The sequence below is a fragment of the Pezoporus wallicus genome, unplaced genomic scaffold (assembly GCF_028554395.1).
Source record: "Pezoporus wallicus isolate ANWC-B61680 ecotype Strahan unplaced genomic scaffold, APGP_CSIRO_Pwel_v1 contig_5863, whole genome shotgun sequence".
In the NCBI taxonomy this organism is placed as follows: Eukaryota; Metazoa; Chordata; class Aves; order Psittaciformes; family Psittacidae; genus Pezoporus; species Pezoporus wallicus.
Genome location: NW_026635152.1, coordinates 718,109 through 780,584, shown reverse-complemented (window position 1 = coordinate 780,584; position 62,476 = coordinate 718,109). Strand labels below are relative to the sequence as shown.

The 62,476-nt window shown below is 54.2% G+C and overlaps 2 protein-coding genes and 1 long non-coding RNA gene across 7 annotated transcripts; 1 reads left to right on the top strand and 2 right to left on the bottom strand.

The window, feature by feature from the left end:
• Window positions 1–5,306: 5,306 nt before the first annotated feature.
• LOC130597016 (uncharacterized) lies at window positions 5,307–12,761 on the bottom strand. The gene is made up of 3 exons (XR_008971667.1): window positions 12,262–12,761; window positions 11,414–11,655; window positions 5,307–6,244 (listed from the first exon to the last, which is right to left on the bottom strand). It is a non-coding gene; the product is annotated as an uncharacterized LOC130597016 (long non-coding RNA).
• Window positions 12,762–30,672: 17,911 nt separating this feature from the next.
• Window positions 30,673–40,284, bottom strand: MTCH1 (mitochondrial carrier 1). 3 transcript variants are annotated; one of them, XM_057404851.1, is made up of 12 exons: window positions 40,111–40,284; window positions 39,473–39,557; window positions 38,192–38,298; window positions 37,719–37,796; window positions 37,348–37,405; window positions 36,867–36,918; window positions 36,020–36,079; window positions 32,874–32,967; window positions 32,466–32,513; window positions 32,209–32,276; window positions 31,445–31,520; window positions 30,673–31,051 (listed from the first exon to the last, which is right to left on the bottom strand). In XM_057404851.1, the coding sequence occupies exons 1-12, from the start codon at window positions 40,264–40,266 to the stop codon at window positions 30,977–30,979; spliced, it is 957 nt and encodes a 318-aa protein (XP_057260834.1). In that variant the 5' UTR covers window positions 40,267–40,284; the 3' UTR covers window positions 30,673–30,976. The 3 variants fall into 3 exon arrangements, with proteins under 3 accessions (XP_057260834.1, XP_057260843.1, XP_057260825.1); XM_057404860.1 differs by lacking the exon at window positions 32,209–32,276; XM_057404842.1 differs by lacking the exons at window positions 30,673–31,051; window positions 31,445–31,520 and adding an exon at window positions 31,527–32,061.
• Window positions 40,285–47,473: 7,189 nt separating this feature from the next.
• On the top strand, window positions 47,474–56,271 carry FGD2 (FYVE, RhoGEF and PH domain containing 2). Of its 3 annotated transcripts, XM_057404477.1 has the most exons (17): window positions 47,474–47,747; window positions 49,768–50,017; window positions 50,798–50,878; window positions 51,337–51,485; window positions 51,861–52,017; window positions 52,144–52,282; window positions 52,914–52,972; window positions 53,320–53,466; window positions 53,845–53,937; window positions 54,247–54,326; window positions 54,405–54,435; window positions 54,540–54,632; window positions 54,842–54,967; window positions 55,155–55,301; window positions 55,504–55,647; window positions 55,731–55,977; window positions 56,058–56,271. In XM_057404477.1, exons 1-16 carry the CDS (start codon window positions 47,683–47,685, stop codon window positions 55,962–55,964), a joined length of 1,995 nt encoding a protein of 664 aa, XP_057260460.1. In that variant the 5' UTR covers window positions 47,474–47,682; the 3' UTR covers window positions 55,965–55,977; window positions 56,058–56,271. The 3 variants fall into 3 exon arrangements, with proteins under 3 accessions (XP_057260460.1, XP_057260451.1, XP_057260441.1); XM_057404458.1 differs by lacking the exon at window positions 47,474–47,747 and having other exon boundaries at window positions 49,581–50,017; XM_057404468.1 differs by lacking the exons at window positions 47,474–47,747; window positions 56,058–56,271 and having other exon boundaries at window positions 49,579–50,017; window positions 55,545–55,647; window positions 55,731–55,865.
• Window positions 56,272–62,476: the final 6,205 nt, after the last annotated feature.

Sequence of the window (62,476 nt, the reverse complement as noted above, 5' to 3'; positions counted from 1 at the left end):
CGGCCCCGCCGCACTGTGTCCCCAGGGAAAGCACAATGACTTGGAAACCGAGTGGCACTGAGACATGGGCATTGGTGTTTGTCTGTAGGTGAGACGTGGTGGTTGGGTTTGTCAGGATAAGTTTCCAGCAGAAGCACTCCTTGCTCCTCCTGATGTGTCTGTCTCAGTTCTGGAGAAGTTTCAGCTCTTCCCTTCTTCTCCAAAAAGAGTGGCTTCTTCTTTTTTCCACAGGAGAGGATTTCTGTTTCCTTCCTGGTTCTGGTACAGATATGGCCAGTGCTACCCAAATGTTCTCCTTTCTCCTCCTCACACCTCTGCAGCCTTCGCCTCCTTCCTCTCTTCTGCTCTCTGCTGCATGTACCCATTCCACAGTCATGGAATCATGGAACCCCAGGCTGGTTTGTGTTGAAGGGACCTTAAAGCTCCTCCAGCTCCAACCCCTGCCACAGGGAGGGACACCTTCCACTAGAGCAGCTTGCTCCAAGCCCCTGTGTCCAACCTGGCCTTGAACACTGCCAGGGATGGGGCAGCCACAGCTTCTCTGGGCACCCTGTGCCAGCGCCTCAGCACCCTCACAGGGAAGAGCTTCTGCCTAAGAGCTCATCTCAGTCTCCCCTCGGGCAGGTTAAAGCCATTCCCCTTGGCCTGTCCCTACAGGCCCTTGTCCCAAAGCCTCTCTCCAGCTTTCCTGCAGCCCCTTTAGGCACTGGAGCTGCTCCTTCTCTTCTAGTCCAGTGCCTTGACCATTATACGCATGTGCCTGCACCTCTGTGCACGCACACAAGACAAACCTTCAGCACCAAAGAGTTGTTGCTGGCTCCTCATAGAGCTTTCTTCTGCATGGCTTCCTTCTGTGTGTAACTTAAGTGTATTTGAATTCAGATACAGATCCTGGTTGACGTATAACTTGTGTGTGATGGAACTGGGTCCAGGAGAAATAAAAGTCAGCATGTGTGCTGGTGAAAATTGGAGCTCGAGAGAGCCAAGGGGATGATGCTAGAGGCTACCAGTGGTTCCAAGACTTGCTGCAGGACCACTTTCACTGTCTGGGACACTGTGTTTAGGCCCCCCCTCATGTCTCTGTTCCCTTCACCTGAGGATTCCCAGGGAGTGTTAAATATGTGACAAGCTTTGCAGAGTGGTGGGAAGGGAATAGGAGACCCAGTCCCTTCTCTGGTCGCTGCATCCTTTGATTTCTTAAACAGATGAGGTGTTGAATGAACCGAAGGCCAATATTTGTGTCCTCCACTCCACTGTTGTGTCCTGTGCATCCCCAGAGCATGCACTGAATAAACCCTGTTGGTGAAAGGCTGTGAAGTGTCTCGCTGGGGGATCTGGAGGCTGGGGACCTGCTTATTCTATCACTGAAACACTCTCAATGGTGAGCTTGGCAGAATCACTCCTGGGGTGCTGCAGGGGTTTGGGTTTGGCGTTGTGAAAGCACCCAGGAGCCAGTTTTCGCAAGGGTGAAACTTAAAGTTTTGAAGCCTGTGTAAAAGCAGCAGGAGGAGGAGGCTGGGGATGCTGTAGGGAATGTTCCCCGAGCACCCAGCTGAGGGCAAAGCAAAAACTGCCCCGCAGGAACCTGGGGGCAAGGAAAGCAAAAGGAAGAGAGCTCAGAGTTAAAAAATGGAAATCCAAGCTGGGGTTCTGTTTTCCCAGCCTCTCCCAGCCCCGAGCACAGTTTTTCATCTTTGCAGCAAGGACAGAAGTTAAATGCAAGCGTGGCCCCAGTTTCCCTGTTCCTGCAGCGCTTTCACTGCAGAACATCTCCCAGCTGCGAGCAGCGCCCGGGGAAAGGGCCTGTAAGACTTCAGCTCGCCGCCCAGGAGCGATGCTGGCACCAGGCCTTTGCTTTTGGCTTTTCCCCATCCTTTCCCCCCGGCTTTCCCTGGCCAGGCTGCCCTGCAGCTCCTCATTTCCCTTCTCCATGCAGCCGTGCAGCAGGAGCCCAGCAGCACCAGCTTCCTTGCAGGAAACCAGCTGCCTCCGGGGTTTCTTCGGGTCACGCTCGGTGCCAGCCCTGCGGAATGGGGACCGGCAGATGGCAGTGGGAGGGACACCGCTGAGAACTGGGCAGCTCGAACTCGCCACGCAGAACCCTTCGGTGCTTCACTGAATCCCAAGCATCAGATGAAGTTAAGAAGCAGATGAGAAAGAGCCTCCCGCCCAGGTAGTGGGGCTGCTCTCGGCGCAGGCTGAGCTCCTGCTGTTGAGCTGCTTTCTGGGATAAAGAACCAGCCTTGGGTTAAGGATGGATGAGAGAAATAGAGCCCAAGCAGCTGGTGTTTGCCTGATGTGACGGGTGAGGGTTCAGGCAGGGATGGAGCGCTGCAGGACCACAGCTGGTGAAGGAGAGCATAGCACCAACTCCCTGTGAGCAACAGAAAGAGCAGAAAAGCATTTCTCCTCCCAGCAAAGCCTGGGCATTTGGTCAACACCTGATCTTTTGCCAGTGCTGGATCCCCCTCCCTGCTGAGAGCCATCGTGGGGCTGGGAGCAGCAGCGCTGCTGCGTCAGCACAACTCCGTCGACAGGATGCCAGGATTTCAACGTTGCACCACGATTCCGGGGCTATGAGCTTTGTGAAAGCTGTTACCGTTTGGTTTCCATGAGGTTCCGATTTCTGGAGGCATGCGCTCGTGCAAGGACCTATTTATAGAGTTCCTTGTAACAGAAAATTCAGCCCCAGAAAGGAAATTCCCCTTTCCTCTTCCCCCTGCACACCCCAGCGGGGCTGAGCCCTGCCAGCACAGGCATTTGGGGTGCTTTGGTTTAACCCTAAATTAAGGGGGGTTAGGGAAGGACGGAAGATGACTGCGTGGCTAGGGCAGGGTATGGTGTGATGCACAGAGGGGGACACAAAACATGCAAGGGAGACTCCTGTAGCATTCCCATTCCATTTTCTGGGGTTGGCATGAAGGATGTTCTGGTATTAGGATTACCAAATAGAAAACTCCTCGGAGAAGGAGCCAATACCATAGCAAAGATGCTGCCAGATTCTGGCAGCCCCATGGCCACGTATGATGGGAGGAAGAGAGGGTGTTAACCATCAGCTGTGGCCATTTGGGTTAACAGCAGGGGATTTATGGTGTTTATAAGGCCTGGCTGCTGCATCAACCCCACCTACTTGGTTCTCCCTACCCCAGGGCCCTGTTTCCCAGCAGGGAGAGGGATACGCCTGGTGCTGGTTGAACGAGAGGAGGTTGCTTGACTTTGGATGCTGATGTTTCCCCTGAATATGGTGACTTGGAAGGGCTGGGGAAGCACATGCCCCATCCTGAGGGGTTTCAGCTGGGGCTGTGATGCTGGCTGCCAAATTCCCTTGGAGTGTTTGGGTTGAAAACCCTCTTGTACCTTCTTTTTGCTAGAAGGCACATACCCCAGCTTGCCATTGTGGCTAGAGATGGCATTGCTGCCCCACTGAGCTGTGCTGTGGGACCCTGGCCAGTGAGTCTGGCTATCCCATATATCCACAGTTATAAGCCTGCTGAGCCTCCTCCTGGGCAGAGGCTGCCCTTTCCCATACAGTGGGAAGCTTTAGAGACACTAAATATTGCCTTGGCTGGTTTCTGAGCTCTAGCTGTGGCTTAGAGGGGACAAGATGATGGATTGGTGGAACCTGAAGTTCCCATGTTCTCCTGTTGCTGGTATCTCTCATGAGCATGCTTACAGCAAGGACTACCTAAGGCAGAGAGAAGCCCAGCCTGCAGCCCTTGAGCTGACTGGGGATGAGGAAGATTAGGCCTTCGCAACAGGATTTGGGTTGGCCCAGGAAAGCACCTACTGACAGCCAAAAATGAATGGTCTTAGCTGCTTGACCAACTCAATCTGCTCCACATCCTTATCGTGTCCCAGCTGTGGCTTCCCTTTCATGCTCAGGGTCTTGGTCAAACAGAGAATCTAGTCAGTGACACAGTCAGGAACCCTGGCCACCCCTCTAGAGGTCCCAGTTCACCAACCAAGCTCCCTTCAAGGCAGTCAAAAGATGCTGTTTTAAAGAAGTCAAACCAAGTTCATTTGCAGAAGAGAATCTCTCCAGTAATATTTTATTCATGGCTTCCAGATCGCGCAGCTTCATCACTCGAGATTCCCTGCATGAGCATCAATGCAATGGAGGGGACTGAACTGATTTCAGCTGGGACACACAGGATTGGTTCTTATAGAATCATAGCATGTTTTGGGTTGGAAGGGACCTTAAAGCTCCTCCAGCTCCAACCCCTGCCACGGGCAGGGACCCCTTCCATAGAGCAGCTTGCTCCAAGCCCCTGTGTCCAACCTGGCCTTGAACACTGCCAGGGATGGGGCAGCCACAGCTTCTCTGGGCACCCTGTGCCAGCGCCTCAGCACCCTCACAGGGAAGAGCTTCTTTATATCCAACCTGAAGTTCTCCGGTTTGAGTTTAAACGCATTCCCCCTTGTTAAACACGAAGTGGATATGCTCTGTTCCCATGCTTCTGGTGCTATTTTGGTCCCTTCCAAGCGATTTGTGGGTAGGAGCCCTGCCCCTTCGCAAGCAGCTAGAGGATAATAATGCATCTGAGAGGACCAGGCTGTAGTTTTGCACAGCACGTCGCCAGGACTGTTGAAGAGCCAGATTTATGGAGCGAGGGCTGCATTCCTTCACCACTAGACACTGCGGCATCCCCACCCACCAGCTGCTGCCCAGCCTGAGCAAGTCCCATCCCAGCCTCACCACAGCTACACCCTATCCCAGGAAGCAGAGGAGCCTTAACCAAGCTGCTTCATTTCTGGGGAGCCCCACGGCCCAAGCAGTCAGGTCTGGGTCTCCCTGTGCGTTTGCTCAGGGTGAAATTGGAGGGTTCCAGTTTCTTTTTGCAGGTCTCTTCCTCCCACATCATCTGAGAAGGTGGCCTCTGCTTGCCCTCGCTCCCCGATGTCTCGGATCTCTCCCGTCTCCATGGCAGTGAGATGGCAGTGATAATGGCCTGAGGTGGCCTTCAGTCTTGAGGAACTGATGCAGCCCTGATCGTGTTACAGCTCGATCCTACTTGCTCTTGCATCTAGCAGAGGGTTAGTCCCATCTGCTCCTAAGAAAGAGAAGAAATAACAATTCCCTGCCCCTGGTCAAGTGCCAGAGCTCTGGAGCAGGCTGTCTGCTCATGTCTGTTGGCATATGACAGTACTACCTGCCTGGGAGAACCCAAAAGGATTAGGACTTGCTCCCTTTGGCTTACATCTCTTCCTTACCTGTCTCCCCTCTAGGACAGGCTGTTAGTCTGAACCAGTGGCTTATCCTATGTAAGTACACATCTCCTCGCCAGGGTCTGTGTATTAGTGTTAGGTTGATATGGATTATCAAACCAGAAACAACCACCCTCTAACTCTATACCAGGGAAAAGATGGGAACTTGTCCAAACCAGAATGCGCTTCCTGAGTGGGACCAACCAGCCAAATTGGATCAGCTCTCAAGGCTTTGAGTCTACAGGATAAGCACCCTCTTGGATCTAGTTTTTAACCCAGGCTTCAGAATTGGGTGCTCAGATATATCCTCTTTGTACCAAAGCACCCACTCCCCTTCACACTTGAGGATAGACCAGAAAAGAACAGCACATTTAAACCATTTACAGCTTGAGCCCATCTCCTGCAAAAAAGAACAGTACTGAACACCAGAAGCTGATGCACCAGCTCAATTCATTGTTTCTCTTGCACCCATGAAACAGATTGATTTTATGCAGGAGGGTGGCTCCATACGCATAGCTGAGGCATGGAGCAGTCCCTGGAAGAACACAGTCCTGGGTGCTGTAAGAGAAGAGCCACCGAGCTGTTCGACAATGCTGTGCTGTGTTTTGGGACCCTCAACAGAGAGAAGTGATGCCTCAGGACCAACGTGGCTGAGCCAGTCCTCCAGAGGTTTTGCTGCTCTTTAAGGAAGGCAATAGACTGTATAGTTATCACCTGAAATGGGATAAAATCCCTCCCACCAAACTATACAACCTACTACCTCACCTCCACAGAGCAGTACAGAGGTCTTGGCTGACGCACGCCGTATCACTGGCTTTGCATTACTCGCACCACCTGCCTCCACGCCTGGTGTAGAAGATGAGAACTGAAGACCTGACTGTCTCCTTAGGAAAGACAGTAGATTGTATAGTTAGCTCAAAGGGAGGACCGGACTCCACAACTATTCAATCTACTACCTCAGCCTCAAGGACAGCTTGGGACCATGGCACTCTAAGGCAGTGAGATGATCCTGATTCAGGTGTTGGCTACTCCGAAGCTCCTGTGAAGAGAAACGTGAAAATCCATCAGACTTCGTGATGTTAGGGAAAGGAGTCTCATACCCAGCTTGTCCTGGAGCTCCCTTTCCTTCTTTAAACCTCCTTCAGTCCACTTGGGCTATCCTTTATCCTTGGCAATAACAAACTTTATGCACCCAAGGGCTTACGGAAGTGGCAGCCCTCCCCTTGGAACCCAGGGCCATACCTGCAGATAGCAGAGCTCTCCTGGAACTGCAGTCATGCCAAGTAACATACAGCCAGGCTGACCTCACCTCTTGAACACACACCGTATCTAGAACAAACCTGCCAGCCCAGATAAGAGAATCCATCCATTTAGCTGCTATGCACTCCAGGGAATTGAGCAGATTAGAAATAACTGACTACAAGGAAGCTTTTAGGCTGCAGATGTAATGGTATCGAGCACATCAAGGCAGATCTCATTTCCTAAACAAATGAGTGCAACATGCAGGCTTGGTGTCCCTTTAATGCTATAGCACAGCCAGGCAGTATTAGCATGGATCTGAGACAGACTGGCTAACCCCCGAGCCCTTGGCTCACCTTCTGAGACTTTCTCATTCTCTGTACGCCCAAACACAGAAGCAAGGTACTAAGCTGGTAGTTTAAAAAGGTTCTTTTGCCATGAGAAATCATTCCCTTGGAGATGAAAGAAAGCCATAATGAAAAGGGAGCCACACGCAGCACATCAAGCGGGCTGTGTGTGCAGCACAATGGAGCCCCAAAGGAGGACTTTCCCCAGGTCTCAGCAGGAGGTGGCCCCAGGCTCTGCTGAGTGCTGTGGTGGGACAGGCAGGCGCTAAGGCAGGAGTCCCCAAGGAGACAGAGGCTGCCTGGTGCTTTGTGCTTCCCCAGCTAACAGCAACAGCCTGAGTAAGTGACATTCCCTGAGGTTTGGTGAGCTGTGGCAGCTGAGATCCTCGAGGTGACAGTTCTGGATGGCAGGGGTAGGAGGATATCTGTGCAGCGAGGTTTGGAAAGTGCCCCTGTTCCTTTGCAGGGCTCTCTGAAGTCCTTCTCACTGCTGTTCAACACGGTCCAGGTAATTCTCTTAATTTCCTTTGACAAACCCAGCCTTCACAAGGGGTAACCGACTGTGCCAGGCCATCTGGCCCAGGCCTCTCCTGGTGTGACAGGGTACAAACAGCTTCAGAAAATCAATGTTGCGGGACTGATTCCTACAGCATTTCAGTACCCAGCCCATCCACAGCGCCAAGTACCTTGCATCCCAAACAGCCTTCTGATGGGAAGTATTACTCTTCCTATTTTACTGGCATAAAAAATGATGCACAGAGGCTGTACGTCCCTCTGTAGCACGTACAACACCAAGGTTAGTCAGCCTAAAGGTCCATCCAGTGTGTCACAGACCACTCTGCCTCATCAGGGACAGAAGAATGAGTTTAGCCTGAAGCGTTTCAGCTTTCCAAGAATTAAGCCAGTGTCACAGGCATGAACCAGAAGGACCATGGTGGCAAGAAAGCCCGTGATTGCTGCCATGGCAGAGGCCTGGGGATGTGGATGGTCTGGGTGATCACACTGGGTGATGCAGAAAATCATCATCTCCAAAGACACTTGTAGCACCTGACCTGGGGGAACAATTCTTCCTGATTGCCAGTCCAGTGGCTTATATTGTTTTAAACATATAAGCAAGATGTATAGGCCAGGTATAGGCCAGGCCTTTAAAAGGTCACTCTTGCTACCATTGCAGAGAAGAGGTGCTTGGGCCAACCTCAAACCGTGGGTGGGAAATTGCATTAAATAACTCCTAGTTCCCATAGATCCAATTATACATGGAGAGGTGAAAAAAAAATCCCTTCTGACTTCTATCAGTAATCCTGAAAACAGGAGGTTTAATTAGAATAATTGTCTTAATGAGTATAGGTTTGGGGAATACCCAGCTGCTGACTTTGCTATCCTGATCCTGCCAGGATCTGTGAAGAAAGGAGTCAAACAGGAGGATTTAGGAATACTACACCTGGTAAGGATCCCTGTGACCATCCTAGCCTTACCTTTGCTGTCATAGAATAGTTATGGGTTGGAAAGGACCTCAAGATCATCCAGTTCCAACCCCCCTGCCATGGGCAGGGACACCTCACATGTCAGCATGCCACGCAAGGCTTCGTCCAACCTGGCCTTGAACACCACCAGGGATGGAGCATTCACAACTTCCCTGGGCAACCCATTCCAGTGCCTCACCACCCTAACAGGAAAGAATTTCCTCCTTAGATCCAATCTGTTTCAGTTTGAACCCGTTACCCCTTGTCCTGTCACTACAGTCCCTAATGAAGAGTCCCTCCCCAGCATCCCTATAGCATCCCTGTCACTCTTGTTCGTGCTAGGTGCTGTACCAATTGCAGTGACAGCAAGCCCCTCTCCTGATGGTTTGAGGTCTAAACCATCAAGACACAGGATGGGGAAAGAAAGAGAAGCGGAGAGGTGACCAAACCTATCTAAGATCATAAAGAAAGTCCATGGTAAAGCTGACGCTGGCTCCAGCCTTGGGAAGCCCTGCTCCAGTCTCTGGTCATAATGCCAGGGCAATGGTTTGCCCGGGCCAGCCTTGACCATGTTAGGACAGGCTGATGTCCATGTCCCCCAGCTGTCTTTGATGGAGAGGTTAAAGATGATGTTCTGTTTCAATATCTGCAGGACAACCACAGATCCTGGGAGAGACATCCTCACACACATTCTGGATAACAGCTCAATGATAAAACCCTGCTGGGGTTTCACAGAGACGCATTATGAATTAGTCATATACCCGTGCAATCATCAGATTTGTGCAAACTCCGTCTCTACAGAGATTCCCTGCACAAATCCCATGGCAATCACCAAGGAGAGCTGCATTCCAGCTCTGCCCTGCTTTCCAGACACAAAGCCTTCCCTTCTAGCCTATCTCTGCTGAAGCATTGGATTTACAAGCACCTGAATGTGATGCAGCTGAGGAAAATGCTGGGTAGAACAGCCAAGAGGGGCTGTAGGAGGCAGAAGCCTACACCCCAAAGCTTCTCACTGCCTTCCAAGTTATTTAAGCTCAGGTTTTGAAGATCTTTGGATACCTGACTGCTAAGAACTGGATGTGTTTGAAATCCACTGTTTTCTGGGTAGACCCTAAGGCCGTGGCACTGCCCTTTGCCCCTTCCAGATTCACACGAGTCCTTCAAACTTCACCAAATGGGATTTTTGTGAGAAAAACTGAAGTCTGCGAGGAACCTGAGGGTGGTCCCTGTGCTCAGTGTGCCACAGCACAGTCCTAGTGCACAGAGCCTCTTAGAGCGGTGAGGCACATTGGCAGGTAAAGGATGAGTATGTTTCTTCACAGCAAGATCCTCCAGGCTGGCAGAAAAGTCATTTCCAATGAGGTTTCAGACCCATTTTGGGGAGGAAAAGGTGATGTACAGCTGTCCTTCAGTGAGCAGGGGGGCTCGGGACGACAGCCCATGGACCCAAGTGATGTCCCCCAGAGTTCAAAGCATCTCCAGACCAGGGATGCCCGAGCACGGCCAAGTCTCTGCCTTTAGAACAGGGCTGCCTCGGAGAGGAGTTGGAAAGGCTCCGGAGCTTGGAGGAGCTGATCTGGTTTATTAAGGAGCACTGAATGAAGTGGAGGAGGAGGGGGAGGAGGCAACCATGAAACAGCAGTAGCTCCTTTAAAAAGCAGACACTGCTTTCAGCCTTTGTATAGCCACGGCCCCGCGTGTCGGTGCCAAAACGTGCTGGGGACAGGCAGGGCTTCCCAGCAGGAAACCAGGGCCCTGAGCCGCCGAGAGGTTTTCCAGCCTCATGGAGCATGGGAGGACTGGGGCAGAACCAGCCCGGCCAAGGCGAAGCCTGCGTGGGCACAAAATGGCTGCCTGTCGGCCATTTTGTTTCCTCAGCTTAGCCTGTAGGGAGGCCAGCGGTGACTTCCCGTCCTCCCCTCGCCGCGTCGCCGGAGTGGGTAAATTCAAAGCAAACAGCCAAAAAAAACCCACCCCAAACGGAACAAACCCCAAATAAGTGAAATCAAAAAGGAGCGGGGAAGGTTTCCAACAGCTTCCCCAGCGCCGCCGCGGTGTGCGGCTGCACAGAGCAGCGCTCAGAGCCGTGCGGCTGCCGGCCGGCAGCCAGAAACCCGCTCACAGAAAACACAGCAAACAGTCCCAAAACCCCATCCTGAGCACACCCTGTGCCGCGGGAAAGGCACCAAATGACATCTGCCAGCCTGGCCACGGGGACAAACCGCTTCGAACTCCTCACAGGCCGGCCAAGTGTCCTTCAAGACCCCGCATCCTGGGGTCGACATGGAAATATCACGATTCAAAAGAGTTATCCATAGGGAAAGGGAAAGAGAAGTCAAAATGGTTAAAGTTCATTCCTGCAATAGCCTCGGCAATGCTTTTCCTCCGTGCTCTTTTCATGACGTAGGTAGTATTCCGTATCAACGTTGTCATAGCATTTAAGCATTTACTATAAAACAATTAGCAAGTATCTTACTAAGTAGCCACTCATCTGTTCGGGGTTGTCTCGAGTCCTGTCAGATGTTTATAAACATCTGGATCGTCATTAGCGAATCTGGTATTATCATGCATAATACAGGCATTGGTAACCTGCTTGTTATGTGCCTTATCTTTTATTAACCCTTCCTAAATCCATTACAAAGGTGGCCCCAAAGGTAGCATTTGTTTTTCTAAATGTTCATGTATGTTCCTTGTAAATTAACACAGAATTTACACTCCTGAAGGAAAAAAATTCCAAGGATTTTTGCCGTAAAGCGGGTGTTACGGCTATTTCATAGTGCGATCTTTCTGAAATACTAAAAAATATCCAAAAATACCAAAAATCAAGAGATGTGAGAGAAAAAAATTATCTTCCTGATTTATTTGTACCTGCTCCATCCTCAATTCTGTACGTTACAAACCGAAAGAAAGAAGATCCTTGCCTGTAACCCTCTATAAAGCTCTTCCATGAATACTGTTTCCTGCGTGATGCTCAGCTCCGAAGTTGCCCACAAAAGGTGCAGTTAACGTCCACCCCTGCCGCAGCTTTGGACCCCAGCCCTTGGATTTGCCATGCAAACCGCCCGCCCAGCGCCCACACATGCAGCCCTGGCTCCGGGGCCACCGTCGCCCATGCAATCCTGCACATTGTCAAGCTAAAGCAGACACGGAGGCAAATACCTTTCTGTGCGAGGAAAGCGATTTCACCTCTTTCTGCTCCCAGCTCCTCTCTGCAAGCGTCCGCTCCTCTCCCGATGGCTGGGCAGCCCCTCAGGGGAAGGTAGGACGATGGCTCCAACAGCGATGCCTGAGCAGAGCCCGATCCCACCCATGCCACTTGACTGAGATCCGAACGGCTGCGAGCGAAGAGACGTGGCCACTACCTCCAAGACATCCAGGCTACGGCAGGAAACGCAGATTCACTTGAAAGAACCAAAAAACAAATCACTTTTATTTGGCACATTCTGTGGTATTTTTGCCACGCTTCTGCGCAAAATTGTATGGTAACAGCACCAAGTTCCCTTAAACTTTTCGAGGCATGTTACTGTTGATGGCGTCTCTGTCGTGTATCACACCTTAACGTGTGCAGGATACACAGGCTGGTGCAGTAAGCAGCTTGTGAACACAGTTCAGCTCCATCCCCGTGAGAAAAGCGAGGGCTTAAAAAAAAAAAAAAAAAAAAAGCCAGGAACAGCTCTTTCTTTTAACATTTAAATTAAGATTTTGTATTCCTGAGAGGAAAACTTTCGAGGCAAGAAGGCAGTAAACAAAAGAGAAATGCCTACAGAAAACCAAGCCGATCCTCCGGATCACATCAGTTAAATCCAGGTCGGGTATCAGAGTCACCAACAGCAAGAGGACACACAACAGGTTAAAACGTTACCGTCCAGCACTGACCAGCTCTAATCATACCAAGCCGATGTGTAAAGCCATCCGCCCGTCCAAAAGCAAATGAGACAACAGTGCTCTCTGGTACTTTATAAACACAGAAGAAAGGAGGGCTGTTTTATTGAGTATAGCGAACAAACCTTTCCGTCCGGCTATACCGTGCAGCCCTGCGACGCTGCAGGCACCGGGTAGCCGTTACGCTGCTAGTACAAAAGCTCAGTTTGGCAATTCCAGGCATTTTCAGTGCTCAACATACGCCAAAACTACCCACTCTCTGCCTCTGACTTTGGTCTCGTTCCAAAAGGTCCTTTTTTTTCTCTCTCTCGCTCTTTTTTTTCCCCTCTCTCACTACAGCCGGTGCCACGTAGAGACGGGAGAGTTGGGCTCCAAAAAAGAGCCAAGTCTCAGCGTCCTGGCTTCCCCCTTTCCAGACGGAAAACAAAATGGCCATGCAGCAGCCATTTTGTTTGCTGCGGGATGGGAGGGAGAAGGGAAGGGAGGGGAGGCGCAGGCCAGGCGGGAGCGCGTGGGAAGGACGAGGGGGGGAGAAGGGAGGGAGAGGGGAGGGCGTCGATTCGGCAGGAACCCAAAAGCCCGGCAGCGATGCCCGGGCGCGTCCTCCCTTCCTCCCGCCGCCCGGCCCCGCAAGCACCCATGCGGAGGGATGGACACGGGGCCGCGTTCGCCGGCTCTCCCAGGCCGGCCGAGCTCGAGTTGTGCGGGCTGATGGGGGTACAGCTCCTTGCCCAGGCCTGGCTGGCACCTCCCTGCTGCCCGCTGGTGCTGCTGGGCGCCTGCAGAGCAGGGCTGGGGCTCTGCGAGAGCTCCCAATGGGAGCCAGGCAGGAGAGCGGAAACCAACCGGGAACGTCAAACTCCTGAACTTCCCCGGGCAGGAAACGGTGTAAATAACACCCGCGGGGAGGGGGAGAGGAACCCGGAGCAGGCGAGGAGGCCTTGGGGACAGCGGCTTGGCAGCAGCATGGCCTCGGCAACCTGGATCGCTCCGGCACCTGCGGTGAGGAGGGAGGGAGCAGTGATGGAGGTTGCCTCGCTGGCTCCCATCCGGACAAGCCTGTGTCAGAAACGGAGCCGCATGGCCGAGGCCTGTGCAGGGTCTGGGCTGCCCTGCGGCGATGCCTCTGCACTCCCAAGCGCACCAGGCAGCGGCAGGCTGTGCACCATGGAGGACGGGGCTCCAGGCTGCGCTCCCCTCCTGAGCTCCATGGCTTTCATCTTTCTGCCCTTCCACAAACCAACACCGCAATGACCCCTGCAGCCCACGGCTTGGGGGACCAGGGAAGCATCACTCGTCCCTCTTCCCCCTAAAGCACAGGGCTGAGCTCCGGGCTATCAGCCTTCCTGAGGAAGCCAACAAGCTGCACAGATGAATCCTACCCTCCGCTTTCAGGTGAAGTCCCTTCAAGTCCTGACCAAAACCAGTCTTATAGAGCAAGGCAAGCACCTTGGGACCTTGCGTGAGAGTAGCCAGCCCAGGAAGACCCTTAGGAGCACACAAATCAAACACATCCTGGGCTTTCTGCTTCTGTAGAAGAGACAAGCAATGTGAATCAGGACTATTCCCAGGATTTAGGATGGGTGAGAGCTCTCAGCCTCAAGCCCTATCCCCTAAGGATGTAGGGAACTGGAAATGCCAAACCTCGCATAGTTCTGAAGTTGTTACAGGAAAATCCTATGAGGAAGGTTGTTAATTGGACAAGGCACTTTGTGGCATATTCATGTGGGATAAATTTAAGCACTGGAGGTTGGACCTGCTAAGCTTTATCTGGTTAGATGTGAGGGCAGTTTCTCTGCAGAGTAATTCAGAGCAGAAACGTGATGCCAACAGCTTGAATTACCCTGTGAGGAAACCTAAAATCTGAAGCTGGTTTTAATAACCATTATTCCTCACCAACTTTCGGCAAAGTAACCTAAAATCTCCAGGTGAGAAACGTTATGGATTTATTGCTTGGCAATGTGCTGTGATGGATTAGTCTTCAAATGGCCCTGAAATCAAGCATCACCTCTAGCAAACTCTATCAATGCCCGTCCTAACTTCTCATAGGGGCTTGGTGGGGAGCCGTATGATCTTGGAGGTAGGTCTGTGCATTTCGTACTAACCTTGTAGTGTGGGAATTTGGGAGTTATTTGAAAGCTCCAAATCTGGTTTATTTTAATAGGATTTGGGAAGGCAAGGCTCACTTGAAAACTTTGCACTGAAAGGGTATTGCATTCTCTTGTGAAATACTCTTCCAGGAAAAACAGCAAGGCAGCTTTGCAGAATAAAGACCAAAGAGCTCTAGAGATGCCTGTAGCAATAGATCAAGCAATGGCCACATGCGGCGTGTTAGCTTGAAACTAGGAATAAGAAACGATTCCTGCTCTGAATATTCTCTTGTAGAAAAGCCCTGACAAACTGAGGAACGTTATTTTTATCCTTATTCTAAGTGAAAACCTGTTACAAACAAGGCAGGACAAGAGGCATTTTTAAGACAGGGTGTTTTGCCTTTCCCAATAACAGGGTCCCTAGATCTGCTAGGCAGCTCCTTGCTGGTGGGTCCTGAGATGCAGCAGCAGGGGTTAGGGACATACATGGGGCTGAAGATAATAACAGCACACCCAAAAATGCAGAGGGCCCCTCAGCACAAGCTGCTTGTTCAATGTATCTTAGTCAAATGGGGGTGTGCACGGGGTGAAAGATGGGAATAAGAATAAACAAGAGGGTGTGTGTGCTTAGGAGGCTTATTAGCATGGAGGAGAAGGTACCTGACCACATAAAGAAGGGGAAGGAGATTGTGAATGCATAGGTTTTGTGCACCAAGGTTCCTGAGAGAGCTGAGATGGTTTGTGCTGGGAGAGGGAGGTGTGAATATGAGCAAAATGCTGGAGCTCTACAAAGGACAAGGGAGGAGCTGCTGAGCAGGGGGGATATTTCTGTAGCCTCCATTCTGGGCTTAGTAAACCAGGGGTAGCTTAAGCTGTGGTCATGAAAGGGGTCCTTTCTACAGGGCAGGCTGCTTGGAATTGCTGCTTTCTGCTTTCAGGGGCTGCTGCTGTGGCCTCACCAGAGGTCTCATTCAAGGCACACTCCCAACTTGCTGTTCAAGCCTCCAGTATTGTGAAGGGCAAAACCCATCTGAAAGCCCTAAGCGGAGGACTGGTAAGGTACATGGGTCCATGCGCAAGCCCCAGAGACACATTTGTCTTCCGCGGAGACAAATCATTGAATGCAGGAGTTGGTTCTCATTCTTCTACGCACATATATTTGCTGCCAAGGGTTGCTATTTGATAGTGGGTAGAGCAAAGAACGCTGTCGCTGACTTCAGATCAGAGCTGGGTGAGGAGAACAAGACTCCCATTCCTGTTCATGACCAGGACTCTCAGAAAAGGGTCTGTGATGCTGTCATGAGTGTTGCAAACCAAAGAGCTCTATCCTTGTGCTTTAGCTCTGGTTTTTCCTACCACATTGTAAAGCTGTGGAAATCAGCTGCTCATCATCATGTGTTTGAGGTGGTGGACATCAGAGCTTCCCCTCTGGCTGTTTGCTGGAGTCTCTTCAGGTCTTACTCTTCCTATTTGTTCACATCCCAGTCAGCCCATACAAACACAGCCCCACTGTCACCTCTCACATGACCTCCCTGCGCTGACCATTTTGCTTCTGGTTCATGAAATTTAGAGTGGATGAAAATGTAAGAAGCAAAGGAGGGTTATTCATTTGCTGGTGAGAAAAAAAACTTCCCTTGTGAAGGAGGATAAATGGTCTTAGCTTTTTTCCTTTAGTTGGTGCGAGCATGTGGGTGAACTGAATTGCCTTTTCTGGGTACTTGGATGGATTCTTCTCCAGGTTTGTTCAGTGGTACCATTCTCACTGTGCCTGAGCACTCTCCTGGGAGTCTTTGGACTCCTCTATTCCTGTCTCAGGGGAGCTATGTACATAAGGCAGCAGCAGCAACAACAAAATCACTTGGGAAGGGAAAAAAAACAGTTAAACAGCCGCATTGCTGAGCTCCTGCATCCAGTCTTAGTGAGTCACTTTGCCTCTGTTTCCTCCTTTGGGAGACAGTCCCTACACGGGATGCTGAGAAGGTTAATTAGTTAATACACTAATTAACCGAGTGTGCTTTGAACAAAGGAATCGCTTTAGGCACTAGCTCTCATGAAGGTCTAAGTCTAATACTGGTTTTAACAAGGTTTGGCTTCCACTTCTTATCAGCTGGGATAGCTTGCCCTCAGCCAGAGAGAAAAGACAAACTTACATGCATTATTCATACTGTTGCCACAACATATCTGAAGCAGAAATGGACAGAGTCCATCCAAGCTCTTTCCTGCCTTCTTCTTCCACCAAGGATGAAGATGAAACTGGTTTTCTTCTCACAAACACAGCTCTGGGGCTCCAGGCCAAGGAAACAGAGAAATCCAAGCTAAGGCTTTGACAGCATTGCTAGTCAATGCCCAGCAGTCTGGTTGTGACCCGTATCCCACCTTGCTCTGGAGGACTGCACACACATAAGGCAGCTTCTCCTCTCTCTTCCAGAAGATGGATGAAAGTAGAGTACTCTGCCTGCTGAAGTGAGAAGCACTTCACTTTTCGCATCACTGGGACCCATCCCAGACTGGATTTGAAGCTGCAGCTGCAACAAATCCTGCAAGCCAAACTGGTTTAGACTTTGGCCAGTCCTGAGCTCATCCAAGGACACATGTCTAGGGAAGCACCTGAACAGTGAAGCCAAACCCCATAGTGGAGGCTGTAACCCGGTTCTGAAATGTTCCAACAAAGATGTAACCGCTGGGGCTGATGAAGGTTGCTTGCCTTACTCAGGCGTGATCACAGCAATACACCTAGACCCTGCACTTCATCAGGGTGCCAGAAGATACCCTTTAAGAGTGAGACTGTCCCCACGGGCTGGGTGGAAGAGAAATTGTGACAGTTTTGATTGCTCAGGGAGCTGAGGTTGAGTTTGATTTCTAAATGTGAAACTAAATTCTCCTTCCACATGAGTTCTGCAAGCTCAGAAACTGAGGGTTTAGCTGGGCTCGTCCCCAGATGGAAAAGAAAACTCAAGGCATTGTCACTGCTATTTCTTCTGTGTCACAGTTATACAATACACAGGCCTAATCTACAGAGCTGAAAATCATAACCAGGGAGACAAGAACCTCCAGTCTCTGCATCCCTCTCTCTGGTCTAGTCTGAGGTGTGTGCTGTATTAGACTCCTCAAGGCTGCATTTTCAGAGCTGCATTTTCAGAACTGAACTGCTGCTGAAAGCAGGCCCCCTAAAATAAGCAAGCTTAGTGAATGTTCCCACCTGCAGCGGCTGTGACGATGACACCAACAGGCAGACTTCCTCCACCCTTTTGGCTGAGCCCGTCTGGAACTGTGGACATGTTTTCTGCAGGAAGAGCTCTTCACAAAACTCCTTTTCCAACACAGAACCTATACGGATTCCTGATTGCAGCCAAGTTTGACCACAGACACCATCATACAGATCCATCTCTCTTCCCTCTTTGTGGATGCAGAAATGCCTTGCAGAAACAGTACCGACATGTCATTGCTAATTAACGGTGTGTTGGCTTTGACCCATCCTCAACTGCCATTTCCTAAAACCTGGATTTTTCTGCTTGTTTATCTTCCCTGGCCTTGTTTGCACACAGCCACCACCCAAAAACCTCTCTCTGTCCAGGGAGTAGGAGTTATCACTTCTGTTTCAGCAGCAGCAGAACACAGAACAATGTAGGGCCTATGCAAACAAGTACTGCTGTTTTCTTTTGCTTTTCATTTATTCCTTAGTGGTAAATCAGTGCATTCCAAACCAAATAAAAATCACAAGATTTAGGATCCAAAGAGCAGTTCAGAGCAATATAATAGGGGCTGAAGACAGGCTGCATTTAGAAGTTAAGCAACAAGTAGCCCTTGAAAGCAAATGAAATATTTAATCTGTGCTGCATGCCTCAAATTGTTTCTGGCTGGTAATGATGTTTTGCATTCTGCAAATGGCAGGAGCTCAGGTGCCTGGATCACTTAACACCAGACACAGGAGAGAGCTGGGCGGAGCACGTAAGCTGCTCCGGGCAGGAACCACCTTTATCTTCCGTGTGTGAACAGCACTTAGTACAATGGATCCCTCAAGACATTCCAATGACCAAACGTGACACAAGTAAGAGCTAATAGAGGCGCAGGCTGACCCAGTTTACAGGAGTCTATAGGGCAGCAGGACTGCGAATCACAACCTTCTCACTTTGTCACCAAGCTTGACCTTTCAGAAGACCCATGCAAGCTTGAGCCACTGTATTATGAGAGAGCACCATCCACACATCAGCTCCTTCAACTTCACTTCAGTCCAAGCCCCCATGTTGGCCTGGCATTTGCAAGCAAATGCAGGGCTGCCACGTGCTTTTTGCATAGTTGGACGAGGCTGCCGAGGAAAAGAAGGTGGGATGAACCCTCAGGACCCTGCACCAGCACCTATTGGCTTTAACCAGTGTTCCTACAGACCAGGGCTGAAAGCCCAGTCCTTTCCATGACCACGCGGGGACTGGATAGCGACTTCACAACCCTGCTAGCCAAATACAATCCACCTTTACCTGCCTGAGGTAAAGCAGAGCCCAGAGGAACAGGCAGCGTCTGTAGAGCTGAGCTTATCGGCGCGTTACAAAGATCACTTTGAACTTGTGCTCAAAGCCCTTTGGAGCAGACGCCCGCCCTCCCTCCCTCCCTCCAAAGAGGCTTTTCCTGGGCTTGGTGCTGCTGTTTGCAGCAGTCGCAGCCGCTCTCTTGGTCCCCTGGGGCTCCCTCTCGCCTCAGCCCCACAGGGAGAGGGAGCAGACGCTGGCTCAGAGCAAGGCTCGCTCCGAGCCTGGCAGGAGAGACCCTGGCAGACAGGGATAAAGCAGTGCCCGGGAGGCATCTGCCTGCAACGGGGCGTGCGCTGTCGATGCGCAGGGATGAGCAGATGGGTTGGTTACACAGCGAGAAATGGACACTAATCGCACCCAGATTCACCAGCTGCAGGATTTCCTCCTGAGCCCTAAAGTACAGGAAGCCCTTACCTGCTTCGTTATCCTGTCTCTGTTCATTAGCCCCTTCCCCCGCCCTGGGAACCACATCTCTGCTAATCCCCTGGGCAGGGGAGGGCCCTGACTGCAAAGCTGAGATCCAGATGGGAGCTCCCACAATGCTGAGGCACGGCTGGATCCTGCCCCAAGTCAGGGGCCTATCCAGGCTGTCAGCTCCAGCACAGCCAGGCTCCACCGGCTCAAGTTTCCCTCCCTGCTCTGGGAGCTCATTGCTGGACTCTTCTCTTGCTGCTGCCTCTCTGAACAGCTGGGAAGATTTCAGGGCTAACAAGAGCAAGGTGTGCAACACAGTCTGCGATGGGGCTCGACACATCGTGTGTCTCCGCATCCCTGCTGAGATGCAGCCGCTTCTGTGTGTGTGCATCAGCACAGGGCTGATGGAGCTTTAGCAGATTTAAACCAGCAGCAGTGATCCCCCAGCAAGCCGCAGGACCACTGGCCACACTGAACTGGGAGGTGATGCTGGTGGAGACCTTGGCTGTGTTCTTATTCCTGGGAGACTGAAACATGCTGAGTGGTTGGGTTTCATCACCTGCTGTGCAGTGCCAGCTTGGAGAAAGGAGCAAAACCCTCTTAGACCTCTTTATCCGTGTCCTTGTGCATCCATCCCAGCTGCAGTGATGTGCAGAGGGATGATCCCAGGCAGCTTCCCTGTGGGGCTGCTCAGCTCCCAGGGTCTTAGCCTAATCTTTCTTCCACTAACAGGAGCCTTGGGAGGAGATTTCGGAACTTCAAGCTATTGATCACCTTGGTATTAGCACCCCCCCGAGTTCTGGTGGAGGCTCCACATGAGGACTACAGCCCGCTTGACAAATGCTATAACCCAAGCCATTGCTCCAAGTTGGGCTTTTTGGGACCCAGTCTCCTTGCATCTCCTTCACTGCTAACCTTTAGGGCAAGCAAATCAGCCTGCTCCCATCCCGCTGCCTGCTCCCAAGCCATCCCAAGCTGCCCCTCTGACCTCCATTCCCCTTGGCAGAGCCAGTGCCCAGCACTGGGCAAGCAAAGACTGAAGGAGAGGAGAACTGCTCCTTGAATTCTTGGTGTTACCTCCAGAATATCCCTACCCAGCTGCAGCTGATTCAGGTCCCCAGGCCTGGCACTAAGACATCAGCATGGGCCTTCCCAGTTCAAACCAGACCCTGAGCATCCTGACTGAGCAGTCAACCAAGTCATGGCTGCCCCACAGAGCCCTCAAGCTGGGAGGAGGAGGAGGAGGAGGAAGCACAATGCTTGTCATTGTCTTGCAGGTGAGGAGAAACCTGCACAGGCCAGGGCTGCCCTGGGGTGCGCAGCCTTGGGCTGTTCCTTAGTCCCAAGCCCAGCAGGGCTGTGACACTGATGTGCTGGCAGCAGCCACAGGACAGAAGAGCACTGGTGGGAATGAGCAGGAGCAGTGCTGGCAAAGCCACCACCCCGCAGCCTGGCTGTGGACCTCCCAAAGCCACAGGGTGCTCCATACGGGGTGATATTTGGCTGTCATCACCACAATAACACAACACCTATCTCTTGGACCGCACAGACCTCACTTTATGCAGCATGCTGTTGTGCCCTTTGCTGGGATACTTCTTCTCTTACATTCTCCATGGCTGGGACTACCCCAGCATGCCAACCCCAGTGTGCATTAGCCCTGTGCATCTCCTGGGCTTTACAACTGCAAAGCCAAACAGCACAGCTCAGTGCCCACGAGCAACCCTACAACAACAAACCGGCCACCTCACTCCTTCCTCCCAGACATCACCTTTCCCAGCAGCCAAGTAACATCAAAGATAAGCAATAGCCATGAGCAGCTCCACGCTAACAAACCAGTGCCGCAGAAGAAAGTGGAGAGAAATTAGGGATGGAAGAGAGAAAAGAAAAGCAGGGAGGAAACCAAACTATATTGATTCTTCTGGGGACAAGCTGGGGGGTGGTATGGAAGGAGAATCAGATCTGGGTACCTCTGAATACTGTCCTCCACAGTGCATGAAGCCACTAGCATCAGCTCTCCTTTGGATGTGTTTCTACATGGATGTTGTTAAAGCCGTGCCCCCAGATCCATTGGAACAATTAGTGGAAAGGCTGAGGATGGAGCCAACAAAGGCCAAATTCGGTCTCCCTGCCTTTTACGCCCTCTTTGCCCACCAGAAGTGGTCAGTGGAGTGACAAAGCTGATTACAGGGATGGTGCAGCGGGGGGGCAGCTGGTACCTGGCCTGTGGACACAGAGCACAGTGTTTACTGCACCCAAAATCAGGCAGCTTTCACCAGGGCACGTTTTGCTTGGAGCCTGGTTTCTGTTTGTCAGTTTGTTACCTAAAAAATGGGAAAAGGAAATAAATTCCAATCCAAACCCTGCCCAGAGCTGGCTCTTCTGAGGAAAGGAGATTTCCCAGAGCCACCCTCCACAAACCTGGAGGCCCGATCCTGCTCCCAGGAATGTCAGTGCAAAGCCAGAGTGGCCCTGCTGACTGCTGGGGGGGGGGGTGTTATAGCAGCCGAATGGGGCTCAAGACTTGGGGAAAGGCTCTTGGTCTCCTTCCTGGAGAAGGAGCAGAGCAGCCTGGGAGCACACTCGGGATTCAAAGGCAATAAACAGCGGAAGGATCCAGCTCCCAGTTTCAAGAACTCCTCCTTTTTGCTGAGCCATGCTCTGGAAGCACGAGCCCTGTTTTGCTGTGAGCTGTGTGCAATAAAGCAGCTGCATCCCTTGGCTGGGTGGCTCTTCCAGGGGTGCCAGATGTTCTGCTTCGGACACGTCACAAGTGTCTTGCTTGAGGTTCAGACTTTCTGTCCTCTGGAGCTGCCCACTGGAGCTTTAGGGGGATTTTTCTACCCACCCTCCACCAGCTTTTCGCAGGAAGCAATAGGGACTGGGAGCAAACTGGGAAAGGTCTGGGTTTATCCCAGCCCCTGCTTGTATAAATAATCTGCAAGGAGAAAGCTGGATCGATGAGCAAAACACTTGTGCTGCCTTCCCACTGGCATAAAGGGTCTGGATAGAAACTGGTGTGTAAATGTGCCATAGTGAAGAGGGCCCCTCAATGGACTTGGATTCAGAGCCCACAAATGACACAGCCTCAGCTCCCACATGGGAGTTTCAGCTTCCAAACCAGCCATGGTATTGGGAAAACCTTCCTATGGCTGTGCTGAACGACACACCAGTGAGCAGCAAGGTCCAGAGGCAGATCCCAGCCACCAAACCCGGCTGCACAAGGCCACACAGCTCACTGAGGGGCTGGAAAGATGCTCAACACCCAGGACAGCATCTCTGGGCCGCAAGGGGCAGGCAAGGTGATTTGGGAACGTCTCTGGAGCGCAGCTGAGATGTGAGGCAAAGCAGGGCCGGGGCATTCGGGTGCCTTGTGGCCAGGTCAAAGGCTTTACTGCAGGGCCATGTGTCACTCACTGAAAGAGGGGGTTTGGGGAGAAGGAAGGAGGAAGGGGAAAGCTGAGAGGGGGGAAAGAGGAGGAAGAATTTAGTGAAGGAAGAGGGGCGCCTCTCATGGCTCTGGAGTGCCTGCCAAGCGCACGGTGGTGGGACAGAAGGATCCTGCCCTGCAAACTGCCTGCTTTTGTTGTGTCCTGAATGGGCCTGAATTCAGTTGGACAGAAGGAGGGCAGGGTCACACACAGCGGGACCAAACCTGGGCTCGGCTCTGGCCTGGCAGACCCAGAGAGCTCCAATCTCACCCGGGAGAGGTGAGAACCTCCACGAGGCGGGAGGTGCTGCAGGCCAGGAGCAGCCCTGTTGATCCCGATGCCTTCCCAAAGCAGCTTCCTCCCAGGAGCACCCGGCTCAGTCCATTCCCAAAGCCTAAAGGCTGCCAGAGCGCTGCTTCACCCGCTGGGACCAGCAGAACCTCCCACCCCATTCCCGGGCATCTCCCCATGCGTGCTGCCCGCCCGGGCACGCTGTGCCAGCACGGAAAACAAGCCAGCTTCTAAAGAGTTAACGCTGCCAAACCCAGCCCGCTGGAGTTCCCACCTTCCCCAACCGCTCCTGGTTCAATTCACCCCCCCAGATGAAATGAAATTATCCGCCTCCTCTGCCCTCACCAGCGTCCTCCCTCCTTCCCATCCTTCCTCTCCCTCCTTCCACCCTTCCCGTGCCGCCACGCTGCGCTGGCACGGCCGGAGCACGCGTGTGCCGGGCTGCTCCGTGCTCCCACCACGTTAGCGGTGGCTGCCATGTTGAATTGCAAATCCGACATGATTCGACATCTTTTCTGCCCCCCTCGGCCAGTGGAGAACGAAAGCAGCACCCGCAAGGCACGCACCCAGCCCCGGGTGGCTCCTGGGGGCATCCCGGGTGGCGGCGTGAGGGCAGGGACTGAAACCACCCTGCGGTCCTGCTCCAAGCACTGCCCGTAGGGACCTGCCTGTCTGCTATAGATCCCTCTCTATAGGAGACCGATTGTAAAGTCGGCTGGTTTAGCACCACGGGCCTCGATGGGAAGGGGGCTTTTTGGGGGGCAGGAGGCAGGTTACAGCAACAACAAAGCCACTGAGGAGCAAAAAAACGTAATTTCAAATCAAAGGCAAAAAATGAAAAAAAAGAAAAACCCAACCGCACGGACAAAAAAAACCCTAAAAAGGCAAAATTAAGAGTGAGGTTCGAGTTCGTACCAAGGCAGCAAAGAGACGCACCGTGGAAGAGAGCGGGTTTGTTGTGGAGTGGTGGCTGGATTTAGCTCCGCTTTCTCCGGACAATCACCGGGGAAGGATCCTTTTCCGAGAAAGGCCAGTTTGAGTGAGACAGCTTTTTTTTTCCCTTCTCTCGCTCTGCTCTCTCCCCTTTTCCTTCTCCTCGCAGCTCAACGCCAAGAAATGGGCGGTGCCTGGATGCCAGGCTCCATCCGAACGAGACACCCAAGGCCAACGGAGGCTGGCACAAAGGCGAGCTGGCAGGAATTCCTGCACTGGGAGCCGCGCGCCCTCGGGATGAGCCCCGACACCTCCCAGAAAACCAACCTCCGACACTGCCTGTTCCGGAAAGTTGCCCCGTTCGGCTCGATAACGCCCTGCCAGGGTCCAACACAGAGGGGAAAGCAAGGATAAGGGGAGGGACCCCCCCCCCCAAGACCTTCCTTTGCATCGACGCAGGTTAAACAAAAGGCCTGGGGAGGTGAATTATTTTCTCCCACCCCCCGGCCTCCTTTTCCCGCCCGTCTGCCCCTCTCCTCCATCGCCGCTCCCAACATCCAGGCAGAAACGAGCCCTGGGCTCCCTCCTTCCTGGTTTTAGCACGACAGGAGGTGGCGGGTGCTTGAATAGGAGCACACACACCCAGCGCGAGAGGGAGCCGATGGCGGGGAGGAAATCAGAAAGGGACAAAAAACCCCGCACGCAAACAACAACCCACCCGCCATGGAGGGCGGTTGGAGCAGCCACCACCCAGGGTGGTGGTGTTGGGGGTGCTTTGGGTGCCAGGGGGGTGCCTTTGGCCTTATTCCTTCGCTGCCCTGGCACCCGGGTCATGGCGATTGTACGAGGGGAGCCGCAGCGGGCTGGGGCAGGCACGAGGAGGGGGGCAGCCGGGGTTGGCAGCGCTGCTGGGGAGATGCCAAAAGCCCCAAACAAAACACGTCTTCATCTCGCCTGCACCAGCCTGGGCGCGGGCGAGCGCGGGAGGAGAGGGAGGGAGAGGGAAGCGCACGCCGGGAGCGAGCCACCGCGCTCCGGCATGGGCCTGCGGCCACGTCCCTCTGCTTCCCGCTCCCTCGGCCCCCTTCTCCCTGCCCACCCGGCTGCTGCTGCCAAGTCCGAGTTGGCACCGCTCCCCCGGCTGCACCGAACAAAGCCGTCACCCAGCCCCGAGCCAGCGCTGACAGTAAGCAAAGTGACAGGCGCATCTTCCGCATGTTAATCCAACCGGCGAGGAGGCGATCGAGCAGCAGAGGCCCCCCCTTTTGATACCATGCACCCCCCCCCCCACGCTGCCACCGCCACCCCATGCATCCATCCCACCCTTGGCACCCGCCGGCCTCGTGCGGCCATGGCGAAGGCCCCCACCGGCGGCAGCACCGAAGCCTCTGTGTCGGCGAGGTTTAAACGGAGCCAAAGCCGCGCTCGGCGGGCAAACGAGGCCACTCGGCATCTGCTGTACCTGTTCCCGCTGCCTTCATCTCGCCTTGGACGCGTGACAAGAGCGCACTCGCCTCTGGTGGGCTCTCCGAGCCGCGGGTCTGTAACCCTTTGCAGGAAGTTGGCACCGATCCCAGGTAGGACTTTACTCCCCGGCTCCCGCTTTCTCCCCCCACCTCCGCCTCCTGCTCCCTCCCCTCCGCTCCCCCACCCATCCTGTCCCTTGGGCCCCCCAAAAACACCACCCAGGCCCCTGCTCCCCCTCCGCACCGCTCGCCCGCCTCGGCGGCCAAGGGGCAACACGGAGGGCGGCTGCTGATGGCTGCTGGGCGCCCACCGAGCCCCTTCGCCCACCACCGTGCCACACGTACCCTGTCAGGATGACCTGGGCAAGACACACAACAACAACTTCCTGCTCCGGCTCCCTAAAACGCCTGTTTCCACGCAGGGGTTAGGCGGCGCGGCGAGACGGGGGGAGCTGGGAGGAGGTTTGGGGGTTTGTCGTCATTGAACCATGCTTGCTTTTTTTTTCATATGCCTTTTTTTCCCCTTTTTTTTTAACATAGATATATTTCTTTTTCACCCAGCAGCCCCAGCCCAACACGAAGGAGAAAAGGGGGGGAAAAAAGAGAAATCAAATGGGAAGAGAACAGCTCCAAGTCGCCAGGACAATGCATGGGAAACGGGGAGATTAGCGTAGCTCTGGAAATGCATCGCGCCCGCCCCGTTCCTGCCCCGTTCACCCCCGCGCCTCGTCTCTTTTAATTCTCCCAGCTCCTGAATTATTCCAGTCCACGAGCGGGAGGGGAAACGCGCAGTCCGGAGTCCCTCGGAGCTGCCAAGAGCATTGCAACAGGAAAGAAAGGAAAGCGCGAGAGGGAGAGAGCCCGGCAGAGCCCTCACAATCAAGCAGCGAGAAGAGCAAGGAGAAATTAACATCCAATTAGTGCCGTGTTTAACGAGGGAGACAGAGGCGGCTGTTGTTTTATTGCCCTGTTCTTTTCAGGCGCAGCTGACAGGCAGCGTTAAGGCACCCCAGCTCCAAGTGACGTCATCAGATTTGATTTTTTTAATCATTTCTCTTCCCCCCCCCCTTTTTTTTATCCCCCCCCCCCCCCTTTTTTCCTCCTCCAAGTTTCACAGCGACAGTCCCAGCAACTCGGCCAAGGAAATTTGGTACTTTCTCGTTCCCCCCCCCCCCCTTCCATCTCCGGCCTCTTTCCTCCCCCCTTCCCCAGCCACCGACACCAACCCCGGAAAAACAACCGCGCCAAACCCACCCCAAAGGCTTTGTTCTTCCAAAAAAACACCACAAAAAAAAAAGGAAAAGAGAAGGAAAATCATCATCATCATCATCAGAAACGCTGCGATCCGAGCCGCAGGGAGCCCGGAGGAGGTCTCTCCGCGTGCGCGTCCGGGTGCGTGCGTGCGGCTGTCCCCTCTCCCGTCCCTCTCCCCTTGTAAAACTTGGCTGCATGTGACGCTGCTCCGGCCTCCGCTGGCAGCCTGACAAGAGCCGCCCGGCGCAGGCGGCTCTTAAGGGAGAAAACTCCATTGCTAAAGATCACGGAATTAACACGTTTGCTGCAGGGGAAGCCTCGGCCAACGGCGGCCGCAGCCGCGGTGCGGATCTCACCGTGTCAGCAGGGAGCAGGGGGAGAGGAGAGGGAGCAAAACTGGATCAGAACCGGGGAGGCTTTTCCCCCCTTTCGCAACTCCCTGGGCCTCCGGCTTCTCCCCCGGGATGGGGGCCCAGTGCTGTGCAAGTGCCAAGGGAGGCATCCGGGGACCGTGGTGGCTGCAGGCAAAGGCATCCCGGCTGACCCCGGCCGGCCTCTGCTGCCACATCTGTCCCCAAAGCCTGGGATGGCCTCAGGAGGGATCAAACCCTGCTTGCTTCCCCCCAAAAAGCACTGCAAAGGCAGGAAGTGATGGGACAGCTCGCCTGGGGAGGGTTGGAGGGAGTTACCCCCCATAGAAGGCCCACAACAGCCAAGGGTGAGTGTGGAAAGCAGCGTCCCCACGCTCTTTCCCTCCTTGTCCAAGCTGCCAGCATGGCAGGGCAGGCCACCACACCGAGCTCTCCTGCCAGGCCCTTTGTGCCCTTGTTTCCAGCCAGGATTTCCCTGTCCAGGGGGAGGAATCCAGGAGGACCCTGCTCCTCCAGAACCTCCCGCTCCGGGTGAACAGGACCATCCTGCTCCCACAGGGGACGGGGACAGGGCCACCTCGCTGCTGGCGCCTGGGTCCAGTACGAGTGCCCACCCTGAGCAGTACCCAGTCCCACCTTCCCGGCAGCAGGATCTCCTCCCCAAGGGTTACTATTGTACAGATACTCATGAGGAGTTCTCTGCTATGAGCTCGGCGCTGTGGGAGAGCAGCTCAAGCAAACAGCCTGCTCGAGGGCAGCCGCACAGGCACTTCCTTATGCACAGCCACAGGCAGGGGCCCCTCCATTGCTGCTGGGGCTGGTGAGGGCTTGGCAAGGGCAGCTGGCAGCCCCTGGCCTTTCTGCTGACCAGACACCAGGGTGATGGGCACCGTGCAGTCACTACAACAGTTTGGCTGGGCTGCTTTTGCACCTGGCTCCGCAGCAGGAAGGGCAGCGCGGCCAGGTGGGGGTTTGGGTTTAACTGAAGGCTCCTTAGCAGGACGATGCAATCGTTCCGAACTCAGCTGCGCTTTTCCTGGGTACCAAAGGCTTTGCCAGCACCGAAACCCCATCGGATCCAAGTGTCCAGCCCTGGCACAGGGACCCGGAAGCCTTGACCTGAGTTTCCCTCTCCTGGTTGCTTCCCTTCTCTGCCAGCGGCTGGGAGCAGGTGAGGCCAAAGCCCCGGCAATCTCTGCTTTGCACTGATAAATCCCCAGGGCCCCGGCCGGCAGTGACCTCCACCCAGGCTGCCTCTGGGCAAGAGAAAGTCAATATTTGAAGCCAGCTCTGTTTCCTGGGCTGATCAGGGAGCACTGGGGCCATTGGTGGGAGAAATCCCCAGCTCCAACCCAGGCACCGGGCCCAAACCTCCTCCCACAGCCCTTGGTTTGCTCTCCCGGCCACAACTTTCAGCCTAGATCTCATCTCCTACGGGAGCAGGGCCCCATCAGCTACATGAGAACCAGCACCCAGGGCCAGGCAGCAATTTAAGGGAGGAAGGTGCCCAGCCAGGGTTTGGGTTGTCCCAGACTTCCCTTGCTCCTGGTGTGGACACTGTCCCCATGGTGGAACACCATGGGATGAGAACCAGGGACAGAAATGGGAGGAGGTAAGGGAATATTTAATCTTCCTATAAATGGCAGCCCTTACTTCAAGGTAAGACAGTGCCCTGAAAGCTTTGAAACGTGGCTTTCATTTAAAGTGACCAAAACCTCTATTCGAGTGATGTGTTTCCAGCAAAGTTTGGGGGTCCCAGTGAACTGGGCAGAAATTGGTGGCAGGGTGCTTGCTCTGGTGCAGATTTACTTAAATCCCTGAAGTGAATTCCTCAAAGGAAATTGCCCTTTACATTGCAGTGGCTGGAGCCAGGCTGTGCATGGGGTGTCAGAGGTTTTACAGGCGTGTGACCAGCAAAAGGTGACCTTAACTTTGAGGATAAAGGCTCATGTATGCTCCACAGGAGGTGCTGGGTGATCTGGGAGATACAATGCCCAGTGTTGGGGTAGGCAAGAAATCAGCTCATGTGACAAAAGGTCCTGGGGTGAGGATGCAGGGAGGTGGGCAGGGGAGGATGGAGCAGCTGAGCCCGTCCAAGGGGGTCTCCATCAGCCCTCCCACAAGAGCTCAGGGTCAAAAACTCTTCCCTGTGAGGGTGCTGAGGCGCTGGCACAGGGTGCCCAGAGAAGCTGTGGCTGCCCCATCCCTGGCAGTGTTCAAGGCCAGGTTGGACACAGGGGCTTGGAGCAAGCTGCTCTATGGAAGGGGTCCCTGCCTGTGGCAGGGGTTGGAACTGGAGGAGCTTTAAGGTCCCTTCAAGACAAACCAGGCTGGGATTCTATGATTCTAAACTCCAAATACCCACTTTCATGTGTGGGTGCACCCAGTGCCATTTGCTCAGCCTACACCCACCAACTTCCATGGAGCTGTGGAAGCTCAGAGGGAATGTGAGTTTGCAAGAAGCTGGATCAGCCCCTGCTAGGGGAAGAAACTGAAGGAAGCACCCGTCTCAAACTGAACCCTTCCCTGAGGGAGGGCGCCTGCTGTGCAGAAAATAATGCCACCTTTAACAAAAAGAAACACCCAAGTTAGCTGTTTTAGAGCTGTATTTTGGAGCAGAGTTAAATCCTCTTGGAAATCATCTCTGGTGTTAGGGAACAGGACCATGCATTATTTAACTTCTGTTACTGTAACACAAACCGTTTGGGAGGAAGGGAGGAAAGTCAGGACCCACTTCACAACACCGAACGGAGCTGGGTTCAGGCTGCTGGTACCAGCATGTACCAGCACTGCCCCAGAAGCCCTGGCTGGGAGGTGTGGATCGAACCCATCTGATGCAGGAAAAGCCCTGTGCCACGGCAGGCTGGGGTCCCAGAGGACTAGGAGATGTGACCCCTCACAAGAACCTGCTCAAGGACCCCAAAGCCTCCTCACAGGGAGTGCAGCAACACCTCTGTGCAAAAGACTGCTCTGTGGGGGAACCAAAATGGGGAATCAGCCTGGCTGCTGTGGCAGCACAGACTGGTGCAAATAAACCTCCTGTCTGGAGAGCTGAGGGTAAATCCCTCCCTGCTGTCACCAGTGAGCTGCTTACGTAAGAGCCAAACGTGCACAGGGAGCCCTGGAACCCGGTGCCTTGCAAGCCTTTGGACAGCTCAAGGTTTGTTCCTTCATTCCAGCCCTGGACCGAGTGCTGGGGCCCTGCAATGCTGGGGCTCCTGGTGCTGCTGACAGGGAGATGCTCCTGTGGTGCCACTGTGCCAGTGCAAGCAGGCCCCATGCCCCCTGGGAAATGGACACCCAGGATACACCCAGCAGCTCTGTGGGATGTATCCTACCTACATCAGCCCATCCTGCTACAAAAGCCTTCCCAAAGCAGTTGCCATCACAGCACACAGCCCTCCCTGAGAGCTCTCTCCATGTCCAAGACCCAACACCACTCCTGAGCCGAGCTGTGCCTCTCCCTTTGCAACTGTGCTGTTCTTTATAGTGGGAAGCGTTTCCCTTTTCTGTTTCTGATACTCCAGTTTTCCTCTCACACCCTGGGAGATGCTGAGCTTCCTACTGCTCAGGTACCCTCAAAACCTCAAATACAGGTCGCAGGGTTGATCTCGCTCAGGATGAGCCATGCCAACCTTTGCCCTCTCCAGAGGAGAAGAGCCAGGAAGCTGGTCAGCTGCTGTAGCCTTCCCAGCAAGGAGATCCTGGATCTCCTGCTGCTCCCCAGCTCAGGCAGAATGAAGCAGTCTTTTGTCCCTCAATCAGTATCTGGGCATTTCCTGGTTTCCCAGACTCCCAGAGCCATAAACTGGACCAAAGAGACAAGTCAACGCTCTTCTGCTCTCTGCTGCACATCCTGGTTGAAACAGCCATGAGGATGGAGCTTTGGTCCAGCTGGAGCCTGAAGCAAGATGTCCAGAAGCCAACTTGGTGCTGGCCTTACTGGAGAGGAGGCATCTTATTCTGGCACCACGGGATTTGGATCAAAAACTAAAACTATACAAGTGTCAAATCAAGCTCAGGGTTTCTTGAGCAGTCCAAGCTCACCACCTCTCCCTGCCCAGGAGTCAGTCAATGGGGAAGCGGGCGGCTGGGACGGGAGCTCTGCGGAAGAGCAGGCTGGAGCCACGGAACAGCTGCCCCTGGGGAGGAGGAGGAAGAGAAAGTGCAGGGTCAGGGCAGCCACACTGGGACCTGGTTTAGCAGGGGCTGACTCCTGCGCACTGCAAGGCCTGAGCACCCTGCGGTGCTACAGAGAAAGTGGGGTTTCAGCCCCATGGGTGCTGCAGTTGGGCCTTTCCCCCATGGATAAGGAACAGAGGAGGGCAGAGCCACCTTCCTTTGCTGCATGCAATGCATTGGCTAAAAGGCTGCAGGCTGCCAGCCCAGGGCACGTAACAGGCAGAGCAGTACTGCCATGCTGGGCACCAGTGCCACAGCTGGAGGGTGAAAACAGGCTACAGCACGTGAAGAACGTGGCTCAGGAACCTCAGGAAGGAGCATCGGGAGCCCCAAGCCCTGCGTGTGCCCCTCACCTGAGCACTCAGATGCCTCCAGCAGTGGATCCAGGATGTGAATGCAGGAGCGTAGGGAGGGAGGCCGGCACGCAACCTGCATGGCAACAAGGAATAGCTGAGGAATAGCTGTGGAGGTGTCACATTATCCCACAGGTAACACAAGAGCAGCAGTCAGTGTAAGTGAGGACACAGAACAGTGTCTGCACTGGGCTGAAGGCCAAACGACCAGCTCATTATTTACAATGCAACAGATCATGTGATTTAATTACCCCTGGAGTGTTACCTGCACGCATTAATCCAGGACTATGCACTGTATCTACACCTTCAAGAGCCAGCAGATACTTGGAAAACACCACACCAGCACCTTGGATCCAGTCTCTTTCCCACAAGCATGAATGCAGAACATGTCTTGTAGCAATGGGACTGAGAAAGCCAGCTTGGTCGTGCCCCTGTCTGCACCCATTGCTGTGTGCAGCTTTGCTTTCCCTCGTGCTGCTCCCCAGCACAATCCCTTTGATCCCTCCTGCCTCCAGTCTACTTCAGACTGGGCCACACCACCACAACTCCCCGTTTCGCTCCACTTGAGCTTTTGTGCTGCTCTTGGCTGTATCCTCTGATCTAAAATTATAAGCAACCTGGGACAGGAAAGGAGATGGCTCTGTGAGGTGCCATCGGGTTTATGGCTCTGTATGAAAGCTTTACGATCCTTAGCAGTGGATTCAGCCAACAAGGGGCTGGAAGAAAGGAAGGGAAAGCCTTAGATCTCAGTGTGATGGACATACCCACAGTTGTTCACTGCCATGAGATCTCCCACGAGAAGGAATGGGTACGTCAGCATGCTCACAGCAATCTGAAAGCAGAGAAAACCAGTAGCCTCTCTAATGTTCACCATGTCAGAAAACCTATTCCCAGCTTTGGCATGTCAGAGAAGTTATCTTCATTTGGATATAAGGGACAGAGCAGCCTTTGCCCCAAACCATGAGCTCTCACCCCACAGATGGCAGGAAGAGGAGAAATGACAAAGCAGTTTTCTACGTACCCCTATCACGAACTTGGTGTAGCTCCGGATCACCGATGCCTGGCTGAACTGCAAAGAGAAACCAAAGGGACTGTGGAGGAGCTGGCTGACCCCAGGCTGTCACTGTCACTGGGTGGCATCCCTCTGAGCCTCAAACACAGGGCATGCGGCAGGGGAACAAAGTAGAAAGCCACAGTAACCACACCACATCGCAGCTGGGAATGAGGGAAGACATTTGCTATCAAAGCTGATTCCCCCCAAAGTGCAGCTGAAACAGCCCTGAGCAGACGCAGCATCTCAGCACTTTCACAGGGCTGTATTCAAAGCCCAGTGTCTGTATTTAATGACCCCCCACTTCCTGTTACCTCCTTCCACGTGCAGGCACTTGGGATGGGCCCCCCAACCCCTCCACTGGGCACTTGCACTCACGTTATCATCCACAGCGTAGGTGTTGATGAAGTGAGCCAGCAGGTTGCAGCACCAGAGGAAGATGACGTCCCCCAGGATGTGAGGAACTAAACCCCTGCAAGGGTGAAAAGAGGGGGGTGAGGTGCAGAAGGGTCCCAAGTGCTGCCTTCTGAGGTGCTTAGCCCTCCCTCCACCAGCACAGAGGAACCCCACTCCCCCAGAATGCATCTTTGCTTTGGGAGGAAGTGAAAGGGAGAAGGGAAGAGCCCTCCCAGCCTTCAAATGTGGTCCTGCATGTGCTGCAGCTGCTCCAGCCAAGGGATGCTCTGGGGTAGGAAGTTTGGGATCTGTCATTCAGACACGACTCAGCCAAGTCACCTTTTTCTACCCCAAATCCCTCCTTGGCCAGCTCCTGCTCTGAAATCCAAGTGAGACACAGATGAAGTGGATCTATCAAGCTCGTTTTACAGATGCTCTTCTGGATGCAGAATGAGAAGTTCATCTCTGGACTCTTCCTCCTTTTAGAAATTGAGGGGGTTGTTCCTGCAAAACCCACTACTGCAACATGGGATTAACAGGGGGCAGCACTCCGGTCCCTCTGATTTCCCCCAGTTCCCTGCTGCCCTCCGGAAGCATGGCTAAAACATTAACAGAACGGTTCAAAGGGTTTCTCCAGGTCAGCCCTTCTCCAGCATCTGCTGCACCACTGCAGGCATCGAGCAAAGCTCCTGCTTTGGCTGTGTGGTTGTTGCATTGCAAAAGGATCCCGGTGTGCATTAAAGCCGTGTTTCACCAGCAGATGTGTTCAGTTCTGAAAACGAGCCTGTTGAGCCACCCGAGTGTTTGCTGGGCTGGAAAGAGCCACCTCCAAGCACACAAATCCAAGTCATTCCTGCTGCCCATGTGGAGCAGGGACCAGTTTTGCTTCCTGCAGCAGCAGCACAGTCGGGACCACACGCTCTTCTCCAGCCTGCCGCTTGCTTGGGGTTGGGGTTTATGCTTCTTGCAGACACACTGTATATTGTCAAGGCTCCAGCAGCTCTGGAGATGCTGCCCAGGTCTCAGGGGCTGGGCACAGCAGAAGTCTTTAACAGAAGAGATGTGATAGATGGGAGCAGCAGCCAGGACAAGGAAATCAAAGCTCTCTGGTCCCAAGGAGAAGGTCTGTTTTGTGTTTAGCTTTCAGCCTTTGAGGAAAAAAATCCTTTCTTTAACTCAGTCAGGTCTGAAGCAGGCTCCTGAGCTGCTGCAGATACAACAGGGGCTTAACAAAGTCCAGAAACGGAGGCTGGGCCGTGGCAGCCACGTAAGAAAAACCTTACCCATCTGTTGATAGAGAATCACATCGTTTGTTCCATGTGCAGTAAGCATCCATCCCCCTTTCTCCTCCATCATCAAAGCAACCATGGATGCTGGGCCCAAACTTATGGGGTGACTGGAGACCAGGGCTCTGAGAGCTGCAGGAAGGGGCTTAAAAACCCAAATTCATTTGTGCTCAACCCTGGTGAGATGCCCAAGGAAATCTGGACTAGGAATATTTGTAAAAGAGAAGTCATTAAAAGCTAGAACAGGAGCAGGCAGACGAGGAAGGCTGTGATGTACAGCGATGTGACCCAGCAGGAGAAACCCCATCTTCAAGCTGGCCATGCACAGCAGTTTTGGAGCCCAGGGAACATCCTTCTGGCCTGCTGGCAGGCAGGAGACTGCTGCAGATATGAGGGGAAGGAGGTATGTCCATCCCCTGAAAGTGTTTCTCTCCAGCCATGCACACATCCAGAGAGTGCCACTGTTGGTGCTGCACAGATATTGTAAGGCCACCAGAAATAAGAGATTTTAATGGTTTTAATGGAGCAATGATTTTTAAGGGAGAGAATGTTTGGATTGCTGGGAGGGCTGGGAGCAGGAAAGCAGCAGTTTGGTCCTACAGATGCAGTTTGTGCTCCAACCCCCCCCCCAGCAGTGTGATTTCCTAGTGGGGCTGTAGAGCACCTACAACTTCAGAGCCCTCCTGAGACATTTTGGGCTGTGTTAAAGCCTTTCCTGTGAACTATTAAGTTTGATTAGGCTCCCAACAGTGTTTGGTTTATGTGGATAGAAGGAAATGCAGCAGCTCCTTTCACGTTTACTCCTCAGGACGTGGAGGGGAAGGAGGACTGCAGCCTGCTCTGTCCGTGCCCCACACACAGGGAACATCCCAGAGGAACCTGTATTTAATGGAGATCTGGGGCTGCACAGCTCAGCAGAGAAGCTGTGGGCTGCAAAAGGAAGATGTAGGGACACTGAAATTGATGGGAGCTCTGCAGACCTCAAGCCCTTTTCCCTTGAGGAGAAGCGGATCACAGGTGATACCCCCTCCGACTGCTTGCCTCTCCCTGATGCATTCAGGTTTTATCTGGAGGCCCAGATTTTGTGATTGCAGAGCCAAAGGCATCAGGCCTGAAATCCCCTCCAGAAATGTCAGAGCTGCCTTTACTATTGTTGACACACTAAAGTGAGTTATCTCCCCACTGGGAGTAGAGGCAGCACGTGGTTCTGCTTTTATGTAGATGGGGAAAAAAAGGCAAAAAGCATTAAATAAGGGTTCAAGCAAAAAGGTGTCCAATAGAATTCCACTTCAGGGATGCCACCAATTCACCACCACGCCTCATAAGCAGCTGGAAGCACCTTTCAGCTCCTTCTGGTCCAGTCAGCAACGTCACTGAGCTGGGCAGCATCATGATCCCACCGTACAGGCAAACAGGCTCATTACAAGCACCCACGGTGCTCCTCAAGGAATGTGCTTCTTACCCAGCCCCTGGCTTTTATTTCAACAAGGGGTCTCACTGTTGCACTTGATCTTGGTGCCTGTTGCACAAACAAGTGCTTTAAATGGCCCTTCACTGAAACACAAGGAAGCATCAAAGGAAAAAGAGAAAGGTATGAAAAAAACTACTGGGTTTCTCTGGGCTCTCAAGGTTCGAGTGAAGATAAGATCTGGGTCAAACTTAATGGCCAAGCTGGAATGCTGTCAAAGCCACAGATTTAATCTGTGCTCATGGGAATGATGTGAGAGTCCCAGGGTCAGGCAATGTTCTGGAGCTCAGCACCACTCTGAGGTTGGCAGAGCAGCCAGGAGAGCCACCAGTGCCCTTGGACTACAGGAGAACGTACTGAAATAACTCACGTACACAAAGAATCCCAGGATCCCTTCTTCCTTAAGTATCCTGCCAATGGCACTGAACACACCACTGCCAAGGAAGGAAAAGAGCTGTAAGTGTCAGGGGCTCCTCCATCTCTGTCCTGTGCAGCTTCACACATATTCTGCAGCCACCAGGCGCAGCAGTGGCACCCCAGCCATTGTGCCAGCACTGCAGTGTGGCTCTGCAGCTCTGTTCTTGCTGCTTCTCCTCAGCCCGTGAAGGAGGGTCAGGTCTGCCCAGGAGAACAGCCAACTTGCTGACAGCCACTCAAACGCTGAAGCTAGAAGAGCTCTGCTTGGCTTTGTGAGAGTGAATACACGTGCTGCAACCACAGCACATCACATGCTTTGATTCAGCTGATTCTCAGCCCAAGAACCCTGTGCTGTCTCTGGAAGCTCGTGCTGGCTGTCATGGGTTAGCATGCTTTCACGTGGCTGCACGTGTAGTTTTGCCCTGCAGAGGGACAGGCTTGGAAAAACTCTTGCAGGGCTGCAGCAATGTTTTGTGTTACCTACTCTGCCTCCCTGCTGGCTTCCCTTCCTATTAACGCCTGAAGCAAAACGGCAGGAGACGCACTGTGTGATGAAAGGTGTGTTACAGCCACCAAAACCCCCGTGGGCACAAGGCAGAACCAAGGCAGCCTGGGTACAGAGCCCAGGCTTTCCCTGCACCTTCACCCTGCAGTCACTCACCCTCTTAAGCACAGCTCAGGTTCACTTTCTGGCCACCCAGACCTCCTGGGTTGCCACATCCCCCACTGCACAGAGCACCCGGCACTGCTGACTCCCACTCATGCTTCTGTGTGCCCAAACCCTTCAGAGCTGCAGCCACTCACCTGTACTTGACTTCCCGGCCTATGAACTGAACCATGCAGCGCATAGAGATCACTAGGAGGAGAGAAACACAGGGCTGGCAAAGAAACAAAACCTGTTTGGGTTGCAATGGATGTGAAGGAAAACACAGCCTGACCCTTCTGCCCTCCCTCCCTCAAGCTGTGTCACCTCCAGCTCCTCTCGCTGGTCCTCATTAGAAACTGGTGACCTCCCTGGTACTGTGAGCAATGGAAGGGATTTCTGGCCCTAACCCAAATGGGGTCTATAGGATGAAGTCTTGGATGAATGAATGAAGCACCTCACTGCTCTGCTGGGTTGGTCCTTGAAGTCCAACCCAAGTGTCAGCCTCCCAGAGAGGCTCAGACCTGCATCTGCTCTGATTTCATACAAAGTAATTTATGATAAAGAAGCACATGAAGTAATCAGGGTTTTGGGGTGACCCCCAGTCCAGAGAGAGCTGCCAGGCAGCAGGACAGGACTCACCGTGCAACGGATGCGAGACAACACGGGACATGCACTGCATCATCATCTCATGGGACGTCTGGGAAGAAACAAACCCACACAGGTGTGAAAAGCAGCTCTGCTCCACCTGCACGGCTCAGGCCTTTCCCTCAGCAAAGGGAAACCCGTATCAAGTCCCCTTTTGAAATCTGTTGCTCATGGCAGACCTCTGTTCCTATGAAATATTCCACAGGTGGACACAGAGTGGCTACTATATCCCACAACCTTCCCACCCAGAGGTTCTCTCGAAGTAATTCCACCCACAGCCCACAGTTTAAGGTGTGTGCCTGCTCTCCAGGCACATCACTGCGATCTCCCTGATCACCCATGAAGATGCAACATCCCCTTCTCACCTCTTTCACCACTTTCCTAAGGGAGGTCTTCACATCATCCTTGTTAGAAACGTGCTCCATGTCTTCCAGTGGACAGGCCTGCGTGGAAGGAGAAGAAACAGGGTCAAAACTGAAGGAGAAACTGACCCAAACCCCTCAGTGTCTGAGGACAAGAGGAAACCAAGAGCAATTGTGCTCTAGATGGGAGGAGAAAAACAGGCAAGAGGGAAAAAGGAGAAGGAAGGATAGGGAAGTAAAACAGGGGAAAAGAGGGGTTGTTTGAATTAAATGAAAAACAGGTTTAAAAAGAAGTTTGGGGGATATGAGCACTGTTCTCCTTCTGTCCTGGAGGAGTATTCTGAGCCCTCAGGAGGGATTTGGGCTCTTTAGTCCTCCACGTGCAGTCGTTGCCTGGGGCAGGCACACGCAGGCTCTCTGCAGTAGCACCAGCCACCCCGGCAAGCTGATTTATGGAGAGAAAAGCTGACCTTTACCTTCTTCACACTCCCCCTGGTGATGGTTGATAAAGTGCTTGAGATGAGGCGAGGAGTAAGACCACGGAAGAGGCCTCTCTTCCCATCCACTTCCACAATGTGTCTGGCTGGGTAAGAAAACACCAGGCTGCTGTCAGCTGGGAGCCAGAGCACCCCAAAGACCTCCAGCCAAAACCACACTGTAGTGATTTAGTGTAACAGCCCCAGACTTCATATAGGATGTACAGAATCCTTAAGTATTCCCTGTCATCTATCTGATCTGGAAGGACAGCTCCAGTATTTTGGGCTGCTCCCCATCTTTTGAATCTTTCGCTCACCTGGAACGGCTACAAGGTGGATTGACTGGAGCGGGGCAGGGAGGGATCATCTCATGTGTGGTGTCATCTCCTCCCTCCTCCACCCTGGGGATTAACATGGATTCCACAAACCCACCTTCAGTTCCTGCCCCACCACCATCTCCCAGTCAAACTTCCTTATCTTTCCAGCTGAAACAACAGATCCCAATTTCCCCCTGACATAACAAGGTGGAACACAACCCGCTACATGCCTGTGAGTACTGCTCATATCCCCCATCCTCTGCTGTCCCAAGCTAAGATCAGCGCATCTCCATCACCCACCCATTTGGAAAATGCATATTCCAAAGGGCAGCATCAGAGTGTTTCCAGCTCTGGGTGGCCCAGGATGGGTTTGGGATCAGCCCAACCTGGCTTTCAGAACCGTGTGCTCCCCTTCCCCACAGCAAACCCACTGGGAAAGCAACCCCCGAGGTCACAGAGCATCCACCCGCCTCTCCCGTGCTGCTCCAGCCGCAACGAGAGAAAAAAGTCACTTTTTTTCCTTCTAAACATATTACCTTCCCCTTTTCTTGGGATTTCTGTCCGTTTAGGGCTCCATCTACAACACAAACGAGGAGGGCAGGGGGGCGAGTTATTGCAGGGCTGTTTGGTAGCAAAGGCAGGCGCTTTGCTGTCTCTAACACACACCAAACCCTCCACCAACAAACCTGCCCCACCTAAACCCCCACCAACCCCTCTGCTACGGTGTAAGCTCAGAGCAACGTGCCACGGGAAGGGGATGAAGCACCAACACCAGGGCCACCACCTCCTTCTCCCCACCAACAGGTAGGGACGTCTTTGCCTTACAACCAGCTGTTGGGGTTTATGTCTCGCTGCAGCCTCAGGCTGATTCCAGTGGGGATGTGGGAGTGCTGCTGGGGGTCAGCAGCTCCCAGCCCTGATTTTAGGCAGGACCTTGAGCTGGCGGCGAGGGATGTTTGCTCACCATAGGTGAAGAAGCCGGGCAGGTAAAGGACTTTCCTTCCCAGCACGTTTCTTCCAATGGTTGGAGGTAGTGGCTCATGCCCGACCTGCAAGAGAAACCCTATGAGCAGGCTCCTGTCTGGCATTCCCAAAGCTCCTGAAGCCATGCAGCCTCTATCCCGGCCTCCGCGAGCTGCCAAAGGGCCCTGCTCTCGCTGCTGCCCTCAGATAAATGGAGATCCCATGGCACTGGCAGTCCCTTTCCCACCGCAGGGCACACGGGGTTCTCAACCCTCCCATTCTGGGGGGTCCCTACTACGGAAGCTCTCAGGACACCCTTTACACAGGCATTTCCCACCCCTCCTTATACAAGAGCCCCCACTGCAGAGGGGATCCTCACCCCCCCCCCCTTTATAGGGGTCCCCACCGGACGCGGTGTCCCAATCCCATCACAGGGGGTGTCCCCACCCCACAGGGCTCCCCGCTCCCTGTTACAGGCAGCAGGTCTCTCTCTGAGCCAGGCCGCCCCGTTCCACAGCTGCCCTCACCTCCCGGTCACACAGGGACCCCCCATTTCACAGGGGCCTCCTGGTTCACACAGCGCTCGCTACAGGGGCACCACAGAGGAGCCCACCCCCGGCCCCCCCGGTGCCCCCGGACCTGCACGAGCAGCTTCACGTAGAGCAGGGGGTGGCTGGCGGCGGCGAGCCCCGCGCCCAGCGCCACCAGCAGCGCCTCGCTCCCCTCGGGGGGCCCCGCGGCACCGCCAGGGGGCGCCGGCGCCGCCGGGGGCAGCGGCGATGCCACCGCCGCCATGGCCCCGGCGCCACTGCGCCTGCGCTGCCCGCACCAACGGTGCGTCCTACGTCACCGCGCCGGGCACGGGGGTGGGACCACGGCGTACAAGGAGGGAGGGGGAGCGGGGGGGAACCATTGAGGCGGGGGGGACATGGAGGTGTAATTGGAGGGAAGGGACATGGGATCATGGGATGGTTGGAAAAGCGATTTAATGCATCCAGTGCAAACGCTGTGTGAACACTTGCAGGGACGGTGACTGCAGCCCTGCCCTGGGCAGCCTGTTCCAATGCCTGAGCACCCTCTGGGGCAGGAATTGTTCCTCAGCTCCATCTAAACCTGCCCTGGGGCAGCTTGAGGCCGTTTCCTCTTGTCCCATCCCTTGTTCCTTGGGAGCAGAGCCCAGCCCCTCCTGGCTCCATCCTCCTCTCAGGCACTTGTAGGCAGCCATCAGGTCCCCCCTGAGCCTTCTCTTCTCCCGCCTGAACCCCCCAGGTCCCTCAGCCCTTCCCCATCACACTTGTGCTCCAGGCCCTGCACCAGCTCCGCTGCCCTTCTCTGGCCCCGCTCCAGCACCTCAATGTCTCTCTTGTAGTGAGGGGCCCAGAGCTGAACACAGGATTCGAGGTGCGGCCTCACCAGTGCCCAGCACAGGGCACAATCCCTGCCCTGGCCCTGCTGCCGCGCTGGTGCTGGTACAGGCCAGGATGCTGGGGGCTTCCTGGCTGCCTGGGCACAAGCTGCTCATGTGCAGCTCCATCACTCAGCACCCCCAGCTCCTTTCCCATGAGCAGTTTCCAGCCACAATTCCCAAAGCCTGGAGCATTGCAGGGGGTTGTTGTGGCCCAAGTGCAGGACTCAGCATTCAGCCCTGTTGAAACCTCATCCCATTGCCCACAGCTCATGGATCCAGCCTGCCCAGTCCCTCTGCAGAGCCTCCTGCCCTCAATGGGAGCTCAATGCTCCCTCCCAGGGGTGCGGGGCAGCCCCTCCTAGTGAGGGGTACCCCAATGTGGGGCACAGCCCACCTGTTAGAAAAGGGTGAGGTTTTTACAATAAAATAATCATACAGAATAGTAAAATGATTTGAGAAATTTATAAAGCACCTGAGGCTTTGTATATTAGAGGAGGTTGCAGCTTTGCTGTTTTGTATCACTTACTGTATAACTAGATGTTACAATGGTAGTCTTGGTAGCAAGAACTAACATAACCACATATGGTGAAGGGAGTGTGGTGAATTTAGGACAGTATGTATTGCGAAAATCTACCCCAGCAGAAACCTACGCTTAAGGTAGCCAAAAGGACATACCAGAGGCAGTCAAGGGAAGATAAGAAAATGCTGGCGTCCACACAAAGGTTGGGACGTATCCAAAGAACAGAAAGGTGAAAAGGACAAGCCGAGGAAGACTCCTTACTTCATCCGAGGAAGACTCCTTACTTCATCAGGACGACCACCAGAGGGGGCGGCGCAGGCGCAAAAGAGGCTGATGTCGTAATAGACTGATGTGGCAATCCTTGATGCATATGTATTAGTCAGTGATGTAATCTGTGTTGAATATGTATTAGTTACGAAATTTTTAGTGTATAAAATGCGAACGCGATGGGACCAGGGTGAAGCCAGATTTGGGTGCGTGCCCCTGGTTTCCAGCCCTGCAATAAAGCACCTCATATAACCATCCCGGTGGTTATGTGTCAGTTCTTACGCTAACATTTTGGCACCCCAGACGGGACCTCGCGGGCACTGCTGAGGTGGATCGCGTCTCGATCCTGCTCCAGCCGGCACCGAGGGATTCTCGGGGAGCCATCGACCGCGACCAACCTCCGCTGCTCACGACGGACCTCTGATACGGTAAGAAAGGTGCTTTTTCTGATTCGGTCACGGTGCCGATTTCTGGTAAAGTCTGGTTTGGTAAAGCCTGCCTGTAAGACGCCGTGAAAAAGCTGCGTTTGGCTGGGCAGGGAGCTCTGGTGTAAGCCTAGGCGCCGTCCGTTAGACGGCAGCGAAAGCTCTGCAGGTTCGGCAAATCTGGTCTGGTTTTGTGCTGCGGGACCAGCATCTGTCTAGCTAGACATTGTAACTCAGTGGTGGGTGGGTGTGTGTGGTGTGAAAGAAACTTGTTTTAGATCTCTTTGTATTTGTAAAATGTCGTCGATCCCTAAGTCGTCCCCATTAGGCTGTCTTTTAAGCCACTGGAAGGAGGGTCGGTTTGGGCAGAGTATGAAGAAAAGTAAACTAATTGATTACTGTAATGTATGGTGGGCACAGTATAAACTGGAGGATCAGGAGAAATGGCCTGAAAATGGGACTTTGCAGTACAATACTATATTGCAGTTGATGTTATATTGTAAAAGGGAAGGAAAATGGGACGAGGTACCATATGTGGATCTATTCTTTGCTTTAAGAAATAATGATGAATGGCAAAAATCCTGTGGAATAATGTTTGTAAAGGTAAATGCTAAAGAACAGTGTAAGGGATGTGTTACCGAGAAAAAGTGCATGCAATGCCTTGCTGTAGACAATAGTTTACAACATCAGAGGGATATTGAAAGTCTGGATTTAGTAGTGGCCCCATCAGCCCCACCGGCACCAAATGAAGAAAGGGGGGAGGGAGAAGATGACAGTGAGGAAGAGAGTGATAGTGATCTTGAAAGCATGGGAAGTTGTGAGCACAGGGAAGATCAGAGGGCAGCCCTCCCCGCTACTCCGGTTTCACACAGAACTCGCCAGAGGGGAAATCGGGAAGGAAAAATGCAAACCCAGGTACCTAAAGCAGTGCTGGTGCCTTTTAGACAGAGGGTGGGAGCTGAGGGCCCGGTGTACCTTAAGGTACCCCTCTCGCCTGGAGATTTAATCATCTGGAAACAATTAGCAGGAACATATAGAGAAAACCCTGATAAAGTAGCCCGTGTAATGAAAATGATTATGAAAACTCAAAATCCAGATTGGGATGATATACAGGTGCTCTTAGACACTCTTATGGATTCAACAGAAAAGGAAATGGTATTACGAACTGCTCAGGAAAGAGTTCGGGAGGATATAAGACAAGGGTTAGTTACAGGAAACATAGATCAAAACTTCCCTATGGAAGATCCGATGTGGGATTATAATACACAAATAGGGATGAGGAATTTACGAAGGTATCAGGACTGGGTAATTGTTGGAGTGCAAAATGCCATGCCTAAAACAATAAACTGGTCAAAACTGTATGATGTCAGACAGGAGAAGGCAGAATCGCCGTCTGCTTTCCTAGAAAGACTTAAGGAAACGGCCAAGAAGTATACAGATTTGGATGTGGAAACTGAACAGGCTAGGGCACAATTGGCTTTAATTTTCTTAGGACAGTCTCAGGATGATATTAGGAAAAAGTTACAAAAATTGGAGGGGAGAGACCTGCAGAACCTAGATAGATTATTGGAAGTGGCCTGGAAAGTGTATAACAACAGGGAAAAAGAGAGCTCTCGGAGGCAGCAGCAAAATCTGTTGGATGTAATCCAGGGGAGAGGACGAGGCTTCCCTAACCCTAGAGGAAGAGGACGGGGAAATATGCGAGGACGGGGACGAGGAAGGGGATTTAGCAACCCAAACTTAGGGATGAATACAGAAAGGCTAGGGTATAACCAATGTGCCATTTGTAAACAAGAAGGTCACTGGAAAAATGAATGTCCGTTTAAAGGAGGATACATCCAAAACTGGAATGAAGAGCCATTAAAAGAGCAGTGGGACGGACCATACCAAGTACTGTTAACCACGTTCATGGCAGTAAAAGTAGAAGGGGTGGATTCTTGGATACATAATGCACGAGTAAAGAAAGTTCCAAAGGTTTGAGAAACACAGGTACTAAGTCCTACGAGACTAAAACTGAAATGTAAATAAGATGTCTGGGTTCATTTACAAAACTTTAATTGTCATTTGGTCATTAACACAGCTGACGGTTGTTCCCTTTCTAGAAATTCCTCAGAAAAGAGATGTTTTGACACGGCTCATAGGACAAGATGCCATTCTGCCCTGCAAGTTCACAGACACCATTCCGGTAGGATCAATGCCAGTAAGGGTAATTTGGGAAAAGGTAAATAGTCCTCCCCAATATCCAGACCTTATCTTTGACAGTAAGAAACATGAGACTCAACTGCAGGGTAAATGGAAGTTGAAAGGTGAAGTTAAAAATAGACTCAATGGGCAGAACCAAAATGCTGGGGAAGTAGAATTAAAATTATCAAACTTAACTTTTGAAGACCAGGGCAAATATCGATGCATTATAAAAAACAAATGAAAGTGTAGATTATGCAGAAAGAACATTAATTGTCAACTCTGCAGAAAATTATGGAATGAAAGCAAATCAAAAACCTGCAATTGACTACAGTGAAATTGAAGTTACAGGAAAAAGAATTAAAAGATAGAATCATAGAATCGTTAGGGTTGGAAAGGGCCTTAAGATCATCCAGTTCCAACCCCTCTGCCGTGGGCAGGGACACCTTACGCTAAACCATATCACCCAAGGCTTTGTCCAACCTGGCCTTGAACACTGCCAGGGATGGAGCATTCACAACCTCCCTGAGCAACCCATTCCAGTGCCTTACCACCCTAACAGGAAAGAATTTCCTCCTTATATCCAACCTAAACTTCCCCTGTTTAAGTTTGAACCCGTTACCCCTTGTCCTGTCACTACAGTCCCTAATGAAGAGTCCCTCTCCAGCATCCCTATAGGCCCCCTTCAGATACTGGAAGGCTGCTATGAGGTCTCCACACAGCTTCTCTTCTCCAGGCTGAACAGTGGATCCAGTGGATCCAACACAAATAGTCCAGATATCCCGCCAGGATCCTGAAGAAAACAATGATAGGCCTAATGGAAGATTTTGCAAAGATGCAAAATACAAGTAAAATAACGGCATGTTTACCAATACCAACAGAGGCCGGAGAACCGATTGAATGGGGAATAATAACGTTCTCACTTCCAGAAATTAACGAAACAATTACATGTCAGGAGAAGGAAATGACCAAAAAACGTAACGGCGAGAGAATATCATAAGGAAGGTATTCTGGGAACCTCCATAGCAAAGTCATTATGTGAAAAGAAACTAAACTCGCAGTTTACCTCTTATGAAGGAGGAGTTGGGAGATGTATTTATGATAAAGAAACTAAAGTAAATAGACAAGTAAAGGAAAAGGTGTGGGAATGCCAAAAGGTGAATGATTCAAAGCAAAGTTGGGATACGGTCTGGTCAATGAGTATCGTACAGAAATTCCAATATGGTGGAGACACACCTTGGTGTCTTAAATGGACAGGGAAACAAAATGCAACAGGAGACATAAACTTGCTGTCAATGAATAAGGTCAGTCGAGATACTATCAAAAATATTCCCTGGTGGAATTGTACAAGGATTTTGGATTGTGATACTGACCCTGAAGAGATTGCAGTACTCCCAGTTAAGGTTGCTTTGATGGCTGGGTGTGCATGTTGAGGACTAAAAATAGGAGGAAAAACAATTCACGTCCCAGATAATACTGTAGGCTGTAGGTATTCAACGGTGCATAGTATGGGACACTTTGGGCAGTTAGTGATGGGACCTGGACTACCCACCTACCTATGGAAGGTCCAGTTAAAGAACTTACTTTAGGATTACCCACACTCTCTTCAATTTGGAAGAAATCACCATTTAAAGGTAAGCTGGAAACCCTACAAATTCAAACAAAAAGGGATATAGATGATGATGATGAAGATACTTGGCAAGAACCCTCCAAGGGAGTCAAAGTAGGATGGGCTTTAGAACCCCTGTTCGCCCAGGTTGCAACCTACCGAACTAGGGAAATGATTTATAATCTGATTGGTCAAACAGAGAGACTAGCCAGAGTAACAAAGAAAGGATTTAGAGATTTGAACTTACAGTTGCAAGCAACAACTAAAATGACCTTGCAGAACAGAATGGCATTGGACATGTTACTAATTAAAGAGCATGGTGTTTGTGAATACTTGAAAGACAGAATAGAGCATTGTTGTTTTCATATTCCTAACGTAACTGTGAACATAGAATACGGTATTTCCCAGCTGACCAAAGTAGAAAAAGAAGCAGAAAGAGAGTACATTGAACAAAGGTGGATTGGAGCACTCTTCGAGAGTTTGGGCCTTCACCTCACGGGATGGGTGCGTTCCCTCGTGCAAACTGTAATTGTGATACTGATTGTATTTTTAATGCTATATCTGATGTATCTTTGTATCCAGAAGGAAATAGCCCGAAGCAGTGCATGGACCCATCGAATTATAGGAGCAGTAACTAGAGAATATCCAAACCACCCTACACCTCCACCTACCTATCAGGAGACAGTCACCTAAGGAAATGATAATACTTGCTTAAGTTACATGAAGTATTTTCCAGGGGGGCAAATGTTAGAAAAGGGTGAGGTTTTTACAATTAAATAATCATACAGAATAGTAAAATGATTGTATTTGAGAAATTTATAAAGCACCTGAGGCTTTGTGTATTAGAGGAGGTTGCAACTTTGCTGTTTTGTATCACTTTATAACTAGATGTTACAGTGGTAGTTTTGGTAGCAAGAACTAACATAACCACATATGGTGAAGGGAGTGTGGTGAATTTAGGACAGTATGTATTGCGAAAATCTACCCCAGCAGAAACCTACGCTTAAGGTAGCCAAAAGGACATACCAGAGGCAGTCAAGGGAAGATAAGAAAATGCTGGCGTCCACACAAAGGTTGGGACATATCCAAAGAACAGAAAGGTGAAAAGGACAAGCCGAGGAAGACTCCTTACTTCATCCGAGGAAGACTCCTTACTTCATCAGGACGACCACCAGAGGGGGCTGCGCAGGCGCAAAAGAGGCTGATGTCGTAATAGACTGATGTGGCAATCCTTGATGCATATGTATTAGTCAGTGATGTAATCTGTGTTGAATATGTATTAGTTACGAAATTTTTAGTGTATAAAATGCGAACGCGATGGGACCAGGGTGAAGCCAGATTTGGGTGCGTGCCCCTGGTTTCCAGCCCTGCAATAAAGCACCTCATATAACCATCCCGGTGGTTTTGTGTCAGTTCTTACGCTAACACAGCCATTGCTGGGGGCTCCCTGCAGGCAGCCATCAGGCCTCCTGCCCTTTCCCCAGCCCCACTGCTGCTCTGGGCACGGTTCCGCCCAGCCTGGGGCACACACAGTGAGGTTCTCCCAGACTGAACAAATTCCCAGTGTTTTCTCAACGTTTCTCCTACTTGTGCTGTGCTTCCTCTTTCCTTTCCCTTTTGAGGCCAGCGCAGAGACAAGCTCTCCCCCCACAGAAAGGAGGGCAGCAGATGGTCTTTGCCTTGTGCAGATCCTCATCCCAAACCAACATCCTGGGTCCCAGAAGCACCTCGAGAAGAAGGGATCATCAGCTCCCACCCTGCAGCCCCTTGACACCTGCTCCCAGCCGGTGCAGGCAGCGCCATGGAGGGAGAGGCTGAAAATCAACAGAGGGTGCTGAACCTGGTGGCTGTGTTTGAAGAGCGCTGGTAAGGAGTGAGGGTCCTGGGTGCTGTGGGTGCATTTGAGCTCTGTGCAGCATGGATTTGGGAAAGAAGAAACCCAGCACAGAGGTGGCCTGGAGGCTGCAGAGGAGCTGACAAGGTGATCTGCTTCTCTTTAGCACTCAGATCTGCCCCAGTGTCTTCCTCCTGTGCATGGAAGGCTGAAAACCTCAGTGGGATGTGGCTGTGCTGGAGGTGTCAGTGCCTGGCTCAGGGATAGGTTGTGCCGTGTTCCCTCTGTGCTCAGCACCTTTGTGTCAGCCTGGCCGGGGAATGCTTTTTCTCCTGCTGCTGGGGAAAAGGGTTTTGCTTTGTAAATGTATGGGCAAGGGTTTTCACTGGGAATTGACTGCTTGAAGGCCTGGGAGGATCCAAGCCTCAGGCACCAGCCTCAGGCTCTCCAGCTGTTTGCAACGATGGGACTCCCTGGAAAGGGAAGAGAAAGCATCGTGTTAAGGGGAAGAGCAAGTTCCTTTGGGGCTGCACAGGAGGCCCATAAAACAGCACCTTCACTGGGAGTGAAGCAGGGACCCTCAGACAGCGTGACCCAGGGTTGGAGCGAGGGGATCTGCCTTGCCCCTGGTGTGGAAGTGATTCTGAGGCTTGGGGCGAGTCATTGTTGTGGTCTGTGCCTCAGTTTCCCCACCTATTGAACCAGGATGCCACATCCTGCCTTCCCTTGTGTCCTCTCAGTGAGCCTCGGTGAGGCTGGGTGGTTGGGCCAATGGGTTCTGCAGTAGAGGTGGTCAGGCAATGTCTGCTCCGGGAATGTCACCTCCATCTCTGCGGCTTTGTCCCCAGCTTTCTGCTCTGGATGGCTCCAGAGCAGCTGTTGTCCCCGTGGTCCCACAGTTGAAGTGTGCCCTTGTGATGTTGTGGTCCTGGAAGCATTGGTGGCATTTGATGTGCCTCCGTTTCACTGCTGCAGAGTGTTTGTTGTTCATCACAAAGCGTGACTTGGATTTAGGGGAAATAGAAGTAACTTTGACTTTCAGGGGAAGCTGAGGAAGCTGGAAACAGGTTTTCTGGAACAGAAAATGGCTTAGCCCAGGTCAGCACAAATAGAAAGAGAGAAGTTCCCAGCTGGATCCTGGGAGTGGGTTTAGGCTGGCACAGTCTGGAAGGCACCAGGAGGTGAAGCCTCCCTGTCACATGAAGGGTTATGCCATCCCCATGGACAGGAGGGGATGTGAGCATGGCTGTGGATGCACTACCGAGCTCACAGACACGTGCTGATCAGCGTGAGAATGGACCCACCATCTGTTTCACAGGAGTGTCTGCCCCTCAAGTCATCTGCTATCCTCAGCTTTGCAGTTCTGTGTCCAGTTTCATCCCACCTTTCCCCTCCTCCTTATCCCGCTCCTGTGTGCAGGCCACCAGGGAATGTCCTTCTAGTTTCTGTCCAGGGCAGTTCACCCCAGGGACCAGCTCTCGGGTGACAGACATGAACCCTGTCATGTTCACAGCCTGTGCCCTGTGTGGCTTCTCCCCCTTGCCTGCTCTGGACCTGTTTTCCTTGTCTTTGCCAGAAAGAGGAAGAGAGAAAACCACCAAAGAGCTACGCCTCTGCACAACCACCTACACAAGCCTCCTCTTGGCTGATGCCTCTTGGCTCTTTGGCCGTTAAAGCCTCGTGCCTGAGGCTGCTGCTCCCCACTTTGGCTCTGCGGTGGCAGCAGGCAGAGGGCCAGAGCTGTGCCAGCACCGCAGAGGTCAGGGTTATCCTTTGGGAAAGAAATGCCTGTGGGTTGGATGAACAGCAGGGAGAGTTGTGTTCTTCTAGAGCACGACAGGGCCTGACCACATCAGCAGGAGGCACTGGAAAAGAGAGACTGGATCCTTGGAGGATGTATGGGCTTTCAGACCCTGGTCTGGAGAGCAAGGCGGCATCAGCTGCTTTGTGTCCCATCACGTTCACTTGAGGATGGTGGCTTTAACCTGGGAGCTGGGTGGGCCACACCATGGGGGAATGGGTGAGCTGATCACACTGATTCTATCATGGCAGGAGGGGCAAGCAGGCTCCACACATCCAGCCCAGTCCTGCAAGCAGCCAGTCCCAGCAGCTTCCAGCACCTCCAGCCAGCCAGAGCCTCTCCCAGATGGATGCCCGGCACCAAGCGGAGCAAGGGAGCAATGAGCAGCAGCAGCAGGGGCAGCGCGGGCTCAGCTTCAAATGCCTCCGTTCCTTCCAGCACAAGGTCAGAGAGGACAGCTGGAGGAGGCAGCAGGATCCCGGGCTCAAACCGGGCAGCAAGGTGAGCTCCGGGGTTGGGTTGGGTTGGGTTGGGTTGGGTTGGGTTGGGTTGGGTTGGAGCCGAGGCCTCTGCAGCCCTCAGCAGGTCCCTGCCCTGCAAGGGCTGCGGTGTGATGTGACAGAAGTGGCCCCTTCCCTGGTGCTTCAGGCACAAAGTCCCCATAGTCAGTTAGGTCCAAGCAGACCTTGTCTCTTCCAGCTCTGATACAACCGCACCATGAGGGTCTGATCATAGAATCCCAGACTGGTTTCTGTTGGAAGGGACCTTAAAGCTCCTCCAGCTCCAGCCCCCTGCCATGGGCGAGGCCCCTTCCACTGGAGCAGCTTGTTCCAAGCCCCTGTGTCCAGCCTGGCCTTGAACACTGCCAGGGATGTGCAGGTGAGCCCAGCCAGGTCCATCTCAGGGCATCCCCAGGGCTGTGCTGCCCTTTGCTGACTGCAGGACTGCATTCAATTCCTAGATGCATCTGTAGACCGTAGGGTTGATCCACCCCATGCTGCCCCACCCCTCAGGATCACTAACCCTGTATTGCTCTGGGATAAATAGGCACAGAGAAGGGGGTGATCCAGGAGGACATGAGCCAGGCTTCCCAACAGCCACCAGGCAGCTTTGTTTTCACCCTTGTTTCACTGCATGCTTTGTAGAGCTACTTCCCTTGATGGGAAGGTCTGGTTTAATGCTTTACTGTGGTCTCTGAACACTGGGAAATGGAGCTGAATCCTCTCAGGCTGGTGGAGGTCATGTCTCTGCCCATGACATTGATCCTTTCTCTCCATGCAGGAACCAGAGGAGAAGAAGATCGCTCTGGAGCTGCTGAAGACAGAGCAGGCATATGTCAACCGCCTTCACCTTCTCGACCAGGTGAGCTGGGAGCAGAGGAACCCACACGGGGAAGCAAAAGCCCTGCTGCCATCTGCCCCACCAGCACAGCTCAGCTGATAAACCACTCAGGGCCAGGGCACAGCTCCACACTCCCCACGTTTCATGTACCCTTCAGCAGGGCTCGGGCCCTGTGGCAGTGCCCAGGCTCAGTTCAGGGTATGCACAGACCAGGGACTGCTTCATGGAGATTTTGGGGAGAATGAAGCTGTACAGATGTGAGCCACGCTGGCCTCTTGGTCTTCATGACCGGAGAATGGGTCTGGCCCTCCATGGAGCACCTTTGTCCCAGCAAAGCTTTCCATTCCCCACACTTCTCTCTTGGGGCTTGGGATTTCCCTCCTGCACAGTCATGCCCTTCCACTGGGTAATGTGCCAGTCTCAGAGAGGAATCCTCAAGCATCTTCCTGACCATTTGATTTAGCCCTTCTTTCTTCCAGATATTCTATACAGAGCTGATGAAAGAAGCCAAAAATGGGAAGACAGTCCCAGAGGAGGTGGTGAAAATGATCTTCTCCAACATCTCCTCCATCCACCAGTTCCACTCCAAGTTCTTCCTGCCAGAGCTGCAGAAGCGCATGGAGGACTGGTGAGCTGCACTCAGGATACCTGGCTTGCTTTGCCAGAATGGGGGAGCAGGGAGGAATTTGGGCTTCCATCAGGACCAGAGCTCAGCCTGGTTCACTCCAAATGTCTTTGTGCTCTAAAGCTCTTCCTTAAAACACTTCAGCATACATCAGGGTATGTCTGGGGGGGGGGGGGGGGGGGGGGGACGGACACATCTCAGGTGCTTTTAAGCTGGCTGCAAGCTGGGGACCATCCTGTTCTGGAAAGCATGAAGTTGTCTGGGGACACAGCTGGTCACAGGGGTAAAAACCTGTGTTCTCCACCGTGCACAAGCTTTGATTTACCCTTCACTGTCTGTTGGTCCCATTGCACTGCGGTCTCTGGTTCCTTCCTGCAGGAGCTGCAACCCACGGATCGGGGATGTGATCCAGAAGCTTGCGCCGTTCCTTAAGATGTATGGTGAATACGTCAAGAACTTTGACAAGGCCGTGGAGCTCATCACTGTCTGGTCAGAGAAGTCGCCGCCCTTCCAGGAGCTCATTGCTGACATCCAGGTATTGGGAGACAGCAGCAGCGCTCCCCAAAATCTCCGTGCAAGGGGGAGCAGCAGAGGGTAGGAGCTGCCTTGGTCACTGGTTCTGGTCACTGTTTCTCTCTCCGTGCCTGGTGTCTCTCCCCAGAAGAGGAAGATCTGTGCTAACCTAACACTGCAGCACCACATGCTGGAACCTGTGCAGAGGATCCCACGCTACGAACTCCTCCTGAAGGATTATGTCCGAAAACTACCTCCCGAGTCCCCAGACCGGGATGATGCAGAGAGTAAGGGCTCCCTCTGGCTCTTCCTGCTGTGGGGAGCAGCAGGATGGGTTTGTAGGGGAATAACAGCCCCTGATGTTGTTTGTGCATGGGCATCAGGATACCTGGATTCTCTTGGATAAACCTCTCAGTGTGACCCTTTCCTAGCAGGGAGAGGGATGAATCTGCCCTTGCAGGGTCTGTGGAGGTCAGCGGGGAAGGCGGGTGGTGGTTCAGGATAAGGGTAGTTCCTCCAGAGCATCCCCCAGGGAGAGCCGCAGTGGCCAGGGCAGTGCTCTACCCCTGCGGACACCAGCTCCCACTCCTGCTGGGATGGAAGAAGCCGCCGGCTGCCCCAGGGCCATGCAGGCTGTCCCCAGGGCCATGCAGGCTGTGTCCAGGGCCATGCAGGCTGTGTCCAGGGCCATGCAGGCTGTGTCCAGGGCCGTGCAGGCTGTCCCCAGGGCCGTGCAGGCTGTCCCCAGGGCCATGCAGGCTGTGTCCAGGGCCGTGCAGGCTGTCCCCAGGGCCATGCAGGCTGTCCCCAGGGCCGTGCAGGCTGTGTCCAGGGGAGGGCAGCAGGCACCGCACACGCGGTGGGAAGGAGAGACCATGGACTTTTCTTTAACCTCCATCCTTTCTCTCCTGGTTACAGAGGCTCTGCAGATGATTTTTATGGTGGCCAAGCACTCAAACGCAGCTATCGCAGAGATGGTGAGTGCCTGTCCCAGCTGGAAGTGCTTTGCTGCTCATGGCACCACGGTGACTTACAGCTTCCTTCTTGACCTTGTTGCTGTGCCATGCCCTGAGTGGGGCAGGAGCACTGTGGGTTCAGCAGAGGAGGTTAGACCCTACTCTTGATGCCCGACCCATCAACCTGAGCCTGGAGAAGCCATATCTGCAACATCAGCTGTGATGTTCAAGGCTGGGAGAGGGGTTTGGGGTCAAAGAGCTGTGCCATCCTTCACGGGCTCGTCTGCTGGCCTGGGGACGGAGAGGACCAGGGGCGACAAGGTTGTGGCTGCTCAGCTCCGCACAGAATATGTCCTCTGCCTCCCCAGGAGCGGCTGCAGAACCTCTGGGTGGTCTATCAGCGGCTGGGCCTTGAGGATGACATCGTGGATCCCTCCAATGAGCTGATCAAGGAGGGGCCAATCCAGAAGATCTCCACCCGCAGCAACAGCACATCGGAGAAGTACCTGTTCCTGGTGGGAGCCGGGATGCCCAGGGAAATGGCAGGGAGCAGATAAGTTGGGAATGGGGAGAGGGGCAGCACCACCTCACTGGGTGTTGCTGGGTCATCTCTACACAGAGGGGGTGAATTCAGAGCTGGGGGGTTTGACCTGCACGAGACACCCTGCACAGAAGATGGTTGGGAACCTGTGGAGCCCTGGGTGTTCCCAGAGCATTTCACCTTTGCAGGGTGGGAGAGGGCTGGGACAGGAACAGTCACTTTTGGGGCTGGATGCTTCCCAAAGACCAGTTCAAGCCTCAGGGAGTAAAGGACTCCAGATCCCAGGGAAGCCCTCAGCTCTGAGCAGGCTGGTGCTGGGCTCCAGCCAAGCCCATTCCCCCTTCCTGCCCAGTTCAACAACATGCTGCTGTACTGCGTGCCCAGAGTCATCCAGGTGGGAGCTGAGTTCCAGGTCCACCTCCGCATCAACGTGGACAGCATGAAGGTCAGACAGCACCTTGTCTTTGGGCTTCTTCCCGACCCTGGCCTCCACTTTGGGGTGTAATGTGGCTTTTTCTCTGTGCTTCCTTAGGAAGGGGGGAGGAGCTGGAGCCGGGGGGGTGGCTCTGTGGGTGAGGAGGGCTGGTTGATACACCCAGATCCTGTGGAACAGCAGTGAAACCTGGTCCATGCAGGATCTGAGGGGCTGAAGGGCTTGTCCCTGAGGAGGGAAGTCCCTGTCCCTCACGCCATGGGGGAAGGTCTCTGTGTGTTGGAGGTGGGTTCAGCTGCTCCACATCCTCCGGTCTCTCAGGTGCGGGAGCTGAACGATGCGCAGTTCCCAAACACATTCCTGGTCTCGGGAAAGCAGCGGACGCTGGAGCTGCAGGCCAGGTAAGGGGAAGGGTGATGGTCCCGCAGACCCTCAAGGAGGAGAGAGGGTGGCTTATGCAGCTCCCTTTTTGTACCCAGGTCTGAGGAGGAGATGAACGCCTGGATCAAGGTACCGCTCAGGGCTGGATGAGGCGGCACGTCCCACTCATGCTGGATGCCCTGTGTGGTGGGAATCCTCTCTGACCACCCCTCCATGCCCTCCTTCCCCTCTAGGCCTTCCAAGATGCCATTGACAGGAAGGAGAAGAGGAGTGAGACCTTTAAGACAGCAGTGCTTGGGCTGGAGATGGGCCCCCCTGCACTGAAGGTAACCCTCCTGCCCTCCCCATGCCTTGCCTGCCTCCAGCAACCCCTGCACAGCACCCACCGTGCTGTGCCTCAGTTTCCCTTGATAACCGAGCTGTGGGGAGGCTGCAGATGGGGAGACAGGCTGAGGAGGAGAAGGGGTGAGATCAGAGGGGCTGGGAGCACCAGACCATGGCTCGCCAGCCCCATTGATGCAGCCTCCCACCGCAGACAGAGGAGCTGGGCCGCCGTGCTCCGCAGTGGGTGCGGGACAACCTGGTGACCATGTGCATGCGCTGCAGGGAGCCCTTCAACGCCATCGTGCGCCGCAGGCACCACTGTCGAGCTTGTGGATACGTGAGTCTCCCTGTGCCCCTCCCGGCCTGTGCAGGTGGCTGCTGGGGCTGGAGCACTCCGCTCCTACACCTTACACACTTGTCCTCGGGATCAGCGCTGCTCCTGCCCCTCAGCTCCTCATGGAGCTGTCCCTGGGATGCCCCAGCACTGCTCCAGTCTCACCAGTGTCCCGGTCTGGTGGCTGCAGGTGGTGTGTGCTCGCTGCTCTGACTACAGGGCTGAGCTGCAGTACGATGGGAACCGCCTGAACCGCGTGTGCCAGGAGTGTTACGTGTTCCTCATGGGCCACGTGGTGCTCGAGGACCGGGAGGGGAAGCCCAAAGGCATCTTGGAGGTGAGCTCTGCCCCTCTTCCTCTGAGCTCTACACACACCCTGGTCCCTCAGTGCCTGGCAGCCAGGACCACCCCTCGCCTGCCCCTGGCTTGGAGGGAGCTGTGGATCAGGCAGGGAATTCCCCAGGAAATGGCCATTGCTCATTGCCCTTTCTGCCTCCTGCACTGGTGTTCAGGGATGTGGTTGGGTTGGTTTTTGGCAGAAGGAAGCTGCAAAGGTTTCAGGCCGGAGTTTGCTCTGCAGTTCCCTGCAGATGCTGGACAAGAATGGCAAAGGAGGCACCCGGGGCTGGTTTGTGATCCCGCAGGATGATCCCCTCGTGCTGTACATCTACGCAGCCCCCCAGGTAAGACCAGGCTCAGCTCCACCTCCAAGGGCCTTCCCCTTGTGCCCGTCCCCTGCCTCCCACCATGCTTCTGCTCTTGGCAGGATGTCCGAGCCCACACCTCCATCCCGCTGCTGGGATACAGGGTGAGGGACCTGCCGCACGAGAATTCCCGGCACCTTTTCCAGCTGGTGCAGTCGGGGCAGGTCCACACCTTCCTGGCTGACACTGAGGAGCTGAAGCGGTGCTGGATGAGGGTCATGGCACGCTGTGCCGCGGGGATCACACAGCCCGAGGAGGAAGAGGAGGATGCAGAGTCCTGCAATGAAGCAGAATAAGGCCCAGCTCCAGGTGGGTGAAACCTCCCCATTCCCATCCTGCTCATCCTGCCTTCAGGCAGATCCCAACCTCTCTGCGTTTTGGTTTTCCAGCACAGAAAGGACAAGGTGGAGGTACGTTTGTCACCGCACGGACGAGCTGCATCCTCCTTCCCCTCTCTCCGCGCTGGACAGGGAGGATAGAGATACCCGAGCCCTGCTTGGGGGAGCCTCAGCCCGCTCTGCCGCCGGCTGCCGCCCGAGGGCAGCAGCGCCTCAGCCTTCCTCCCCGGCTGAGGATGGTGCAGGGGGATGCCCGGTTGTGTTAAAGCATGTGTGGAACTGAGCCCGCTGTGATAAACCCGACCTGCAACCCCCGGTGCAGCCCACCGAGCCTTTTTGGGGGTGGATTTTCCAGAGCGTCCTGTGGGATTGTCACCGCGGCAGCACATCGGCTGATCTGTGACCAGAGACCCAGCTTGTTCCTCACCCCTGCCTGGCCCAGGGGTGCTGGATTTAGGATGTCCTGCTGCTGTCCTGGGATTGCAGCAGTCCCACAGCCTGCACTGCTGATCCAGCCTGTGCTCCTGCCCATCCCAGCCTTCCCCTGCTCCCCGTCCTGCCCGCCAGCGCCTTCCCTCTTGTGCCTCTCTCAGTCACTCATTTCTGGATAGGGGAAACACTCTGGGCCAAGGTCAGGCCCGTGCAGCTGCTGGTGCAGGGCAGTGATGCTGGGGCACATGGGGACGTCCCCCCTCCACCACCAGTCAGCAAAAGGAGCACCCCTGGTCATTCACGCAGTGCTGCAGGCTCCAGCCCCATGTATTTTCTCTCCACATCCTTTTTAGCTTCCCCCAAGATGTTGCTCAGTCACCACTTGTGAGCCTGCCAGGGGCTAAATTGGAGCCCCGTGGAGGGAGCTGGGGTGTCCCCTGTCCATGTCAGCAGCACCTGCTGCCTCTGCCTGGATCCCACAGCAACCTCTGGCAGAGCTCAGGGGTGTCATGGGCTAAATGGATCCATGGGGAGCAGGAATGGAAGTGAGATACTACAAACAGGGATAATACCTGGGGAAAGGATGAGGAGCAAAGATGAAGCCCAGCCATTGCCACTCTGGGGGTGGGTGTTAGGGAGCCAGGTAGAAGCCGTGAACATCATCCTCCTTCCTTGGGCTGCTCAGCTCGCCCCATGCAAGGGGCAAACCAACCTTGGTGGCTTTATCTCCTCCAACTTGAGAGATACCATCAAGGAAGGGGAAAAGGAGCTTGATTGGGGGGGGGAGAGTTCTGCCGAAGCAATTGCCCCTCGGGGTGCCACCCAGCACGGGGTTTTCCAGAGACACCCCAAAACCACCCTCACCTCCCACCATCACCTCATGTGATGGGAAACCCCAGCTACCCCATGGAAAGCTGTGGGCTGCGGGGTGCTGAGGGGGAAGGTCCCAGCAAGGGGATGCCCATGGGGCTGGAAGGCTCTGCCTCGGTGTCGCCTCTGGGGCAGGCAGGAACAAAACAAGCTCTGAACGGGAGCAGGAGCTGCCCCAGCTCATGAATGGGCCTAAGAATACATTTCCTGTTTACCCAGCAAGAAATGGCTCCTGGGGCAGAGGGCACCTGGGTGCTATTTTTACCAGCTCCTTCCTGATGCACTCCCAGCCCCCAGCAGCCCTCAGGGACCAACAGAGCACCCATGGAATCAAGGAATCCCAGCCTGGTTTGGGTTGAAGGGACCTTAAAGCTCCTCCAGCTCCAACCCCTGCCACGGGCAGGGACCCCTTCCATAGAGCAGCTTGCTCCAAGCCCCTGTGTCCAACCTGGCCTTGAGCACTGCCAGGGATGGGGTATCCATGTGTGCCATAGGAAGGGGCTGCCAGGGAAGAGGGGTGGCCAAGGGATGAAGAGGATGAGGGGGTAGAGGTTGCTCCCATGGCCTTGGCATCACCCCATTCCCAAAGAAGGCTGGCAGGGAGGCAGCATCACTTGGCTGCCTGAGCGTCCCCAGCACCGGCTCATGGGGAAGGGGAGCGATTCTTGTACCCAAGGCACACAGCAGCCGCACTGATGGGTGTCTCGGTCCCTCAGCCGTGGCACAGCCGTGGTCAAGATCCGGCCTCTCTCCTCCGCGCGCAGAAAGCGAAACCCTGTGGAGAAGTCGCTCGGTTTCCTATTCTCGAGAATGAGGAAGGCCCCGGGGCCGGTTACGGGAACCCCCCCACCGCAGCCCCCCCCCCACCACTTCTTGTAAGCGCAGACCAAAATACATTGTGAAACCCGCGCGGCGGAGCTCAGCTGGGGCCGGGCCAGCCCTCACCGAGCCTGCAGCGAGGGCAGCGGCCGCCGGCGCAGAGCCTCCGCTGCCCGCGCTCACCCCAAACCCGGCCGGGTCCCCCGCTCCGCAGGAAGGAGCTCAGCAGGTCCCAGGGCTGCTCCCCTCTTGTGCCCCCCGGGTGTGGGACCGGGACCATGTGGGGGGTTGAAACTGGAGCAGTTTTAAGGTCCCGTCCAAGCCAAACCGGTCTGGGATTCTATGATATTCTCTTATTGCCAGTTGTGGGTCCCTATAGGTGCTGCGCTCTGCTATGGGAGATGGGGTTTCCCACCCTACACGGGCTGTTCTGTAGGGGACGGCATCGCTGAGCAGTATCTTGCTCTGTAATGCCTGGGGATGGGTTGTGTATTGCTGGGCTCAGTAGGGGCCAGCCCATTGCAGCAGGGGCTCCTCTCCCACACCCTGTCCTATAGGTGCTGTGCCGTGTCCTATAGGTGCTGTACTAAGCCCTGTAGAGGCTGTAGCATGCCCCGTAGGGGCTGTACCGTGTCCTATAGGTGCTGTACTATGCCCTGTAGAAGCTGTAGCACGCCCCGTAGGGGCTGTGCCATGTCCTATAGGCGCTGTACCGTGTCCTATAGGTGCTGTACGGTGTCCTATAGGTGCTGTACTATGCCCTGTAGAGGCTGTAGCATGCCCCGTAGGGGCTGTGCCATGTCCTGTAGGTGCTGTACCGTGTCTTATAGGTGCTGTACGGTGTCCTATAGGTGCTGTACTATGCCCTGTAGAGTGTAGCATGCCCCGTAGGGGCTGTGCCATGTCCTATAGCCCTGTAGGGGCTGTGCCCCACCGCGGCTCCGCAGGACGCTGCAGCCCAGGTCCGTTCCGCACATGGCCCTCGCCGCAGCGGCGCTGGAGATGCGCGGCCGGAGCTGCAGCATCACCAGGGGCCCCTCCCGCAGCCTCTGCAGCCCGCGGGGGCTCCCACGTCTCCCGCCGAGCGCTTGGAATAACCGGTAATGGCGAGGCCGAAGGCAGCGGAGCCTGCTCCGGAGCATCACCGCTCCGTGCCGGGGCTGCGGGACACGTGGGACCCCAAACCTCTCCTGAGCCGGGGGGCACCCCGTGGGCGGGGGGGGTAAGGCAGGGAGATGATGCCCCCCCCCCCCCCGAGAAAAGAGCATTGAACAGCCTCGGGACTGGGGCACGCCCCCCCCCCCCCACATGGAGGGATGGAAGCAGGAGGGGGACCCCACATCCACCCAGCTGCACCCCCTCTGCATTGCACGGGCAGGACCTCGCTGTGGGGTGCCCCCAGGCTCGGGGAGCTTTGAGCGGGGCTGAGGCTTCCACCGCCTTTGCCCGCAGGCTGCTGCAAAGGGCGCTTGGTGCTGCTCCGGCGAGGCGGGAGGTGATTCCCGGTGGCGCAGGAATGTGCGGGGAGGGAGGGGGGCCCCGGCAGTTGTTATCGTTGGTTTTCCTTTCCTGCCTCCATCCAGGAATCTCTGCAATGTGCCGGCTGCTCCCCGCGCTGCCGTGAGTCACCGCTGCCGCTGGAACGTGACTCAACCCTGCTGCTCCCCCGGCAGGACATGACCAGACTGCCAAAGCCTGGGAGAAGCCCCAGCGCCGTCTCCTGCCCACGCCAGCGCGTGAGGATGCACCAAATCCCTCCGGAGAGCTCAGCCCCTCCATTCCCGCAGGGATACCACCCCCCGCCGTGGGGCAGAGCTCACAATGGGCTCCTTTATTTATCCTCATTTTATTTATCCTCTCCTTTTGGTTTTTTCCCAGCCAGGAAAACCCTCCCCACATGCTCTGGCTCACCCAGCCGCGGGTCGCTGGGGGTGCGTCCCCAGGGTTTTGCTGCTTCTCCTTCCAGACCAGGCTCTCTGTGAGCAGGGAAAGCTCCGGGCGCTGCTCCTGCCGCAGTTCCCGTGCCTCGGTTTCCTCATCCCGTGGGGATGCGGCAGCAGGACCGGGGTCACTTCAGGTTGTGTTTTGAGGTCAGTGAAGAGCAGCTGCGGGGGGGGCGGTATTATTGGTATTAATAACCAGGCTGGGTCAGGGCTCAGGTGCTGGGGAGGGACGGGAGGGGGATGTGAAGCAGCCCTGAGTCACAGGGCAGGAGCAGCCCTGCGCTGAGCCCTGACACACTCACTGCACCCCAGGCTGCCCTGCTCATCCATCCCACCCGGGGCATGAGCCTTCCTCATCCTCATGCGTGGGGAAATGGGCTCCAGGCGTTGGGAGAGCAGCAGCCGTGGGGCAGAGCTGAGCGCCGAGCTGCTCGTCACAGCCCAGGCCCTGCGTGGCCACAGCTGCCTCTGTGAGCAGTGATTGAGAGCCCAGCCCGGCTCCCTGCGAGCTTCTTAATTAAGAACTACATTTAATTAGCAGCGCCCCAGCTGTGACTCAGCCGATCTGTGTGATCCAAGCAAGAGCCCGGCTCCAGCTCAAGCCTCCCCCCCGAGCCGTGACCCCCCGGCTCCGCAGTGGGACCCTGTCACCCCCAGGCACCACCCAGTGCCCCCTGCGGGTTTTGGGGTGAGTTTTTTCCTGTGCTGGTGGCAGGTTGGGGCCGAGGCCGTCCTCACACACACACACACACACACACACACAGGGTGTCATCCCCACCCGGGGCAATTACCCATTGCCACACTGTGAATAATCATATGAATAACCCATTTACTGGGCTATAAATAGCCTCGATAATAACAGCCTGGGCTTTCCAGGAATAGAGCATCAAAAAATGCAGGGAAAGCCATTCCCCTCTGCCTGGGATGCAGTGGGGAAACTGAGGCACGGCTGGGTTTGGGCACGACCCAGCCGTCTGCCAGGCAGCTGTGGAATTTGCTCCCGACTAAACCGTCATGTAAATGAGCCCTTATGTATATTTATAGGCACCATCCTGCCAGCTGGAATCTCAGAGGGGAGAAAATGCACTGGGAAAGCGCCTGGAACAGGAGGGAGGCGCTTCACACCTTGGCCCGCAGTGCTGGGTGTCTGTCCTTGGTCCTGGGTGCCCAGATCTGCACGCCGGGGTGCTCAGCTCTGGTCCTGGGCACCACATCCCTGGATGCCCCCATCCTGGGGAGCTGACACTGAGTGCACTGAGGCTGCTGCAGGCTGCAGTGGGCTTTGGGGTTGGGATAATCTGGGGATGCTGCCAGCACTGGGTATAGTGGGGTCACAGTGAGTGATGCTGCAGCACCTTTGGCATCCCTGTGCAGAATGCACAAGGGGTTGCCCCCCCCCCCGCCCCCCGGTTATCAGGGTGGCACCTCCATCCCCAGAGCTGATGAGTGCTTTTTACTTGCTGTGCACATGTGTGTGCATGTGTACATGTGTACATGTACATACGTGTGCGTGGCTGTGCGTGCATGCGGCAGTGCTGGCTGCACAGCACCCACCCTGCAGGCAGCCGGGGCGGGGAGCAAGGCACCAGCGCCCATAGCAGGGAAGCAGAGCACCCGGGGTGCCATCGCCCGGCTTTCCCGCAGCCTCCATCCGCAGCGGCGCTGGGCAGGGAGCGTGCAGCGGGAGGAGGATCATTAGGGATGCAGACAGTGCTGCGTGCTAATGTTTCCTGTCTCGAGAAGGCAGCAGCAGTCTGCGGCCTCCCCTCCACACCCTGAGCCTACCCCGTGCCAGGGTGCAGCCCCGCTGCCTGCTTTCCGTGGCCGTGGTTCCTTGGGTCCCCGCAGGGCGCTGAGGGATGCGATGATGCCAAGGCCCAGCGTGATCCTGCGCCATCCCAGGGCGGGGCTCCTCCCTGGAACGGGAGGCAGCAAGGATTTGGGAGCAGGGATGCTGATGGGGCTTTGTGCTGCAGCATCTTCCTCCCCAGTCCCCCGCTGCTCCCGAGCACTCGCCACCGTGATTCCCTGCAGTGGGCTAAAAATATCCCCAGGAGCTGCCGCCGCGCACCGGCGCTGGGGGGGGATGTAAATAACTGGGAGGGGAAGGCTCACACATCCCACGTTGCTCCCTCCGGCCCTTGCCGGCTGCGGGAGGAGGTCAGAGCCCCGTCCTGCTGGAGGGGTGGTTGGACAGATGGGGATGTGCAGGGAAATGGGGATGGAGCAGCCTCTGCCCCTCGGCTGTGTGGGGAAACTGAGACTCAAGTGGTGCTCTTCTGGGGTGAGGGGAGGCGATGGGTCCGTTTCAGGGCTGCCAGGGTGGAGGGGACAAGTCCCGTGCTCATGGCAGGGCTGGGGGTGACACAAACTGTCTGCATCACATGCATCCCTCGCATCAAACCT

Coding starts and splice junctions, on each gene's coding strand:
- MTCH1 (XM_057404842.1), bottom strand. CDS start 40,266: ATGGCGGCGGTGGCATCGCCGCTGCCCCCGGCGGCGCCGGCGCCCCCT. Junction 38,299..39,472: donor GCCCGGCTTCTTCACCTATG/GTGAGCAAACAT, acceptor TTTCTTACCCAG/CCAGACACATTGTGGAAGTG. Junction 32,062..32,208: donor ATGGCAGTGAACAACTGTGG/GTATGTCCATCA, acceptor TTCCTGTCCCAG/GTTGCTTATAATTTTAGATC.
- FGD2 (XM_057404477.1), top strand. CDS start 47,683: ATGGAGGGAGAGGCTGAAAATCAACAGAGGGTGCTGAACCTGGTGGCT. Junction 50,879..51,336: donor GCCTTCACCTTCTCGACCAG/GTGAGCTGGGAG, acceptor TCTTTCTTCCAG/ATATTCTATACAGAGCTGAT. Junction 53,467..53,844: donor CGGAGAAGTACCTGTTCCTG/GTGGGAGCCGGG, acceptor CTTCCTGCCCAG/TTCAACAACATGCTGCTGTA.